We start from the raw sequence: 70,853 nt of genomic DNA, 5'->3' as shown, positions 1-70,853 counted from the left end.
CCGAGCCCCACAAGTCAACTCATCTTGGATTCCCCTAGGTCTCTAGTTTTCAAAAATGCACAGGTTTGGTAGGTTTCCCAGGTGTCGGCTGAGCTAGAGGCCAAAATCTACAGGTAGGCACTTTGCAAAAAACAGCTCTGTTTTCTTTAAAAAAATTGGATGTATCCACGTTGCGCTTTGGGGCATTTCCTGTCACGGGCGCTAGACCTACCCACACAAGTGAGGTATCATTTTTATCGGGAGACTTGGGGGAACGCTGGGTGGAAGGAAATTTGTGGCTCCTCTTAGATTCCAGAACTTTCTGCCACAGAAATGTGAGGAACATGTGTTTTTTTAGCCAAATTTTGAGGTTTGCAAAGGATTCTGGGTAACAGAACCTGGTCAGAGCCCCACAAGTCACCCCATCTTGGATTCCCCTAGGTCTCTAGTTTTCAGAAATGCACAGGTTTGGTAGGTTTCCCTAGGTGCCGGCTGAGCTAGAGGCCAAAATCCACAGGTAGGCACTTCGCAAAAATCACCTCTGTTTTCTTTCAAAAAATTGGATGTGTCCACGTTGCGCTTTGGGGCGTTTCCTGTCGAGGGCGCTAGGCCTACCCACACAAGTGAGGTATCATTTTTATCGGGAGACTTGGGGGAACGCTGGGTGGAAGGAAATGTGTGGCTCTTCTTAGATTCCAGAACTTTCTGCCACAGAAATGTGAGGAACATGTGTTTTTTTAGCCAAATTTTGAGGTTTGGAAAGGATTCTGGGTATCAGAACCTGGTCCGAGCCCCACAAGTCACCCCATCTTGGATTCCCCTTGGTCTCTAGTTTCGAGAAATGCACAGGTTTGGTAGGTTTCCCTAGGTGCTGGCTGAGCTAGAGGCCAAAATCCACAGGTATGCACTTTGCAAAAAACACCTCTGTTTTCTTACAAAAAATTGGATGTGTCCACCTTGTGCTTTGGGGCGTTTCATGTTGCGGGCACTAGGCCTACTCACACAAGTGAGGTATCATTTTTATCAGGAGACTTGGGGGAAAGCTGGGTGGAAGTAAATTTGTGGCTCCTCTCAGATTCCAGAACTTTCTGCCACAGAAATGTGAGGAACATGTGTTTTTTTAGCCAAATTTTGAGGTTTGCAAAGGATTCTGGGTAACAGATCCTGGTCAGAGCCCCACAAGTCACCCCATCTTGGATTCCCCTAGGTCTCTAGTTTTCAGAAATGCACAGGTTTGGTAGGTTTCCCTAGGTGCTGGCTGAGCAAGAGGCCAAAATCTACAGGTATGCACTTCGCAAAAAACACCTCTGTTTTCTTTCAAAAAATTGGATGTGTCCACGTTGCGCTTTGGGGCGTTTCCTGTCGCGGGCGCTAGGCCTACCCACACAAGTGAGGCATCATTTTTATCGGGAGACTTGGGGGAACGCTGGGTCGAAGGAAATGTGTGGCTCCTCTCAGATTCCAGAACTTTCTGCCACAGAAATGTGAGGAACATATGGTTTTTTAGCCAAATTTTGAGGTTTGCAAAGGATTCTGGGTAACAGAACCTGGTCCGAGCCCCTCAAGTCTCCCCATCTTGGATTCCCCTAGGTCTCTAGTTTTCAGAAATGCACAGGTTTGGTAGGATTCCCTAGGTGCTAGCTGAGCTAGAGGCCAAAATCTACAGGTATGCACTTCGCAAAAAACACCTCTGTTTTCTTTCCAAAAATTGGATGTGTCCACGTTGCGCTTTGGGTCGTTTCCTGTGGCGGGCGCTAGGCCTACCCACACAAGTGAGGTATCATTTTTATTGGTAGACTTGGGGGAACGCTGGGTGGAAGGAAATTTGTGGCTCCTCTCAGATTCCAGAACTTTCTGCCACAGAAATGTGAGGAACATGTGTTTTTTTAGCCAAATTTTGAGGTTTGCAAAGGATTCTGGGTAACGGAACCTGGTCCGAGCCCCACAAGTCAACTCATCTTGGATTCCCCTAGGTCTCTAGTTTTCAAAAATGCACAGGTTTGGTAGGTTTCCCAGGTGTCGGCTGAGCTAGAGGCCAAAATCTACAGGTAGGCACTTTGCAAAAAACAGCTCTGTTTTCTTTCAAAAAATTGGATGTATCCACGTTGCGCTTTGGGGCATTTCCTGTCACGGGCGCTAGACCTACCCACACAAGTGAGGTATCATTTTTATCGGGAGACTTGGGGGAACGCTGGGTGGAAGGAAATTTGTGGCTCCTCTTAGATTCCAGAACTTTCTGCCACAGAAATGTGAGGAACATGTGTTTTTTTAACCAAATTTTGAGGTTTGCAAAGGATTCTGGGTAACAGAACCTGGTCAGAGCCCCACAAGTCACCCCATCTTGGATTCCCCTAGGTCTCTAGTTTTCAGAAATGCACAGGTTTGGTAGGTTTCCCTAGGTGCCGGCTGAGCTAGAGGCCAAAATCCACAGGTAGGCACTTCGCAAAAATCACCTCTGTTTTCTTTCAAAAAATTGGATGTGTCCACGTTGCGCTTTGGGGCGTTTCCTGTCGAGGGCGCTAGGCCTACCCACACAAGTGAGGTATCATTTTTATCGGGAGACTTGGGGGAACGCTGGGTGGAAGGAAATTTGTGGCTCTTCTTAGATTCCAGAACTTTCTGCCACAGAAATGTGAGGAACATGTGTTTTTTTAGCCAAATTTTGAGGTTTGGAAAGGATTCTGGGTATCAGAACCTGGTCCGAGCCCCACAAGTCACCCCATCTTGGATTCCCCTTGGTCTCTAGTTTTCAGAAATGCACAGGTTTGGTAGGTTTCCCTAGGTGCTGGCTGAGCTAGAGGCCAAAATCCACAGGTATGCACTTTGCAAAAAACACCTCTGTTTTCTTACAAAAAATTGGATGTGTCCACCTTGTGCTTTGGGGCGTTTCATGTTGCGGGCACTAGGCCTACTCACACAAGTGAGGTATCATTTTTATCAGGAGACTTGGGGGAACGCTGGGTGGAAGTAAATTTGTGGCTCCTCTCAGATTCCAGAACTTTCTGCCACAGAAATGTGAGGAACATGTGTTTTTTTAGCCAAATTTTGAGGTTTGCAAAGGATTCTGGGTAACAGATCCTGGTCAGAGCCCCACAAGTCACCCCATCTTGGATTCCCCTAGGTCTCTAGTTTTCAGAAATGCACAGGTTTGGTAGGTTTCCCTAGGTGCTGGCTGAGCAAGAGGCCAAAATCTACAGGTATGCACTTCGCAAAAAACACCTCTGTTTTCTTTCAAAAAATTGGATGTGTCCACGTTGCGCTTTGGGGCGTTTCCTGTCGCGGGCGCTAGGCCTACCCACACAAGTGAGGCATCATTTTTATCGGGAGACTTGGGGGAACGCTGGGTCGAAGGAAATTTGTGGCTCCTCTCAGATTCCAGAACTTTCTGCCACAGAAATGTGAGGAACATATGGTTTTTTAGCCAAATTTTGAGGTTTGCAAAGGATTCTGGGTAACAGAACCTGGTCCGAGCCCCTCAAGTCTCCCCATCTTGGATTCCCCTAGGTCTCTAGTTTTCAGAAATGCACAGGTTTGGTAGGATTCCCTAGGTGCTAGCTGAGCTAGAGGCCAAAATCTACAGGTATGCACTTCGCAAAAAACACCTCTGTTTTCTTTCCAAAAATTGGATGTGTCCACGTTGCGCTTTGGGTCGTTTCCTGTGGCGGGCGCTAGGCCTACCCACACAAGTGAGGTATCATTTTTATTGGTAGACTTGGGGGAACGCTGGGTGGAAGGAAATTTGTGGCTCCTCTCAGATTCCAGAACTTTCTGCCACAGAAATGTGAGGAACATGTGTTTTTTTAGCCAAATTTTGAGGTTTGCAAAGGATTCTGGGTAACGGAACCTGGTCCGAGCCCCACAAGTCAACTCATCTTGGATTCCCCTAGGTCTCTAGTTTTCAAAAATGCACAGGTTTGGTAGGTTTCCCAGGTTTCGGCTGAGCTAGAGGCCAAAATCTACAGGTAGGCACTTTGCAAAAAACAGCTCTGTTTTCTTTCAAAAAATTGGATGTATCCACGTTGCGCTTTGGGGCATTTCCTGTCACGGGCGCTAGACCTACCCACACAAGTGAGGTATCATTTTTATCGGGAGACTTGGGGGAACGCTGGGTGGAAGGAAATTTGTGGCTCCTCTTAGATTCCAGAACTTTCTGCCACAGAAATGTGAGGAACATGTGTTTTTTTAACCAAATTTTGAGGTTTGCAAAGGATTCTGGGTAACAGAACCTGGTCAGAGCCCCACAAGTCACCCCATCTTGGATTCCCCTAGGTCTCTAGTTTTCAGAAATGCACAGGTTTGGTAGGTTTCCCTAGGTGCCGGCTGAGCTAGAGGCCAAAATCCACAGGTAGGCACTTCGCAAAAATCACCTCTGTTTTCTTTCAAAAAATTGGATGTGTCCACGTTGCGCTTTGGGGCGTTTCCTGTCGAGGGCGCTAGGCCTACCCACACAAGTGAGGTATCATTTTTATCGGGAGACTTGGGGGAACGCTGGGTGGAAGGAAATTTGTGGCTCTTCTTAGATTCCAGAACTTTCTGCCACAGAAATGTGAGGAACATGTGTTTTTTTAGCCAAATTTTGAGGTTTGGAAAGGATTCTGGGTATCAGAACCTGGTCCGAGCCCCACAAGTCACCCCATCTTGGATTCCCCTTGGTCTCTAGTTTTCAGAAATGCACAGGTTTGGTAGGTTTCCCTAGGTGCTGGCTGAGCTAGAGGCCAAAATCCACAGGTATGCACTTTGCAAAAAACACCTCTGTTTTCTTACAAAAAATTGGATGTGTCCACGTTGTGCTTTGGGGCGTTTCATGTTGCCGGCGCTAGGCCTACTCACACAAGTGAGGTATCATTTTTATCAGGAGACTTGGGGGAACGCTGTGTGGAAGTAAATTTGTGGCTCCTCTCAGATTCCAGAACTTTCTGCCACAGAAATGTGAGGAACATGTGTTTTTTTAGCCAAATTTTGAGGTTTGCAAAGGATTCTGGGTAACAGATCCTGGTCAGAGCCCCACAAGTCACCCCATCTTGGATTCCCCTAGGTCTCTAGTTTTCAGAAATGCACAGGTTTGGTAGGTTTCCCTAGGTGCTGGCTGAGCAAGAGGCCAAAATCTACAGGTATGCACTTCGCAAAAAACACCTCTGTTTTCTTTCAAAAAATTGGATGTGTCCACGTTGCGCTTTGGGGAGTTTCCTGTCGCGGGCACTAGGCCTACCCACACAAGTGAGGCATCATTTTTATCGGGAGACTTGGGGGAACGCTGGGTGGAAGGAAATTTGTGGCTCCTCTCAGATTCCAGAACTTTCTGCCACAGAAATGTGAGGAACATATGGTTTTTTAGCCAAATTGTGAGGTTTGCAAAGGATTCTGGGTAACAGAACCTGATTCGAGCCCCTCAAGTCACCCCATCTTGGATTCCCCTAGGTCTCTAGTTTTCAGAAATGCACAGGTTTGGTAGGATTCCCTAGGTGCTAGCTGAGCTAGAGGCCAAAATCTACAGGTATGCACTTCGCAAAAAACACCTCTGTTTTCTTTCCAAAAATTGGATGTGTCCACGTTGCGCTTTGGGTCGTTTCCTGTGGCGGGCGCTAGGCCTACCCACACAAGTGAGGTATCATTTTTATCGGGAGACTTGGGGGAACGCTGGGTGGAAGGAAATTTGTGGCTCCTCTCAGATTCCAGAACTTTCTGCCACAGAAATGTGAGGAACATGTGTTTTTTTTGCCAAATTTTGATGTTTGCAAAGGATTCTGGGTAACGGAACCTGGTCCGAGCCCCACAAGTCAACTCATCTTGGATTCCCCTAGGTCTCTAGTTTTCAAAAATGCACAGGTTTGGTAGGTTTCCCAGGTGTCGGCTGAGCTAGAGGCCAAAATCTACAGGTAGGCACTTTGCAAAAAACAGCTCTGTTTTCTTTCAAAAAATTGGATGTATCCACGTTGCGCTTTGGGGCATTTCCTGTCACGGGCGCTAGACCTACCCACACAAGTGAGGTATCATTTTTATCGGGAGACTTGGGGGAACGCTGGGTGGAAGGAAATTTGTTGCTCCTCTCAGATTTAAGAACTTTCTGCCACAGAAATGTGAGGAACACGTGTTTTTTTAGCCATATTTTGAGGTTTACAAAGGATTCTGGGTAACAGAACCTGGTCAGAGCCCCACAAGTCACCCCATCTTGGATTCCCCTAGGTCTCTAGTTTTCAGAAATGCACAGGTTTGGTAGGTTTCCTTAGGTGCTGGCTGAGCTAGAGGCCAAAATCTACAGGTATGCACTTCGCAAAAAACACCTCTGTTTTCTTTCAAAAAATTGGATGTGTCCACGTTGCGCTTTGGGGCGTTTCCTGTCGCGGGCGCTAGGCCTACCCAAACAAGTGAGGCATCATTTTTATCGGGAGACTTGGGGGAACGCTGGGTGGAAGGAAATTTGTGGCTCCTCTCAGATTCCAGAACTTTCTGCCACAGAAATGTGAGGAACATATGGTTTTTTAGCCAAATTTTGAGGTTTGCAAAGGATTCTGGGTAACAGAACCTGGTCTGAGCCCCACAAGTCACCCCATCTTGGATTCCCCTAGGTCTCTAGTTTTCAGAAATGCACAGGTTTGGTAGGTTTCCCTAGGTGCCGGCTGAGCTAGAGGCCAAAATCCACAGGTAGGCACTTCGCAAAAATCACCTCTGTTTTCTTTCAAAAAATTGGATGTGTCCACGTTGCGCTTTGGGGCGTTTCCTGTTGCGGGCGCTAGGCCTACCCACACAAGTGAGGTATCATTTTTATTGGGAGACTTGGGGGAACGCTGGGTGGAAGGAAATTTGTGGCTCCTCTAAGATTCCAGAACTTTCTGCCACAGAAATGTGAGGAACATGTGTTTCTTTAGCCACATTTTGAGGTTTGCAAAGGATTCTGGGTAACAGAACCTGGTCCGAGCCCCTCAAGTCACCCCATCTTGGATTCCCCTAGGTCTCTAGTTTTCAGAAATGCACAGGTTTGGAAGGATTCCCTAGGTGCTGGCTGAGCTAGAGGCCAAAATCTACAGGTATGCACTTTGCAAAAAACACCTCTGTTTTCTTTCCAAAAATTGGATGTGTCCACGTTGCGCTTTGGGTCGTTTCCTGTGGCGGGCGCTCGGCCTACCCACACAAGTGAGGTATCATTTTTATCGGGAGACTTGGGGGAACGCTGGGTGGAAGGAAATTTGTGGCTCCTCTCAGATTCCAGAACTTTCTGCCACAGAAATGTGAGGAACATGTGTTTTTTTAGCCAAATTTTGAGGTTTGCAAAGGATTCTGGGTAACGGAACCTGGTCCGAGCCCCACAAGTCAACTCATCTTGGATTCCCCTAGGTCTCTAGTTTTAAAAAATGCACAGGTTTGGTAGGTTTCCCAGGTGTCGGCTGAGCTAGAGGCCAAAATCTACAGGTATGCATTTTGCAAAAAACAGCTCTGTTTTCTTTCAAAAAATTGGATGTATCCACGTTGCGCTTTGGGGCATTTCCTGTCACGGCGCTAGACCTACCCACACAAGTGAGGTATCATTTTTATCGGGAGACTTGGGGGAACGCTGGGTGGAAGGAAATTTGTGGCTCCTCTTAGATTCCAGAACTTTCTGCCACAGAAATGTGAGGAACATGTGTTTTTTTAGCCAAATTTTGAGGTTTGCAAAGGATTCTGGGTAACAGAACCTGGTCAGAGCCCCACAAGTCACCCCATCTTGGATTCCCCTAGGTCTCCAGTTTTCAGAAATGCACAGATTTGGTAGGTTTCCCTAGGTGCCGGCTGAGCTAGAGGCCAAAATCCACAGGTAGGCACTTCGCAAAAATCACCTCTGTTTTCTTTCAAAAAATTGGATGTGTCCACGTTGCGCTTTGGGGCGTTTCCTGACGAGGGCGCTAGGCCTACCCACACAAGTGAGGTATCATTTTTATCGGGAGACTTGGGGGAACGCTGGGTGGAAGGAAATTTGTGGCTCTTCTTAGATTCCAGAACTTTCTGCCACAGAAATGTGAGGAACATGTGTTTTTTTAGCCAAATTTTGAGGTTTGCAAAGGATTCTGGGTATCAGAACCTGGTCCGAGCCCCACAAGTCACCCCATCTTGGATTCCCCTAGGTCTCTAGTTTTCAGAAATGCACAGGTTTGGTAGGTTTCCCTAGGTGCTGGCTGAGCTAGAGGCCAAAATCCACAGGTATGCACTTTGCAAAAAACACCTCTGTTTTCTTAAAAAAAATTGGATGTGTCCACGTTGTCCTTTGGGGCGTTTCATGTTGCGGGCGCTAGGCCTACTCACACAAGTGAGGTATCATTTTTATCGGGAGACTTGGGGGAACGCTGGGTGGAAGTAAATTTGTGGCTCCTCTCAGATTCCAGAACTTTCTGCCACAGAAATGTGAGGAACATGTGTTTTTTTAGCCAAATTTTGAGGTTTGCAAAGGATTCTGGGTAACAGATCCTGGTCAGAGCCCCACAAGTCACCCCATCTTGGATTCCCCTAGGTCTCTAGTTTTCAGAAATGCACAGGTTTGGTAGGTTTCCCTAGGTGCTGGCTGAGCAAGAGGCCAAAATCTACAGGTATGCACTTCGCAAAAAACACCTCTGTTTTCTTTCCAAAAATTGGATGTGTCCACGTTGCGCTTTGGGTCGTTTCCTGTGGCGGGCGCTAGGCCTACCCACACAAGTGAGGTATCATTTTTATTGGGAGACTTGGGGGAACGCTGGGTGGAAGGAAATTTGTGGCTCCTCTAAGATTCCAGAACTTTCTGCCACAGAAATGTGAGGAACATGTGTTTTTTTAGCCAAATTTTGAGGTTTGCAAAGGATTCTGGGTAACAGAACCTGGTCCGAGCCCCTCAAGTCACCCCATCTTGGATTCCCCTAGGTCTCTAGTTTTCAGAAATGCACAGGTTTGGTAGGATTCCCTAGGTGCTGGCTGAGCTAGAGGCCAAAATCTACAGGTATGCACTTCGCAAAAAACACCTCTGTTTTCTTTCCAAAAATTGGATGTGTCCACGTTGCGCTTTGGGTCGTTTCCTGTGGCGGGCTCTAGGCCTACCCACACAAGTGAGGTATCATTTTTATCGGGAGACTTGGGGGAACGCTGGGTGGAAGGAAATTTGTGGCTCCTCTCAGATTCCAGAACTTTCTGCCACAGAAATGTGAGGAACATGTGTTTTTTTAGCCAAATTTTGAGGTTTGCAAAGGATTCTGGGTAACAGAACCTGGTCCGAGCCCCTCAAGTCACCCCATCTTGGATTCCCCTAGGTCTCTAGTTTTCAAAAATGCACAGGTTTGGTAGGTTTCCCAGGTGTCGGCTGAGCTAGAGGCCAAAATCTACAGGTAGGCACTTTGCAAAAAACAGCTCTGTTTTCTTTAAAAAAATTGGATGTATCGACGTTGCGCTTTGGGGCATTTCCTGTCACGGGCGCTAGACCTACCCACACAAGTGAGGTATCATTTTTATCGGGAGACTTGGGGGAACGCTGGGTGGAAGGAAATTTGTGGCTCCTCTTAGATTCCAGAACTTTCTGCCACAGAAATGTGAGGAACATGTGTTTTTTTAGCCAAATTTTGAGGTTTGCAAAGGATTCTGGGTAACAGAACCTGGTCAGAGCCCCACAAGTCACCCCATCTTGGATTCCCCTAGGTCTCTAGTTTTCAGAAATGCACAGGTTTGGTAGGTTTCCCTAGGTGCCGGCTGAGCTAGAGGCCAAAATCCACAGGTAGGCACTTCGCAAAAATCACCTCTGTTTTCTTTCAAAAAATTGGATGTGTCCACGTTGCGCTTTGGGGCGTTTCCTGTCGAGGGCGCTAGGCCTACCCACACAAGTGAGGTATCATTTTTATCGGGAGACTTGGGGGAACGCTGGGTGGAAGGAAATTTGTGGCTCTTCTTAGATTCCAGAACTTTCTGCCACAGAAATGTGAGGAACATGTGTTTTTTTAGCCAAATTTTGAGGTTTGCAAAGGATTCTGGGTATCAGAACCTGGTCCGAGCCCCACAAGTCACCCCATCTTGGATTCCCCTAGGTCTCTAGTTTTCAGAAATGCACAGGTTTGGTAGGTTTCCCTAGGTGCTGGCTGAGCTAGAGGCCAAAATCCACAGGTATGCACTTTGCAAAAAACACCTCTGTTTTCTTACAAAAAATTAGATGTGTCCACGTTGTGCTTTGGGGCGTTTCATGTTGCGGGCGCTAGGCCTACTCACACAAGTGAGGTATGATTTTTATCGGGAGACTTGGGGGAACGCTGGGTGGAAGTAAATTTGTGGCTCCTCTCAGATTCCAGAACTTTCTGCCACAGAAATGTGAGGAACATGTGTTTTTTTAGCCAAATTTTGAGGTTTGCAAAGGATTCTGGGTAACAGATCCTGGTCAGAGCCCCACAAGTCACCCCATCTTGGATTCCCCTAGGTCTCTAGTTTTCAGAAATGCACAGGTTTGGTAGGTTTCCCTAGGTGCTGGCTGAGCAAGAGGCCAAAATCTACAGGTATGCACTTCGCAAAAAACACCTCTGTTTTCTTTCAAAAAATTGGATGTGTCCACGTTGCGCTTTGGGGCGTTTCCTGTCGCGGGCGCTAGGCCTACCCACACAAGTGAGGCATCATTTTTATCGGGAGACTTGGGGGAACGCTGGGTGGAAGGAAATTTGTGGCTCCTCTCAGATTCCAGAACTTTCTGCCACAGAAATGTGAGGAATGTGTTTTTTTTATCCAAATTTTGAGGTTTGCAAAGGATTCTGGGTAACAGAACCTGGTCTGAGCCCCACAAGTCACCCCATCTTGGATTCCCCTAGGTCTCTAGTTTTCAGAAATGCACAGGTTTGGTAGGTTTCCCTAGGTGCCGGCTGAGCTAGAGGCCAAAATCTACAGGTAGGCACTTCGCAAAAATCACCTCTATTTTCTTTCAAATAATTGGATGTGTCCACGTTGCGCTTTGGGGCGTTTCCTGTTGCGGGCGCTAGGCCTACCCACACAAGTGAGGTATCATTTTTATTGGGAGACTTGGGGGAACGCTGGGTGGAAGGAAATTTGTGGCTCCTCTCAGATTCCAGAACTTTCTGCCACAGAAATGTGAGGAACATGTGTTTTTTTAGCCAAATTTTGAGGTTTGCAAAGGATTCTGGGTAACAGAACCTGGTCAGAGCCCCACAAGTCACCCCATCTTGGATTCCCCTAGGTCTCTAGTTTTCAGAAATGCACAGGTTTGGTAGGTTTCCCTAGGTGCCGGCTGAGCTAGAGGCCAAAATCCACAGGTAGGCACTTCGCAAAAATCACCTCTGTTTTCTTTCAAAAAATTGGATGTGTCCACGTTGCGCTTTGGGGCGTTTCCTGTCGAGGGCGCTAGGCCTACCCACACAAGTGAGGTATCATTTTTATCGGGAGACTTGGGGGAACGCTGGGTGGAAGGAAATTTGTGGCTCTTCTTAGATTCCAGAACTTTCTGCCACAGAAATGTGAGGAACATGTGTTTTTTTAGCCAAATTTTGAGGTTTGCAAAGGATTCTGGGTATCAGAACCTGGTCCGAGCCCCACAAGTCACCCCATCTTGGATTCCCCTAGGTCTCTAGTTTTCAGAAATGCACAGGTTTGGTAGGTTTCCCTAGGTGCTGGCTGAGCTAGAGGCCAAAATCCACAGGTATGCACTTTGCAAAAAACACCTCTGTTTTCTTACAAAAAATTAGATGTGTCCACGTTGTGCTTTGGGGCGTTTCATGTTGCGGGCGCTAGGCCTACTCACACAAGTGAGGTATGATTTTTATCGGGAGACTTGGGGGAACGCTGGGTGGAAGTAAATTTGTGGCTCCTCTCAGATTCCAGAACTTTCTGCCACAGAAATGTGAGGAACATGCGTTTTTTTAGCCAAATTTTGAGGTTTGCAAAGGATTCTGGGTAACAGATCCTGGTCAGAGCCCCACAAGTCACCCCATCTTGGATTCCCCTAGGTCTCTAGTTTTCAGAAATGCACAGGTTTGGTAGGTTTCCCTAGGTGCTGGCTGAGCAAGAGGCCAAAATCTACAGGTATGCACTTCGCAAAAAACACCTCTGTTTTCTTTCAAAAAATTGGATGTGTCCACGTTGCGCTTTGGGGCGTTTCCTGTCGCGGGCGCTAGGCCTACCCACACAAGTGAGGCATCATTTTTATCGGGAGACTTGGGGGAACGCTGGGTGGAAGGAAATTTGTGGCTCCTCTCAGATTCCAGAACTTTCTGCCACAGAAATGTGAGGAATGTGTTTTTTTTATCCAAATTTCGAGGTTTGCAAAGGATTCTGGGTAACAGAACCTGGTCTGAGCCCCACAAGTCACCCCATCTTGGATTCCCCTAGGTCTCTAGTTTTCAGAAATGCACAGGTTTGGTAGGTTTCCCTAGGTGCCGGCTGAGCTAGAGGCCAAAATCTACAGGTAGGCACTTCGCAAAAATCACCTCTATTTTCTTTCAAATAATTGGATGTGTCCACGTTGCGCTTTGGGGCGTTTCCTGTTGCGGGCGCTAGGCCTACCCACACAAGTGAGGTATCATTTTTATTGGGAGACTTGGGGGAACGCTGGGTGGAAGGAAATTTGTGGCTCCTCTCAGATTCCAGAACTTTCTGCCACAGAAATGTGAGGAACATGTGTTTTTTTAGCCAAATTTTGAGGTTTGCAAAGGATTCTGGGTAACAGAACCTGGTCCGAGCCCCTCAAGTCACCCCATCTTTGATTCCCCTAGGTCTCTAGTTTTCAGAAATGCACAGGTTTGGTAGGATTCCCTAGGTGCTGGCTGAGCTAGAGGCCAAAATCTACAGGTATGCACTTCGCAAAAAACACCTCTGTTTTCTTTCCAAAAATTGGATGTGTCCACGTTGCGGTTTGGGTCGTTTCCTGTGGCGGGCGCTAGGCCTACCCACACAAGTGAGGTATCATTTTTATCGGGAGACTTGGGGGAACGCTGGGTGGAAGGAAATTTGTGGCTCCTCTCAGATTCCAGAACTTTCTGCCACAGAAATGTGAGGAACATGTGTTTTTTTAGCCAAATTTTGAGGTTTGCAAAGGATTCTGGGTAACGGAACCTGGTCCGAGCCCCACAAGTCAACTCATCTTGGATTCCCCTAGGTCTCTAGTTTTCAAAAATGCACAGGTTTGGTAGGTTTCCCAGGTGTCGGCTGAGCTAGAGGCCAAAATCTACAGGTAGGCACTTTGCAAAAAACAGCTCTGTTTTCTTTCCAAAAATTGGATGTATCCACGTTGCGCTTTGGGGCATTTCCTGTCACGGGCGCTAGACCTACCCACACAAGTGAGGTATCATTTTTATCGGGAGACTTGGGGGAACGCTGGGTGGAAGGAAATTTGTGGCTCCTCTTAGATTCCAGAACTTTCTGCCACAGAAATGTGAGGAACATGTGTTTTTTTAGCCAAATTTTGAGGTTTGCAAAGGATTCTGGGTAACAGAACCTGGTCAGAGCCCCACAAGTCACCCCATCTTGGATTCCCCTAGGTCTCTAGTTTTCAGAAATGCACAGTTTTGGTAGGTTTCCCTAGGTGCCGGCTGAGCTAGAGGCCAAAATCCACAGGTAGGCACTTCGCAAAAATCACCTCTGTTTTCTTTAAAAAAATTGGATGTGTCCACGTTGCGCTTTGGGGCGTTTCCTGTCGAGGGCGCTAGGCCTACCCACACAAGTGAGGTATCATTTTTATCGGGAGACTTGGGGGAACGCTGGGTGGAAGGAAATTTGTGGCTCTTCTTAGATTCCAGAACTTTCTGCCACAGAAATGTGAGGAACATGTGTTTTTTTAGCCAAATTTTGAGGTTTGCAAAGGATTCTGGGTATCAGAACCTGGTCCGAGCCCCACAAGTCACCCCATCTTGGATTCCCCTAGGTCTCTAGTTTTCAGAAATGCACAGGTTTGGTAGGTTTCCCTAGGTGCTGGCTGAGCTAGAGGCCAAAATCCACAGGTATGCACTTTGCAAAAAACACCTCTGTTTTCTTACAAAAAATTGGATGTCTCCACGTTGTGCTTTGGGGCGTTTCATGTTGCGGGCGCTAGGCCTACTCACAAAAGTGAGGTATCATTTTTATCAGGAGACTTGGGGGAACGCTGGGTGGAAGAAAATTTGTGGCTCCTCTCAGATTCCAGAACTTTCTGCCACAGAAATGTGAGGAATGTGTTTTTTTTATCCAAATTTTGAGGTTTGCAAAGGATTCTGGGTAACAGAACCTGGTCTGAGCCCCACAAGTCACCCCATCTTGGATTCCCCTAGGTCTCTAGTTTTCAGAAATGCACAGGTTTGGTAGGTTTCCCTAGGTGCCGGCTGAGCTAGAGGCCAAAATCCACAGGTAGGCACTTCGCAAAAATCACCTCTATTTTCTTTCAAATAATTGGATGTGTCCACGTTGCGCTTTGGGGCGTTTCCTGTTGCGGGCGCTAGGCCTACCTACACAAGTGAGGTATCATTTTTATTGGGAGACTTGGGGGAACGCTGGGTGGAAGGAAATTTGTGGCTCCTCTCAGATTCCAGAACTTTCTGCCACAGAAATGTGAGGAACATGTGTTTTTTTAGCCAAATTTTGAGGTTTGCAAAGGATTCTGGGTAACAGAACCTGGTCCGAGCCCCTCAAGTCACCCCATCTTGGCTTCCCCTAGGTCTCTAGTTTTCAGAAATGAACAGGTTTGGTAGGATTCCCTAGGTGCTGGCTGAGCTAGAGGCCAAAATCTACAGGTATGCACTTCGCAAAAAACACCTCTGTTTTCTTTCCAAAAATTGGATGTGTCCACGTTGCGGTTTGGGTCGTTTCCTGTGGCGGGCGCTAGGCCTACCCACACAAGTGAGGTATCATTTTTATCGGGAGACTTGGGGGAACGCTGGGTGGAAGGAAATTTGTGGCTCCTCTCAGATTCCAGAACTTTCTGCCACAGAAATGTGAGGAACATGTGTTTTTTTAGCCAAATTTTGAGGTTTGCAAAGGATTCTGGGTAACGGAACCTGGTCCGAGCCCCACAAGTCAACTCATCTTGGATTCCCCTAGGTCTCTAGTTTTCAAAAATGCACAGGTTTGGTAGGTTTCCCAGGTGTCGGCTGAGCTAGAGGCCAAAATCTACAGGTAGGCACTTTGCAAAAAACAGCTCTGTTTTCTTTCCAAAAATTGGATGTATCCACGTTGCGCTTTGGGGCATTTCCTGTCACGGGCGCTAGACCTACCCACACAAGTGAGGTATCATTTTTATCGGGAGACTTGGGGGAACGCTGGGTGGAAGGAAATTTGTGGCTCCTCTTAGATTCCAGAACTTTCTGCCACAGAAATGTGAGGAACATGTGTTTTTTTAGCCAAATTTTGAGGTTTGCAAAGGATTCTGGGTAACAGAACCTGGTCAGAGCCCCACAAGTCACCCCATCTTGGATTCCCCTAGGTCTCTAGTTTTCAAAAATGCACAGTTTTGGTAGGTTTCCCTAGGTGCCGGCTGAGCTAGAGGCCAAAATCCACAGGTAGGCACTTCGCAAAAATCACCTCTGTTTTCTTTCAAAAAATTGCATGTGTCCACGTTGCGCTTTGGGGCGTTTCCTGTCGAGGGCGCTAGGCCTACCCACACAAGTGAGGTATCATTTTTATCGGGAGACTTGGGGGAACGCTGGGTGGAAGGAAATTTGTGGCTCTTCTTAGATTCCAGAACTTTCTGCCACAGAAATGTGAGGAACATGTGTTTTTTTAGCCAAATTTTGAGGTTTGCAAAGGATTCTGGGTATCAGAACCTGGTCCGAGCCCCACAAGTCACCCCATCTTGGATTCCCCTAGGTCTCTAGTTTTCAGAAATGCACAGGTTTGGTAGGTTTCCCTAGGTGCTGGCTGAGCTAGAGGCCAAAATCCACAGGTATGCACTTTGCAAAAAACACCTCTGTTTTCTTACAAAAAATTGGATGTGTCCACGTTGTGCTTTGGGGCGTTTCATGTTGCGGGCGCTAGGCCTACTCACACAAGTGAGGTATCATTTTTATCGGGAGACTTGGGGGAACGCTGGGTGGAAGTAAATTTGTGGCTCCTCTCAGATTCCAGAACTTTCTGCCACAGAAATGTGAGGAACATGTTTTTTTTAGCCAAATTTTGAGGTTTGCAAAGGATTCTGGGAAACAGAACCTGGTCCGAGCCCCACAAGTCACCCCATCTTGGATTCCCCTAGGTCTCTAGTTTTCAGAAATGCACGGGTTTGGTAGGTTTCCCTAGGTGCCGGCTGAGCTAGAGGCCAAAATCCACAGGTAGGCACTTCGCAAAAATCACCTCTGTTTTCTTTCAAAAAATTGGATGTGTCCACGTTGCGCTTTGGGGCGTTTCCTGTCGCGGGCGCTAGGCCTACCCACACAAGTGAGGTATCATTTTTATCGGGAGACTTGGGGGAACGCTGGGTGGAAGGAAATTTGTGGCTCCTCTCAGATTCCAGAACTTTCTGCCACAGAAATGTGAGGAACATGTGTTTTTTTAGCCAAATTTTGAGGTTTGCAAAGGATTCTGGGTAACAGAACCTGGTCCGAGCCCCTCAAGTCACCCCATCTTGGATTCCCCTAGGTCTCTAGTTTTCAGAAATGCACAGGTTTGGTAGGATTCCCTAGGTGCTGGCTGAGCTAGAGGCCAAAATCTACAGGTATGCACTTCGCAAAAAACACCTCTGTTTTCTTTCCAAAAATTGGATGTGTCCACGTTGCGGTTTGGGTCGTTTCCTGTGGCGGGCGCTAGGCCTACCCACACAAGTGAGGTATCATTTTTATCGGGAGACTTGGGGGAACGCTGGGTGGAAGGAAATTTGTGGCTCCTCTCAGATTCCAGAACTTTCTGCCACAGAAATGTGAGGAACATGTGTTTTTTTAGCCAAATTTTGAGGTTTGCAAAGGATTCTGGGTAACGGAACCTGGTCCGAGCCCCACAAGTCAACTCATCTTGGATTCCCCTAGGTCTCTAGTTTTCAAAAATGCACAGGTTTGGTAGGTTTCCCAGGTGTCGGCTGAGCTAGAGGCCAAAATCTACAGGTAGGCACTTTGCAAAAAACAGCTCTGTTTTCTTTCCAAAAATTGGATGTATCCACGTTGCGCTTTGGGGCATTTCCTGTCACGGGCGCTAGACCTACCCACACAAGTGAGGTATCATTTTTATCGGGAGACTTGGGGGAACGCTGGGTGGAAGGAAATTTGTGGCTCCTCTTAGATTCCAGAACTTTCTGCCACAGAAATGTGAGGAACATGTGTTTTTTTAGCCAAATTTTGAGGTTTGCAAAGGATTCTGGGTAACAGAACCTGGTCAGAGCCCCACAAGTCACCCCATCTTGGATTCCCCTAGGTCTCTAGTTTTCAGAAATGCACAGTTTTGGTAGGTTTCCCTAGGTGCTGGCTGAGCTAGAGGCCAAAATCCACAGGTAGGCACTTCGCAAAAATCACCTCTGTTTTCTTTCAAAAAATTGGATGTGTCCACGTTGCGCTTTGGGGCGTTTCCTGTCGAGGGCGCTAGGCCTACCCACACAAGTGAGGTATCATTTTTATCGGGAGACTTGGGGGAACGCTGGGTGGAAGGAAATTTGTGGCTCTTCTTAGATTCCAGAACTTTCTGCCACAGAAATGTGAGGAACATGTGTTTTTTTAGCCAAATTTTGAGGTTTGCAAAGGATTCTGGGTATCAGAACCTGGTCCGAGCCCCACAAGTCACCCCATCTTGGATTCCCCTAGGTCTCTAGTTTTCAGAAATGCACAGGTTTGGTAGGTTTCCCTAGGTGCTGGCTGAGCTAGAGGCCAAAATCCACAGGTATGCACTTTGCAAAAAACACCTCTGTTTTCTTACAAAAAATTGGATGTGTCCACGTTGTGCTTTGGGGCGTTTCATGTTGCGGGCGCTAGGCCTACTCACACAAGTGAGGTATCATTTTTATCGGGAGACTTGGGGGAACGCTGGGTGGAAGTAAATTTGTGGCTCCTCTCAGATTCCAGAACTTTCTGCCACAGAAATGTGAGGAACATGTTTTTTTTAGCCAAATTTTGAGGTTTGCAAAGGATTCTGGGTAACAGAACCTGGTCCGAGCCCCACAAGTCACCCCATCTTGGATTCCCCTAGGTCTCTAGTTTTCAGAAATGCACGGGTTTGGTAGGTTTCCCTAGGTGCCGGCTGAGCTAGAGGCCAAAATCCACAGGTAGGCACTTCGCAAAAATCACCTCTGTTTTCTATCAAAAAATTGGATGTGTCCACGTTGCGCTTTGGGGCGTTTCCTGTCGCGGGCGCTAGGCCTACCCACACAAGTGAGGTATCATTTTTATCGGGAGACTTGGGGGAACGCTGGGTGGAAGGAAATTTGTGGCTCCTCTCAGATTCCAGAACTTTCTGCCACAGAAATGTGAGGAACATGTGTTTTTTTAGCCAAATTTTGAGGTTTGCAAAGGATTCTGGGTAACAGAACCTGGTCCGAGCCCCTCAAGTCACCCCATCTTGGATTCCCCTAGGTCTCTAGTTTTCAGAAATGCACAGGTTTGGTAGGATTCCCTAGGTGCTGGCTGAGCTAGAGGCCAAAATCTACAGGTATGCACTTCGCAAAAAACACCTCTGTTTTCTTTCCAAAAATTGGATGTGTCCACGTTGCGGTTTGGGTCGTTTCCTGTGGCGGGCGCTAGGCCTACCCACACAAGTGAGGTATCATTTTTATCGGGAGACTTGGGGGAACGCTGGGTGGAAGGAAATTTGTGGCTCCTCTCAGATTCCAGAACTTTCTGCCACAGAAATGTGAGGAACATGTGTTTTTTTAGCCAAATTTTGAGGTTTGCAAAGGATTCTGGGTAACGGAACCTGGTCCGAGCCCCACAAGTCAACTCATCTTGGATTCCCCTAGGTCTCTAGTTTTCAAAAATGCACAGGTTTGGTAGGTTTCCCAGGTGTCGGCTGAGCTAGAGGCCAAAATCTACAGGTAGGCACTTTGCAAAAAACAGCTCTGTTTTCTTTCCAAAAATTGGATGTATCCACGTTGCGCTTTGGGGCATTTCCTGTCACGGGCGCTAGACCTACCCACACAAGTGAGGTATCATTTTTATCGGGAGACTTGGGGGAACGCTGGGTGGAAGGAAATTTGTGGCTCCTCTTAGATTCCAGAACTTTCTGCCACAGAAATGTGAGGAACATGTGTTTTTTTAGCCAAATTTTGAGGTTTGCAAAGGATTCTGGGTAACAGAACCTGGTCAGAGCCCCACAAGTCACCCCATCTTGGATTCCCCTAGGTCTCTAGTTTTCAGAAATGCACAGTTTTGGTAGGTTTCCCTAGGTGCCGGCTGAGCTAGAGGCCAAAATCCACAGGTAGGCACTTCGCAAAAATCACCTCTGTTTTCTTTCAAAAAATTGGATGTGTCCACGTTGCGCTTTGGGGCGTTTCCTGTCGAGGGCGCTAGGCCTACCCACACAAGTGAGGTATCATTTTTATCGGGAGACTTGGGGGAACGCTGGGTGGAAGGAAATTTGTGGCTCTTCTTAGATTCCAGAACTTTCTGCCACAGAAATGTGAGGAACATGTGTTTTTTTAGCCAAATTTTGAGGTTTGCAAAGGATTCTGGGTATCAGAACCTGGTCCGAGCCCCACAAGTCACCCCATCTTGGATTCCCCTAGGTCTCTAGTTTTCAGAAATGCACAGGTTTGGTAGGTTTCCCTAGGTGCTGGCTGAGCTAGAGGCCAAAATCCACAGGTATGCACTTTGCAAAAAACACCTCTGTTTTCTTACAAAAAATTGGATGTGTCCACGTTGTGCTTTGGGGCGTTTCATGTTGCGGGCGCTAGGCCTACTCACAAAAGTGAGGTATCATTTTTATCGGGAGACTTGGGGGAACGCTGGGTGGAAGGAAATTTGTGGCTCCTCTCAGATTCCAGAACTTTCTGCCACAGAAATGTGAGGAATGTGTTTTTTTTATCCAAATTTTGAGGTTTGCAAAGGATTCTGGGTAACAGAACCTGGTCTGAGCCCCACAAGTCACCCCATCTTGGATTCCCCTAGGTCTCTAGTTTTCAGAAATGCACAGGTTTGGTAGGTTTCCCTAGGTGCCGGCTGAGCTAGAGGCCAAAATCTACAGGTAGGCACTTCGCAAAAATCACCTCTATTTTCTTTCAAATAATTGGATGTGTCCACGTTGCGCTTTGGGGCGTTTCCTGTTGCGGGCGCTAGGCCTACCTACACAAGTGAGGTATCATTTTTATTGGGAGACTTGGGGGAACGCTGGGTGGAAGGAAATTTGTGGCTCCTCTCAGATTCCAGAACTTTCTGCCACAGAAATGTGAGGAACATGTGTTTTTTTAGCCAAATTTTGAGGTTTGCAAAGGATTCTGGGTAACAGAACCTGGTCCGAGCCCCTCAAGTCACCCCATCTTGGATTCCCCTAGGTCTCTAGTTTTCAGAAATGCACAGGTTTGGTAGGATTCCCTAGGTGCTGGCTGAGCTAGAGGCCAAAATCTACAGGTATGCACTTCGCAAAAAACACCTCTGTTTTCTTTCCAAAAATTGGATGTGTCCACGTTGCGGTTTGGGTCGTTTCCTGTGGCGGGCGCTAGGCCTACCCACACAAGTGAGGTATCATTTTTATCGGGAGACTTGGGGGAACGCTGGGTGGAAGGAAATTTGTGGCTCCTCTCAGATTCCAGAACTTTCTGCCACAGAAATGTGAGGAACATGTGTTTTTTTAGCCAAATTTTGAGGTTTGCAAAGGATTCTGGGTAACGGAACCTGGTCCGAGCCCCACAAGTCAACTCATCTTGGATTCCCCTAGGTCTCTAGTTTTCAAAAATGCACAGGTTTGGTAGGTTTCCCAGGTGTCGGCTGAGCTAGAGGCCAAAATCTACAGGTAGGCACTTTGCAAAAAACAGCTCTGTTTTCTTTCCAAAAATTGGATGTATCCACGTTGCGCTTTGGGGCATTTCCTGTCACGGGCGCTAGACCTACCCACACAAGTGAGGTATCATTTTTATCGGGAGACTTGGGGGAACGCTGGGTGGAAGGAAATTTGTGGCTCCTCTTAGATTCCAGAACTTTCTGCCACAGAAATGTGAGGAACATGTGTTTTTTTAGCCAAATTTTGAGGTTTGCAAAGGATTCTGGGTAACAGAACCTGGTCAGAGCCCCACAAGTCACCCCATCTTGGATTCCCCTAGGTCTCTAGTTTTCAAAAATGCACAGTTTTGGTAGGTTTCCCTAGGTGCCGGCTGAGCTAGAGGCCAAAATCCACAGGTAGGCACTTCGCAAAAATCACCTCTGTTTTCTTTCAAAAAATTGGATGTGTCCACGTTGCGCTTTGGGGCGTTTCCTGTCGAGGGCGCTAGGCCTACCCACACAAGTGAGGTATCATTTTTATCGGGAGACTTGGGGGAACGCTGGGTGGAAGTAAATTTCTGGCTCCTCTCAGATTCCAGAACTTTCTGCCACAGAAATGTGAGGAACATGTTTTTTTTAGCCAAATTTTGAGGTTTGCAAAGGATTCTGGGTAACAGAACCTGGTCCGAGCCCCACAAGTCACCCCATCTTGGATTCCCCTAGGTCTCTAGTTTTCAGAAATGCACGGGTTTGGTAGGTTTCCCTAGGTGCCGGCTGAGCTAGAGGCCAAAATCCACAGGTAGGCACTTCGCAAAAATCACCTCTGTTTTCTTTCAAAAAATTGGATGTGTCCACGTTGCGCTTTGGGGCGTTTCCTGTCGCGGGCGCTAGGCCTACCCACACAAGTGAGGTATCATTTTTATTGGTAGACTTGGGGGAACGCTGGGTGGAAGGAAATTTGTGGCTCTTCTTAGATTCCAGAACTTTCTGCCACAGAAATGTGAGGAACATGTGTTTTTTTAGCCAAATTTTGAGGTTTGCAAAGGATTCTGGGTATCAGAACCTGGTCCGAGCCCCACAAGTCACCCCATCTTGGATTCCCCTAGGTCTCTAGTTTTCAGAAATGCACAGGTTTGGTAGGTTTCCCTAGGTGCTGGCTGAGCTAGAGGCCAAAATCCACAGGTATGCACTTTGCAAAAAACACCTCTGTTTTCTTACAAAAAATTGGATGTGTCCACGTTGTGCTTTGGGGCGTTTCATGTTGCGGGCGCTAGGCCTACTCACACAAGTGAGGTATCATTTTTATCGGGAGACTTGGGGGAACGCTGGGTGGAAGTAAATTTGTGGCTCCTCTCAGATTCCAGAACTTTCTGCCACAGAAATGTGAGGAACATGTTTTTTTTAGCCAAATTTTGAGGTTTGCAAAGGATTCTGGGTAACAGAACCTGGTCCGAGCCCCACAAGTCACCCCATCTTGGATTCCCCTAGGTCTCTAGTTTTCAGAAATGCACGGGTTTGGTAGGTTTCCCTAGGTGCCGGCTGAGCTAGAGGCCAAAATCCACAGGTAGGCACTTCGCAAAAATCACCTCTGTTTTCTTTCAAAAAATTGGATGTGTCCACGTTGCGCTTTGGGGCGTTTCCTGTCGCGGGCGCTAGGCCTACCCACACAAGTGAGGTATCATTTTTATTGGTAGACTTGGGGGAACGCTGGGTGGAAGGAAATTTGTGGCTCTTCTCAGATTCCAGAACTTTCTGCCACAGAAATGTGAGGAACATGTGTTTTTTTAGCCAAATTTTGAGGTTTGCAAAGGATTCTGGGTAACGGAACCTGGTCCGAGCCCCACAAGTCAACTCATCTTGGATTCCCCTAGGTCTCTAGTTTACAGAAATGCACGGGTTTTGGTAGGTTTCCCTAGGTGCTGGCTGAGCTAGAGGCCAAAATCTACAGGTATGCACTTCGCAAAAAACACCTCTGTTTTCTTTCAAAAAATTGGATGTGTCCAAGTTGCGCTTTGGGGCGTTTCCTGTTGCGGGCGCTAGGCCTACTCACACAAGTGAGGTATCATTTTTATCGGGAGACTTGGGGGAACGCTGGGTGGAAGGAAATTTGTGGCTCCTCTCAGATTCCAGAACTTTCTGCCACAGAAATTTGAGGAACATGTGTTTTTTTCGCCAAATTTTGAGGTTTGCAAAGGATTCTGGGTAACAGAACTTGGTCCGAGCCCCTCAAGTCACCCCTTCTTGGATTCCCCTAGGTCTCTAGTTTTCAGAAATGCACAGGTTTGGTAGGATTCCCTAGGTGCTGGCTGAGCTAGAGGCCAAAATCTACAGGTATGCACTTCGCAAAAAACACCTCTGTTTTCTTTAAAAAAATTGGATGTGTCCACGTTGCGCTTTGGGGCGTTTCCTGTGGCGGGCGCTAGACCTACCCACACAAGTGAGGTATCATTTTTATCGGGAGACTTGCGGGAACGCTGGGTGGAAGGAAATTTGTTGCTCCTCTCAGATTTAAGAACTTTCTGCCACAGAAATGTGAGGAACACGTGTTTTTTTAGCCATATTTTGAGGTTTACAAAGGATTCTGGGTAACAGAACCTGGTCAGAGCCCCACAAGTCACCCCATCTTGGATTCCCCTAGGTCTCTAGTTTTCAGAAATGCACAGGTTTGGTAGGTTTCCTTAGGTGCTGGCTGAGCTAGAGGCCAAAATCTACAGGTATGCACTTCGCAAAAAACACCTCTGTTTTCTTTCAAAAAATTGGATGTGTCCACGTTGCGCTTTGGGGCGTTTCCTGTCGCGGGCGCTAGGCCTACCCACACAAGTGAGGCATCATTTTTATCGGGAGACTTGGGGGAACGCTGGGTGGAAGGAAATTTGTGGCTCCTCTCAGATTCCAGAACTTTCTGCCACAGAAATGTGAGGAATGTGTTTTTTTTAGCCAAATTTTGAGGTTTGCAAAGGATTCTGGGTAACAGAACCTGGTCTGAGCCCCACAAGTCACCCCATCTTGGATTCCCCTAGGTCTCTAGTTTTCAGAAATGCACAGGTTTGGTAGGTTTCCCTAGGTGCCGGCTGAGCTAGAGGCCAAAAACTACAGGTAGGCACTTCGCAAAAATCACCTCTATTTTCTTTCAAAAAATTGGATGTGTCCACGTTGCGCTTTGGGGCGTTTCCTGTTGCGGGCGCTAGGCCTACCCACACAAGTGAGGTATCATTTTTATTGGGAGACTTGGGGGAACGCTGGGTGGAAGGAAATTTGTGGCTCCTCTCAGATTCCAGAACTTTCTGCCACAGAAATGTGAGGAACATGTGTTTTTTAGCCAAATTTTGAGGTTTGCAAAGGATTCTGGGTAACAGAACCTGGTCCGAGCCCCTCAAGTCACCCCATCTTGGATTCCCCTAGGTCTCTAGTTTTCAGAAATGCACAGGTTTGGTAGGATTCCCTAGGTGCTGGCTGAGCTAGAGGCCAAAATCTACAGGTATGCACTTCGCAAAAAACACCTCTGTTTTCTTTCCAAAAATTGGATGTGTCCACGTTGCGCTTTGGGTCGTTTCCTGTGGCGGGCGCTAGGCCTACCCACACAAGTGAGGTATCATTTTTATCGGGAGACTTGGGGGAACGCTGGGTGGAAGGAAATTTGTGGCTCCTCTCAGATTCCAGAACTTTCTGCCACAGAAATGTGAGGAACATGTGTTTTTTTAGCCAAATTTTGAGGTTTGCAAAGGATTCTGGGTAACGGAACCTAGTCCGAGCCCCACAAGTCAACTCATCTTGGATTCCCCTAGGTCTCTAGTTTTCAAAAATGCACAGGTTTGGTAGGTTTCCCAGGTGTCGGCTGAGCTAGAGGCCAAAATCTACAGGTAGGCACTTTGCAAAAAACAGCTCTGTTTTCTTTCAAAAAATTGGATGTATCCACGTTGCGCTTTGGGGCATTTCCTGTCACGGGCGCTAGACCTACCCACACAAGTGAGGTATCATTTTTATCGGGAGACTTGGGGGAACGCTGGGTGGAAGGAAATTTGTGGCTCCTCTTAGATTCCAGAACTTTCTGCCACAGAAATGTGAGGAACATGTGTTTTTTTAGCCAAATTTTGAGGTTTGCAAAGGATTCTGGGTAACAGAACCTGGTCAGAGCCCCACAAGTCACCCCATCTTGGATTCCCCTAGGTCTCTAGTTTTCAGAAATGCACAGGTTTGGTAGGTTTCCCTAGGTGCCGGCTGAGCTAGAGGCCAAAATCCACAGGTAGGCACTTCGCAAAAATCACCTCTGTTTTCTTTCAAAAAATTGGATGTGTCCACGTAGCGCTTTGGGGCGTTTCCTGTCGAGGGCGCTAGGCCTACCCACACAAGTGAGGTATCATTTTTATCGGGAGACTTGGGGGAACGCTGGGTGGAAGGAAATTTGTGGCTCTTCTTAGATTCCAGAAGTTTCTGCCACAGAAATGTGAGGAACATGTGTTTTTTTAGCCAAATTTTGAGGTTTGCAAAGGATTCTGGGTATCAGAACCTAGTCCGAGCCCCACAAGTCACCCCATCTTGGATTCCCCTTGGTCTCTAGTTTTCAGAAATGCACAGGTTTGGTAGGTTTCCCTAGGTGCTGGCTGAGCTAGAGGCCAAAATCCACAGGTATGCACTTTGCAAAAAACACCTCTGTTTTCTTACAAAAAATTGGATGTGTCCACGTTGTGCTTTGGGGCGTTTCATGTTGCGGGCGCTAGGCCTACTCACACAAGTGAGGTATCATTTTTATCAGGAGACTTGGGGGAACGCTGGGTGGAAGTAAATTTGTGGCTCCTCTCAGATTCCAGAACTTTCTGCCACAGAAATGTGAGGAACATGTGTTTTTTTAGCCAAATTTTGAGGTTTGCAAAGGATTCTGGGTAACAGATCCTGGTCAGAGCCCCACAAGTCACCCCATCTTGGATTCCCCTAGGTCTCTAGTTTTCAGAAATGCACAGGTTTGGTAGGTTTCCCTAGGTGCTGGCTGAGCAAGAGGCCAAAATCTACAGGTATGCACTTCGCAAAAAACACCTCTGTTTTCTTTCAAAAAATTGGATGTGTCCACGTTGCGCTTTGGGGCGTTTCCTGTCGCGGGCGCTAGGCCTACCCACACATGTGAGGCATCATTTTTATCGGGAGACTTGGGGGAACGCTGGGTGGAAGGAAATTTGTGGCTCCTCTCAGATTCCAGAACTTTCTGCCACAGAAATGTGAGGAATGTGTTTTTTTTATCCAAATTTTGAGGTTTGCAAAGGATTTTGGGTAACAGAACCTGGTCTGAGCCCCACAAGTCACCCCATCTTGGATTCCCCTAGGTCTCTAGTTTTCAGAAATGCACAGGTTTGGTAGGTTTCCCTAGGTGCTGGCTGAGCAAGAGGCCAAAATCTACAGGTATGCACTTTGCAAAAAACACCTCTGTTTTCTTTAAAAAAATTGGATGTGTCCACGTTGCGCTTTGGGGCGTTTCCTGTCGCGGGCGCTAGGCCTACCCACACAAGTGAGGTATCATTTTTATCGGGAGACTTGGGGGAACGCTGGGTGGAAGGAAATTTGTGGCTCCTCTCAGATTCCAGAACTTTCTGCCACAGAAATGTGAGGAATATGTTTTTTTTAGCCAAATTTTGAGGTTTGCAAAGGATTCTGGGTAACAGAACCTGGTCCGAGCCCCACAAGTCACCCCATCTTGGATTCCCCTAGGTCTCTAGTTTTCAGAAATGGACGGGTTTGGTATGTTTCCCTAGGTGCCGGCTGAGCTAGAGGCCAAAATCCACAGGTAGGCACTTCGCAAAAATCACCTCTGTTTTCTTTCAAAAAATTGGATGTGTCCACGTTGCGCTTTGGGGCGTTTCCTGTCGCGGGCGCTAGGCCTACCCACACAAGTGAGGTATCATTTTTATTGGTAGACTTGGGGGAACGCTGGGTGGAAGGAAATTTGTGGCTCTTCTCAGATTCCAGAACTTTCTGCCACAGAAATGTGAGGAACATGTGTTTTTTTAGCCAAATTTTGAGGTTTGCAAAGGATTCTGGGTAACGGAACCTGGTCCGAGCCCCACAAGTCAACTCATCTTGGATTCCCCTAGGTCTCTAGTTTTCAGAAATGCACAGTTTTGGTAGGTTTCCCTAGGTGCTGGCTGAGCTAGAGGCCAAAATCTACAGGTATGCACTTTGCAAAAAACACCTCTGTTTTCTTTCAAAAAATTGGATGTGTCCACGTTGCGCTTTGGGGTGTTTCCTGTTGCGGGCGCTAGGCCTACTCACACAAGTGAGGTATCATTTTTATCGGGAGACTTGGGGGAACGCTGGGTGGAAGGAAATTTGTGGCTCCTCTCAGATTCCAGAACTTTCTGCCACAGAAATTTGAGGAACGTGTGTTTTTTTTGCCAAATTTTGAGGTTTGCAAAGGATTCTGGGTAACAGAACTTGGTCCGAGCCCCTCAAGTGACCCCTTCTTGGATTCCCCTAGGTCTCTAGTTTTCAGAAATGCACAGGTTTGGTAGGATTCCCTAGGTGCTGGCTGAGCTAGAGGCCAAAATCTACAGGTATGCACTTCGCAAAAAACACCTCTGTTTTCTTTCCAAAAATTGGATGTGTCCACGTTGCGCTTTGGGGCGTTTCCTGTGGCGGGCGCTAGACCTACCCACACAAGTGAGGTATCATTTTTACCGGGAGACTTGCGGGAACGCTGGGTGGAAGGAAATTTGTGGCTCCTCTCAGATTCCAGAACTTTCTGCCACAGAAATGTGAGGAACACGTGTTTTTTTAGCCATATTTTGAGGTTTACAAAGGATTCTGGGTAACAGAACCTGATCCGAGCCCCACAAGTCACCCCATCTTGGATTCCCCTAGGTCTCTAGTTTTCAGAAATGCACAGGTTTGTTAGGTTTCCTTAGTTGCTGGCTGAGCTAGAGGCCAAAATCTACAGGTATGCACTTCGCAAAAAACACCTCTGTTTTCTTTCAAAAAATTGGATGTGTCCACGTTGCGCTTTGGGGCGTTTCCTGTCGCGGGCGCTAGGCCTACCCACACAAGTGAGGTACCATTTTTATCGGGAGACTTGGGGGAACGCTGGGTGGAAGGAAATTTGTGGCTCCTCTCAGATTCCAGAACTTTCTGCCACAGAAATGTGAGGAATGTGTTTTTTTTAGCCAAATTTTGAGGTTTGCAAAGGATTCTGGGTAACAGAACCTGGTCTGAGCCCCACAAGTCACCCCATCTTGGATTCCCCTAAGTCTCTAGTTTTCAGAAATGCAGAGGTTTGGTAGGTTTCCCTAGGTGCCGGCTGAGCTAGAGGCCAAAATCTACAGGTAGGCACTTCGCAAAAATCACCTCTATTTTCTTTCAAAAAATTGGATGTGTCCACGTTGCGCTTTTGGGGCGTTTCCTGTTGCGGGCGCTAGGCCTACCCACACAAGTGAGGTATCATTTTTATTGGGAGACTTGGGGGAACGCTGGGTGGAAGGAAATTTGTGGCTCCTCTCAGATTCCAGAACTTTCTGCCACAGAAATGTGACGAACATGTGTTTTTTTAGCCAAATTTTGAGGTTTTCAAAGGATTCTGGGTAACAGAACCTGGTCCGAGCCCCTCAAGTCACCCCATCTTGGATTCCCCTAGGTCTCTAGTTTTCAGAAATGCACAGGTTTGGTAGGATTCCCTAGGTGCTGGCTGAGCTAGAGGCCAAAATCTACAGGTATGCACTTCGCAAAAAAACACCTCTGTTTTCTTTCCAAAAATTGTATGTGTCCACGTTGCGCTTTGGGTCGTTTCCTGTGGCGGGCGCTAGGCCTACCCACACAAGTGAGGTATCATTTTTATCGGGAGACTTGGGGGAACGCTGGGTGGAAGGAAATTTGTGGCTCCTCTCAGATTCCAGAACTTTCTGCCACAGAAATGTGAGGAACATGTGTTTTTTTAGCCAAATTTTGAGGTTTGCAAAGGATTCTGGGTAACGGAACCTGGTCCGAGCCCCACAAGTCAACTCATCTTGGATTCCCCTAGGTCTCTAGTTTTCAGAAATGCACAGGTTTGGTAGGTTTCCTTAGGTGCTGGCTGAGCTAGAGGCCAAAATCTACAGGTATGCACTTTGCAAAAATCACCTCTGTTTTCTTTCAAAAAATTGGATGTGTCCACGTTGCGCTTTGGGGCGTTTCCTGTTGCGGGCGCTAGGCCTACTCACACTAGTGAGGTATCATTTTTATCGGGAGACTTGGGCGAACGCTGGGTGGAAGGAAATTTGTGGCTCCTCTCAGATTCCAGAACTTTCTGCCACAGAAATTTGAGGAAGATGTGTTTTTTTCGCCAAATTTTGAGGTTTGCAAAGGATTCTGGGTAACAGAACCTGGTCCGAGCCCCTCAAGTCACCCCATCTTGGAGTCCCCTAGGTCTCTAGTTTTCAGAAATGCACAGGTTTGGTAGGTTTCCTTAGGTGCTGGCTGAGCTAGAGGCCAAAATCTACAGGTATGCACTTCGCAAAAAACACCTCTGTTTTCTTTCCAAAAATTGGATGTGTCCACGTTGCGCTTTGGGGCGTTTCCTGTCGCGGGCGCTAGGCCTACCCACACAAGTGAGGTATCATTTTTCATCGGGAGACTTGGGGGAACGCTGGGTGGAAGGAAATTTGTGGCTCCTCTCAGATTCCAGAACTTTCTGCCACAGAAATGTGATGAATGTGTTTTTTTTTGCCAAATTTTGAGGTTTGCAAAGGATTCTGGGTAACAGAACCTGGCCCGAGCCCCACAAGTCACCCCATCTTAGATTCCCCTAGGTCTCTAGTTTTCAGAAATGCACAGGTTTGGTAGGTTTCCCTAGGTGCCGGCTGAGCTAGAGGCCAAAATCCACAGGTAGGCACTTTGCAAAAAACAGCTCTGTTTTCTTTCAAAAAACTGGATGTGTCCACGTTGCGCTTTGGGGCGTTTCCTGTCGCGGGCGCTAGGGCTACCCACACAAGTGAGGCATCATTTTTATCGGGAGACTTGGGGGAACGCTGGGTGGAAGGAAATTTGTGGCTCCTCTCAGATTCCAGAACTTTCTGCCACAGCAATGTGAGGAACACATGTTTTTTTAGCCATATTTTGAGGTTTACAAAGGATTCTGGGTAACAGAACCTGATCCGAGCCCCACAAGTCACCCCATCTTGGATTCCCCTAGGTCTCTAGTTTTCAGAAATGCACAGGTTTGGTAGGTTTCCTTTGGTGCTGGCTGAGCTAGAGGCCAAAATCTACAGGTATGCACTTCGCAAAAAACACCTCTGTTTTCTTTCAAAAAATTGGATGTGTCCACGTTGCGCTTTGGGGCGTTTCCTGTCGCGGGCGCTAGGCTACCCACACAAGTGAGGCATCATTTTTATCGGGAGACTTGGGGGAACGCTGGGTGGAAGGAAATTTGTGGCTCCTCTCAGATTCCAGAACTTTCTGCCACAGAAATGTGAGGAATGTGTTTTTTTTAGCCAAATTTTGAGGTTTGCAAAGGATTCTGGGTAACAGAACCTGGTCTGAGCCCCACAGGTCACCCCATCTTGGATTCCCCTAGGTCTCTAGTTTTCAGAAATGCACAGGTTTGGTAGGTTTCCCTAGGTGCCGGCTGAGCTAGAGGCCAAAATCTACAGGTAGGCACTTCGCAAAAATGACCTCTATTTTCTTTCAAAAAATTGGATGTGTCCACGTTGCGCTTTGGGGCGTTTCCTGTTGCGGGCGCTAGGCCTACCCACACAAGTGAGGTATCATTTTTATTGGGAGACTTGGGGGAACGCTGGGTGGAAGGAAATTTGTGGCTCCTCTCAGATTCCAGAACTTTCTGCCACAGAAATGTGAGGAACATGTGTTTTTTAGCCAAATTTTGAGGTTTGCAAAGGATTCTGGGTAACAGAACCTGGTCCGAGCCCCTCAAGTCACCCCATCTTGGATTCCCCTAGGTCTCTAGTTTTCAGAAATGCACAGGTTTGGTAGGATTCCCTAAGTGCTGGCTGAGCTAGAGGCCAAAATCTACAGGTATGCACTTCGCAAAAAACACCTCTGTTTTCTTTCCAAAAATTGGATGTGTCCACGTTGCGCTTTGGGTCGTTTCCTGTGGCGGGCGCTAGGCCTACCCACACAAGTGAGGTATCATTTTTATCGGGAGACTTGGGGGAACGCTGGGTGGAAGGAAATTTGTGGCTCCTCTCAGATTCCAGAACTTTCTGCCACAGAAATGTGAGGAACATGTGTTTTTTTAGCCAAATTTTGAGGTTTGCAAAGGATTCTGGGTAACGGAACCTGGTCCGAGCCCCACAAGTCAACTCATCTTGGATTCCCCTAGGTCTCTAGTTTTCAAAAGTGCACAGGTTTGGTAGGTTTCCCAGGTGTCGGCTGAGCTAGAGGCCAAAATCTACAGGTAGGCACTTTGCAAAAAACAGCTCTGTTTTCTTTCAAAAAATTGGATTTATCCACGTTGCGCTTTGGGGCATTTCCTGTCACGGGCGCTAGACCTACCCACACAAGTGAGGTATCATTTTTATCGGGAGACTTGGGGGAACGCTGGGTGGAAGGAAATTTGTTGCTCCTCTCAGATTTAAGAACTTTCTGCCACAGAAATGTGAGGAACACGTGTTTTTTTAGCCATATTTTGAGGTTTACAAAGGATTCTGGGTAACAGAACCTGGTCAGAGCCCCACAAGTCACCCCATCTTGGATTCCCCTAGGTCTCTAGTTTTCAGAAATGCACAGGTTTGGTAGGTTTCCTTAGGTGCTGGCTGAGCTAGAGGCCAAAATCTACAGGTATGCACTTCGCAAAAAACACCTCTGTTTTCTTTCAAAAAATTGGATGTGTCCACGTTGCGCTTTGGGGCGTTTCCTGTCGCGGGCGCTAGGCCTACCCACACAAGTGAGGCATCATTTTTATCGGGAGACTTGGGGGAACGCTGGGTGGAAGGAAATTTGTGGCTCCTCTCAGATTCCAGAACTTTCTGCCACAGAAATGTGAGGAATGTGTTTTTTTTAGCCAAATTTTGAGGTTTGCAAAGGATTCTGGGTAACAGAACCTGGTCAGAGCCCCACAAGTCACCCCATCTTGGATTCCCCTAGGTCTCTAGTTTTCAGAAATGCACAGGTTTGGTAGGTTTCCCTAGGTGCCGGCTGAGCTAGAGGCCAAAATCCACAGGTAGGCACTTCGCAAAAATCACCTCTGTTTTCTTTCAAAAAATTGGATGTGTCCACGTAGCGCTTTGGGGCGTTTCCTGTCGAGGGCGCTAGGCCTACCCACACAAGTGAGGTATCATTTTTATCGGGAGACTTGGGGGAACGCTGGGTGGAAGGAAATTTGTGGCTCTTCTTAGATTCCAGAAGTTTCTGCCACAGAAATGTGAGGAACATGTGTTTTTTTAGCCAAATTTTGAGGTTTGCAAAGGATTCTGGGTATCAGAACCTAGTCCGAGCCCCACAAGTCACCCCATCTTGGATTCCCCTTGGTCTCTAGTTTTCAGAAATGCACAGGTTTGGTAGGTTTCCCTAGGTGCTGGCTGAGCTAGAGGCCAAAATCCACAGGTATGCACTTTGCAAAAAACACCTCTGTTTTCTTACAAAAAATTGGATGTGTCCACGTTGTGCTTTGGGGCGTTTCATGTTGCGGGCGCTAGGCCTACTCACACAAGTGAGGTATCATTTTTATCAGGAGACTTGTGGGAACGCTGGGTGGAAGTAAATTTGTGGCTCCTCTCAGATTCCAGAACTTTCTGCCACAGAAATGTGAGGAACATGTGTTTTTTTAGCCAAATTTTGAGGTTTGCAAAGGATTCTGGGTAACAGAACTTGGTCCGAGCCCCTCAAGTCACCCCTTCTTGGATTCCCCTAGGTCTCTAGTTTTCAGAAATGCACAGGTTTGGTAGGATTCCCTAGGTGCTGGCTGAGCTAGAGGCCAAAATCTACAGGTATGCACTTCGCAAAAAACACCTCTGTTTTCTTTCCAAAAATTGGATGTGTCCACGTTGCGCTTTGGGGCGTTTCCTGTGGCGGGCGCTAGACCTACCCACACAAGTGAGGTATCATTTTTACCGGGAGACTTGCGGGAACGCTGGGTGGAAGGAAATTTGTGGCTCCTCTCAGATTCCAGAACTTTCTGCCACAGAAATGTGAGGAACACGTGTTTTTTTAGCCATATTTTGAGGTTTACAAAGGATTCTGGGTAACAGAACCTGATCCGAGCCCCACAAGTCACCCCATCTTGGATTCCCCTAGGTCTCTAGTTTTCAGAAATGCACAGGTTTGGTAGGTTTCCTTAGTTGCTGGCTGAGCTAGAGGCCAAAATCTACAGGTATGCACTTCGCAAAAAACACCTCTGTTTTCTTTCAAAAAATTGGATGTGTCCACGTTGCGCTTTGGGGCGTTTCCTGTCGCGGGCGCTAGGCCTACCCACACAAGTGAGGTACCATTTTTATCGGGAGACTTGGGGGAACGCTGGGTGGAAGTAAATTTGTGGCTCCTCTCAGATTCCAGAACTTTCTGCCACAGAAATGTGAGGAACATGTGTTTTTTTAGCCAAATTTTGAGGTTTGCAAAGGATTCTGGGTAACAGATCCTGGTCAGAGCCCCACAAGTCACCCCATCTTGGATTCCCCTAGGTCTCTAGTTTTCAGAAACGCACAGGTTTGGTAGGTTTCCCTAGGTGCTGGCTGAGCAAGAGGCCAAAATCTACAGGTATGCACTTCGCAAAAAACACCTCTGTTTTCTTTAAAAAAATTGGATGTGTCCACGTTGCGCTTTGGGGCGTTTCCTGTCGCGGGCGCTAGGCCTACCCACACATGTGAGGCATCATTTTTATCGGGAGACTTGGGGGAACGCTGGGTGGAAGGAAATTTGTGGCTCCTCTCAGATTCCAGAACTTTCTGCCACAGAAATGTGAGGAATGTGTTTTTTTTATCCAAATTTTGAGGTTTGCAAAGGATTTTGGGTAACAGAACCTGGTCTGAGCCCCACAAGTCACCCCATCTTGGATTCCCCTAGGTCTCTAGTTTTCAGAAATGCACAGGTTTGGTAGGTTTCCCTAGGTGCTGGCTGAGCAAGAGGCCAAAATCTACAGGTATGCACTTTGCAAAAAACACCTCTGTTTTCTTTAAAAAAATTGGATGTGTCCACTTTGCGCTTTGGGGCGTTTCCTGTCGCGGGCGCTAGGCCTACCCACACAAGTGAGGTATCATTTTTATCGGGAGACTTGGGGGAACGCTGGGTGGAAGGAAATTTGTGGCTCCTCTCAGATTCCAGAACTTTCTGCCACAGAAATGTGAGGAATATGTTTTTTTTAGCCAAATTTTGAGGTTTGCAAAGGATTCTGGGTAACAGAACCTGGTCCGAGCCCCACAAGTCACCCCATCTTGGATTCCCCTAGGTCTCTAGTTTTCAGAAATGGACGGGTTTGGTATGTTTCCCTAGGTGCCGGCTGAGCTAGAGGCCAAAATCCACAGGTAGGCACTTCGCAAAAATCACCTCTGTTTTCTTTCAAAAAATTGGATGTGTCCACGTTGCGCTTTGGGGCGTTTCCTGTCGCGGGCGCTAGGCCTACCCACACAAGTGAGGTATCATTTTTATTGGTAGACTTGGGGGAACGCTGGGTGGAAGGAAATTTGTGGCTCTTCTCAGATTCCAGAACTTTCTGCCACAGAAATGTGAGGAACATGTGTTTTTTTAGCCAAATTTTGAGGTTTGCAAAGGATTCTGGGTAACGGAACCTGGTCCGAGCCCCACAAGTCAACTCATCTTGGATTCCCCTAGGTCTCTAGTTTTCAGAAATGCACAGTTTTGGTAGGTTTCCCTAGGTGCTGGCTGAGCTAGAGGCCAAAATCTACAGGTATGCACTTTGCAAAAAACACCTCTGTTTTCTTTCAAAAAATTGGATGTGTCCACGTTGCGCTTTGGGGCGTTTCCTGTTGCGGGCGCTAGGCCTACTCACACAAGTGAGGTATCATTTTTATCGGGAGACTTGGGGGAACGCTGGGTGGAAGGAAATTTGTGGCTCCTCTCAGATTCCAGAACTTTCTGCCACAGAAATTTGAGGAACGTGTGTTTTTTTTGCCAAATTTTGAGGTTTGCAAAGGATTCTGGGTAACAGAACTTGGTCCGAGCCCCTCAAGTCACCCCTTCTTGGATTCCCCTAGGTCTCTAGTTTTCAGAAATGCACAGGTTTGGTAGGATTCCCTAGGTGCTGGCTGAGCTAGAGGCCAAAATCTACAGGTATGCACTTCGCAAAAAACACCTCTGTTTTCTTTCCAAAAATTGGATGTGTCCACGTTGCGCTTTGGGGCGTTTCCTGTGGCGGGCGCTAGACCTACCCACACAAGTGAGGTATCATTTTTACCGGGAGACTTGCGGGAACGCTGGGTGGAAGGAAATTTGTGGCTCCTCTCAGATTCCAGAACTTTCTGCCACAGAAATGTGAGGAACACGTGTTTTTTTAGCCATATTTTGAGGTTTACAAAGGATTCTGGGTAACAGAACCTGATCCGAGCCCCACAAGTCACCCCATCTTGGATTCCCCTAGGTCTCTAGTTTTCAGAAATGCACAGGTTTGGTAGGTTTCCTTAGTTGCTGGCTGAGCTAGAGGCCAAAATCTACAGGTATGCACTTCGCAAAAAACACCTCTGTTTTCTTTCAAAAAATTGGATGTGTCCACGTTGCGCTTTGGGGCGTTTCCTGTCGCGGGCGCTAGGCCTACCCACACAAGTGAGGTACCATTTTTATCGGGAGACTTGGGGGAACGCTGGGTGGAAGGAAATTTGTGGCTCCTCTCAGATTCCAGAACTTTCTGCCACAGAAATGTGAGGAATGTGTTTTTTTTAGCCAAATTTTGAGGTTTGCAAAGGATTCTGGGTAACAGAACCTGGTCTGAGCCCCACAAGTCACCCCATCTTGGATTCCCCTAAGTCTCTAGTTTTCAGAAATGCAGAGGTTTGGTAGGTTTCCCTAGGTGCCGGCTGAGCTAGAGGCCAAAATCTACAGGTAGGCACTTCGCAAAAATCACCTCTATTTTCTTTCAAAAAATTGGATGTGTCCACGTTGCGCTTTTGGGGCGTTTCCTGTTGCGGGCGCTAGGCCTACCCACACAAGTGAGGTATCATTTTTATTGGGAGACTTGGGGGAACGCTGGGTGGAAGGAAATTTGTGGCTCCTCTCAGATTCCAGAACTTTCTGCCACAGAAATGTGACGAACATGTGTTTTTTTAGCCAAATTTTGAGGTTTGCAAAGGATTCTGGGTAACAGAACCTGGTCCGAGCCCCTCAAGTCACCCCATCTTGGATTCCCCTAGGTCTCTAGTTTTCAGAAATGCACAGGTTTGGTAGGATTCCCTAGGTGCTGGCTGAGCTAGAGGCCAAAATCTACAGGTATGCACTTCGCAAAAAAACACCTCTGTTTTCTTTCCAAAAATTGTATGTGTCCACGTTGCGCTTTGGGTCGTTTCCTGTGGCGGGCGCTAGGCCTACCCACACAAGTGAGGTATCATTTTTATCGGGAGACTTGGGGGAACGCTGGGTGGAAGGAAATTTGTGGCTCCTCTCAGATTCCAGAACTTTCTGCCACAGAAATGTGAGGAACATGTGTTTTTTTAGCCAAATTTTGAGGTTTGCAAAGGATTCTGGGTAACGGAACCTGGTCCGAGCCCCACAAGTCAACTCATCTTGGATTCCCCTAGGTCTCTAGTTTTCAGAAATGCACAGGTTTGGTAGGTTTCCTTAGGTGCTGGCTGAGCTAGAGGCCAAAATCTACAGGTATGCACTTTGCAAAAATCACCTCTGTTTTCTTTCAAAAAATTGGATGTGTCCACGTTGCGCTTTGGGGCGTTTCCTGTTGCGGGCGCTAGGCCTACTCACACTAGTGAGGTATCATTTTTATCGGGAGACTTGGGCGAACGCTGGGTGGAAGGAAATTTGTGGCTCCTCTCAGATTCCAGAACTTTCTGCCACAGAAATTTGAGGAAGATGTGTTTTTTTCGCCAAATTTTGAGGTTTGCAAAGGATTCTGGGTAACAGAACCTGGTCCGAGCCCCTCAAGTCACCCCATCTTGGAGTCCCCTAGGTCTCTAGTTTTCAGAAATGCACAGGTTTGGTAGGTTTCCTTAGGTGCTGGCTGAGCTAGAGGCCAAAATCTACAGGTATGCACTTCGCAAAAAACACCTCTGTTTTCTTTCCAAAAATTGGATGTGTCCACGTTGCGCTTTGGGGCGTTTCCTGTCGCGGGCGCTAGGCCTACCCACACAAGTGAGGTATCATTTTTCATCGGGAGACTTGGGGGAACGCTGGGTGGAAGGAAATTTGTGGCTCCTCTCAGATTCCAGAACTTTCTGCCACAGAAATGTGAGGAATGTGTTTTTTTTTGCCAAATTTTGAGGTTTGCAAAGGATTCTGGGTAACAGAACCTGGCCTGAGCCCCACAAGTCACCCCATCTTAGATTCCCCTAGGTCTCTAGTTTTCAGAAATGCACAGGTTTGGTAGGTTTCCCTAGGTGCCGGCTGAGCTAGAGGCCAAAATCCACAGGTAGGCACTTTGCAAAAAACAGCTCTGTTTTCTTTCAAAAAACTGGATGTGTCCACGTTGCGCTTTGGGGCGTTTCCTGTCGCGGGCGCTAGGGCTACCCACACAAGTGAGGCATCATTTTTATCGGGAGACTTGGGGGAACGCTGGGTGGAAGGAAATTTGTGGCTCCTCTCAGATTCCAGAACTTTCTGCCACAGCAATGTGAGGAACACATGTTTTTTTAGCCATATTTTGAGGTTTACAAAGGATTCTGGGTAACAGAACCTGATCCGAGCCCCACAAGTCACCCCATCTTGGATTCCCCTAGGTCTATAGTTTTCAGAAATGCACAGGTTTGGTAGGTTTCCTTTGGTGCTGGCTGAGCTAGAGGCCAAAATCTACAGGTATGCACTTCGCAAAAAACACCTCTGTTTTCTTTCAAAAAATTGGATGTGTCCACGTTGCGCTTTGGGGCGTTTCCTGTCGCGGGCGCTAGGGCTACCCACACAAGTGAGGCATCATTTTTATCGGGAGACTTGGGGGAACGCTGGGTGGAAGGAAATTTGTGGCTCCTCTCAGATTCCAGAACTTTCTGCCACAGAAATGTGAGGAATGTGTTTTTTTTAGCCAAATTTTGAGGTTTGCAAAGGATTCTGGGTAACAGAACCTGGTCTGAGCCCCACAGGTCACCCCATCTTGGATTCCCCTAGGTCTCTAGTTTTCAGAAATGCACAGGTTTGGTAGGTTTCCCTAGGTGCCGGCTGAGCTAGAGGCCAAAATCTACAGGTAGGCACTTCGCAAAAATCACCTCTATTTTCTTTCAAAAAATTGGATGTGTCCACGTTGCGCTTTGGGGCGTTTCCTGTTGCGGGCGCTAGGCCTACCCACACAAGTGAGGTATCATTTTTATTGGGAGACTTGGGGGAACGCTGGGTGGAAGGAAATTTGTGGCTCCTCTCAGATTCCAGAACTTTCTGCCACAGAAATGTGAGGAACATGTGTTTTTTAGCCAAATTTTGAGGTTTGCAAAGGATTCTGGGTAACAGAACCTGGTCCGAGCCCCTCAAGTCACCCCATCTTGGATTCCCCTAGGTCTCTAGTTTTCAGAAATGCACAGGTTTGGTAGGATTCCCTAAGTGCTGGCTGAGCTAGAGGCCAAAATCTACAGGTATGCACTTCGCAAAAAACACCTCTGTTTTCTTTCCAAAAATTGGATGTGTCCACGTTGCGCTTTGGGTCGTTTCCTGTGGCGGGCGCTAGGCCTACCCACACAAGTGAGGTATCATTTTTATCGGGAGACTTGGGGGAACGCTGGGTGGAAGGAAATTTGTGGCTCCTCTCAGATTCCAGAACTTTCTGCCACAGAAATGTGAGGAACATGTGTTTTTTTAGCCAAATTTTGAGGTTTGCAAAGGATTCTGGGTAACGGAACCTGGTCCGAGCCCCACAAGTCAACTCATCTTGGATTCCCCTAGGTCTCTAGTTTTCAAAAGTGCACAGGTTTGGTAGGTTTCCCAGGTGTCGGCTGAGCTAGAGGCCAAAATCTACAGGTAGGCACTTTGCAAAAAACAGCTCTGTTTTCTTTCAAAAAATTGGATTTATCCACGTTGCGCTTTGGGGCATTTCCTGTCACGGGCGCTAGACCTACCCACACAAGTGAGGTATCATTTTTATCGGGAGACTTGGGGGAACGCTGGGTGGAAGGAAATTTGTTGCTCCTCTCAGATTTAAGAACTTTCTGCCACAGAAATGTGAGGAACACGTGTTTTTTTAGCCATATTTTGAGGTTTACAAAGGATTCTGGGTAACAGAACCTGGTCAGAGCCCCACAAGTCACCCCATCTTGGATTCCCCTAGGTCTCTAGTTTTCAGAAATGCACAGGTTTGGTAGGTTTCCTTAGGTGCTGGCTGAGCTAGAGGCCAAAATCTACAGGTATGCACTTCGCAAAAAACAACTCTGTTTTCTTTCAAAAAATTGGATGTGTCCACGTTGCGCTTTGGGGCGTTTCCTGTCGCGGGCGCTAGGGCTACCCACACAAGTGAGGCATCATTTTTATCGGGAGACTTGGGGGAACGCTGGGTGGAAGGAAATTTGTGGCTCCTCTCAGATTCCAGAACTTTCTGCCACAGAAATTTGAGGAAGATGTGTTTTTTTCGCCAAATTTTGAGGTTTGCAAAGGATTCTGGGTAACAGAACCTGGTCCGAGCCCCTCAAGTCACCCCATCTTGGAGTCCCCTAGGTCTCTAGTTTTCAGAAATGCACAGGTTTGGTAGGTTTCCTTAGGTGCTGGCTGAGCTAGAGGCCAAAATCTACAGGTATGCACTTCGCAAAAAACACCTCTGTTTTCTTTCCAAAAATTGGATGTGTCCACGTTGCGCTTTGGGGCGTTTCCTGTCGCGGGCGCTAGGCCTACCCACACAAGTGAGGTATCATTTTTCATCGGGAGACTTGGGGGAACGCTGGGTGGAAGGAAATTTGTGGCTCCTCTCAGATTCCAGAACTTTCTGCCACAGAAATGTGAGGAATGTGTTTTTTTTTGCCAAATTTTGAGGTTTGCAAAGGATTCTGGGTAACAGAACCTGGCCTGAGCCCCACAAGTCACCCCATCTTAGATTCCCCTAGGTCTCTAGTTTTCAGAAATGCACAGGTTTGGTAGGTTTCCCTAGGTGCCGGCTGAGCTAGAGGCCAAAATCCACAGGTAGGCACTTTGCAAAAAACAGCTCTGTTTTCTTTCAAAAAACTGGATGTGTCCACGTTGCGCTTTGGGGCGTTTCCTGTCGCGGGCGCTAGGGCTACCCACACAAGTGAGGCATCATTTTTATCGGGAGACTTGGGGGAACGCTGGGTGGAAGGAAATTTGTGGCTCCTCTCAGATTCCAGAACTTTCTGCCACAGCAATGTGAGGAACACATGTTTTTTTAGCCATATTTTGAGGTTTACAAAGGATTCTGGGTAACAGAACCTGATCCGAGCCCCACAAGTCACCCCATCTTGGATTCCCCTAGGTCTATAGTTTTCAGAAATGCACAGGTTTGGTAGGTTTCCTTTGGTGCTGGCTGAGCTAGAGGCCAAAATCTACAGGTATGCACTTCGCAAAAAACACCTCTGTTTTCTTTCAAAAAATTGGATGTGTCCACGTTGCGCTTTGGGGCGTTTCCTGTCGCGGGCGCTAGGGCTACCCACACAAGTGAGGCATCATTTTTATCGGGAGACTTGGGGGAACGCTGGGTGGAAGGAAATTTGTGGCTCCTCTCAGATTCCAGAACTTTCTGCCACAGAAATGTGAGGAATGTGTTTTTTTTAGCCAAATTTTGAGGTTTGCAAAGGATTCTGGGTAACAGAACCTGGTCTGAGCCCCACAGGTCACCCCATCTTGGATTCCCCTAGGTCTCTAGTTTTCAGAAATGCACAGGTTTGGTAGGTTTCCCTAGGTGCCGGCTGAGCTAGAGGCCAAAATCTACAGGTAGGCACTTCGCAAAAATCACCTCTATTTTCTTTCAAAAAATTGGATGTGTCCACGTTGCGCTTTGGGGCGTTTCCTGTTGCGGGCGCTAGGCCTACCCACACAAGTGAGGTATCATTTTTATTGGGAGACTTGGGGGAACGCTGGGTGGAAGGAAATTTGTGGCTCCTCTCAGATTCCAGAACTTTCTGCCACAGAAATGTGAGGAACATGTGTTTTTTAGCCAAATTTTGAGGTTTGCAAAGGATTCTGGGTAACAGAACCTGGTCCGAGCCCCTCAAGTCACCCCATCTTGGATTCCCCTAGGTCTCTAGTTTTCAGAAATGCACAGGTTTGGTAGGATTCCCTAAGTGCTGGCTGAGCTAGAGGCCAAAATCTACAGGTATGCACTTCGCAAAAAACACCTCTGTTTTCTTTCCAAAAATTGGATGTGTCCACGTTGCGCTTTGGGTCGTTTCCTGTGGCGGGCGCTAGGCCTACCCACACAAGTGAGGTATCATTTTTATCGGGAGACTTGGGGGAACGCTGGGTGGAAGGAAATTTGTGGCTCCTCTCAGATTCCAGAACTTTCTGCCACAGAAATGTGAGGAACATGTGTTTTTTTAGCCAAATTTTGAGGTTTGCAAAGGATTCTGGGTAACGGAACCTGGTCCGAGCCCCACAAGTCAACTCATCTTGGATTCCCCTAGGTCTCTAGTTTTCAAAAGTGCACAGGTTTGGTAGGTTTCCCAGGTGTCGGCTGAGCTAGAGGCCAAAATCTACAGGTAGGCACTTTGCAAAAAACAGCTCTGTTTTCTTTCAAAAAATTGGATTTATCCACGTTGCGCTTTGGGGCATTTCCTGTCACGGGCGCTAGACCTACCCACACAAGTGAGGTATCATTTTTATCGGGAGACTTGGGGGAACGCTGGGTGGAAGGAAATTTGTTGCTCCTCTCAGATTTAAGAACTTTCTGCCACAGAAATGTGAGGAACACGTGTTTTTTTAGCCATATTTTGAGGTTTACAAAGGATTCTGGGTAACAGAACCTGGTCAGAGCCCCACAAGTCACCCCATCTTGGATTCCCCTAGGTCTCTAGTTTTCAGAAATGCACAGGTTTGGTAGGTTTCCTTAGGTGCTGGCTGAGCTAGAGGCCAAAATCTACAGGTATGCACTTCGCAAAAAACAACTCTGTTTTCTTTCAAAAAATTGGATGTGTCCACGTTGCGCTTTGGGGCGTTTCCTGTCGCGGGCGCTAGGCCTACCCACACAAGTGAGGCATCATTTTTATCGGGAGACTTGGGGGAACGCTGGGTGGAAGGAAATTTGTGGCTCCTCTCAGATTCCAGAACTTTCTGCCACAGAAATGTGAGGAATGTGTTTTTTTTAGCCAAATTTTGAGGTTTGCAAAGGATTCTGGGTAACAGAACCTGGTCTGAGCCCCACAAGTCACCCCATCTTGGATTCCCCTAGGTCTCTAGTTTTCAGAAATGCACAGGTTTGGTAGGTTTCCCTAGGTGCCGGCTGAGCTAGAGGCCAAAATCTACAGGTAGGCACTTCGCAAAAATCACCTCTATTTTCTTTCAAAAAATTGGATGTGTCCACGTTGCACTTTGGGGCGTTTCCTGTTGCGGGCGCTAGGCCTACCCACACAAGTGAGGTATCATTTTTATTGGGAGACTTGGGGGAACGCTGGGTGGAAGGAAATTTGTGGCTCCTCTAAGATTCCAGAACTTTCTGCCACAGAAATGTGAGGAACATGTGTTTTTTTAGCCAAATTTTGAGGTTTGCAAAGGATTCTGGGTAACAGAACCTAGTCCGAGCCCCTCAAGTCACCCCATCTTGGATTCCCCTAGGTCTCTAGTTTTCAGAAATGCACAGGTTTGGTAGGATTCCCTAGGTGCTGGCTGAGCTAGAGGCCAAAATCTACAGGTATGCACTTCGCAAAAAACACCTCTGTTTTCTTTCCAAAAATTGGATGTGTCCACGTTGTGCTTTGGGTCGTTTCCTGTGGCGGGCGCTAGGCCTACCCACACAAGTGAGGTATCATTTTTATCGGGAGACTTGGGGGAACGCTGGGTGGAAGGAAATTCGTGGCTCCTCTCAGATTCCAGAACTTTCTGCCACAGAAATGTGAGGAACATGTGTTTATTTAGCCAAATTTTGAGGTTTGCAAAGGATTCTGGGTAACGGAACCTGGTCCGAGCCCCACAAGTCAACTCATCTTGGATTCCCCAAGGTCTCTAGTTTTCAAAAATGCACAGGTTTGGTAGGTTTCCCAGGTGTCGGCTGAGCTAGAGGCCAAAATCTACAGGTAGGCACTTTGCAAAAAACAGCTCTGTTTTCTTTCAAAAAATTGGATGTATCCACGTTGCGCTTTGGGGCATTTCCTGTCACGGGCGCTAGACCTACCCACACAAGTGAGGTATCATTTTTATCGGGAGACTTGGGGGAACGCTGGGTGGAAGGAAATTTGTGGCTCCTCTTAGATTCCAGAACTTTCTGCCACAGAAATGTGAGGAACATGTGTTTTTTTAGCCAAATTTTGAGGTTTGCAAAGGATTCTGGGTAACAGAACCTGGTCAGAGCCCCACAAGTCACCCCATCTTGGATTCCCCTAGGTCTCTAGTTTTCAGAAATGCACAGGTTTGGTAGGTTTCCCTAGGTGCCGGCTGAGCTAGAGGCCAAAATCCACAGGTAGGCACTTCGCAAAAATCACCTCTGTTTTCTTTCAAAAAATTGGATGTGTCCACGTTGCGCTTTGGGGCGTTTCCTGTCGAGGGCGCTAGGCCTACCCACACAAGTGAGGTATCATTTTTATCGGGAGACTTGGGGGAACGCTGGGTGGAAGGAAATTTGTGGCTCTTCTTAGATTCCAGAACTTTCTGCCACAGAAATGTGAGGAACATGTGTTTTTTTAGCCAAATTTTGAGGTTTGCAAAGGATTCTGGGTATCAGAACATGGTCCGAGCCCCACAAGTCACCCCATCTTGGATTCCCCTAGGTCTCTAGTTTTCAGAAATGCAAAGGTTTGGTAGGTTTCCCTAGGTGCTGGCTGAGCTAGAGGCCAAAATCCACAGGTATGCACTTTGCAAAAAACACCTCTGTTTTCTTACAAAAAATTGGATGTGTCCACGTTGCGCTTTGGGGCGTTTCCTGTCGAGGGCGCTAGGCCTACCCACACAAGTGAGGTATCATTTTTATTGGGAGACTTGCGGGAACGCTGGGTGGAAGGAAATTTGTGGCTCCTCTCAGATTCCAGAACTTTCTGCCACAGAATTGTGAGGAACATGTGTTTTTTTAGCCAAATTTTGAGGTTTGCAAAGGATTCTGGGTAACAGAACCTGGTCCGAGCCCCTCAAGTCACCCCATCTTGGATTCCCCTAGGTCTCTAGTTTTCAGAAATGCACAGGTTTGGTAGGATTCCCTAGGTGCTGGCTGAGCTAGAGGCCAAAATCTACAGGTATGCACTTCGCAAAAAACACCTCTGTTTTCTTTCCAAAAATTGGATGTGTCCACGTTGCGCTTTGGGTCGTTTCCTGTGGCGGGCGCTAGGCCTACCCACACAAGTGAGGTATCATTTTTATCGGGAGACTTGGGGGAACGCTGGGTGGAAGGAAATTTGTGGCTCCTCTCAGATTCCAGAACTTTCTGCCACAGAAATGTGAGGAACATGTGTTTTTTTAGCCAACTTTGAGGTTTGCAAAGGATTCTGGGTAACGGAACCTGGTCCGAGCCCCACAAGTCAACTCATCTTGGATTCCCCTAGGTCTCTAGTTTTCAGAAATGCACAGGTTTGGTAGGTTTCCTTAGGTGCTGGCTGAGCTAGAGGCCAAAATCTACAGGTATGCACTTTGCAAAAATCACCTCTGTTTTCTTTCAAAAAATTGGATGTGTCCACGTTGCGCTTTGGGGCGTTTCCTGTTGCGGGCGCTAGGCCTACTCACACTAGTGAGGTATCATTTTTATCGGGAGACTTGGGCGAACGCTGGGTGGAAGGAAATTTGTGGCTCCTCTCAGATTCCAGAACTTTCTGCCACAGAAATTTGAGGAAGATGTGTTTTTTTCGCCAAATTTTGAGGTTTGCAAAGGATTCTGGGTAACAGAACCTGGTCCGAGCCCCTCAAGTCACCCCATCTTGGAGTCCCCTAGGTCTCTAGTTTTCAGAAATGCACAGGTTTGGTAGGTTTCCTTAGGTGCTGGCTGAGCTAGAGGCCAAAATCTACAGGTATGCACTTCGCAAAAAACACCTCTGTTTTCTTTCCAAAAATTGGATGTGTCCACGTTGCGCTTTGGGGCGTTTCCTGTCGCGGGCGCTAGGCCTACCCACACAAGTGAGGTATCATTTTTCATCGGGAGACTTGGGGGAACGCTGGGTGGAAGGAAATTTGTGGCTCCTCTCAGATTCCAGAACTTTCTGCCACAGAAATGTGAGGAATGTGTTTTTTTTTGCCAAATTTTGAGGTTTGCAAAGGATTCTGGGTAACAGAACCTGGCCTGAGCCCCACAAGTCACCCCATCTTAGATTCCCCTAGGTCTCTAGTTTTCAGAAATGCACAGGTTTGGTAGGTTTCCCTAGGTGCCGGCTGAGCTAGAGGCCAAAATCCACAGGTAGGCACTTTGCAAAAAACAGCTCTGTTTTCTTTCAAAAAACTGGATGTGTCCACGTTGCGCTTTGGGGCGTTTCCTGTCGCGGGCGCTAGGGCTACCCACACAAGTGAGGCATCATTTTTATCGGGAGACTTGGGGGAACGCTGGGTGGAAGGAAATTTGTGGCTCCTCTCAGATTCCAGAACTTTCTGCCACAGAAATGTGAGGAACACATGTTTTTTTAGCCATATTTTGAGGTTTACAAAGGATTCTGGGTAACAGAACCTGATCCGAGCCCCACAAGTCACCCCATCTTGGATTCCCCTAGGTCTCTAGTTTTCAGAAATGCACAGGTTTGGTAGGATTCCCTAAGTGCTGGCTGAGCTAGAGGCCAAAATCTACAGGTATGCACTTCGCAAAAAACACCTCTGTTTTCTTTCCAAAAATTGGATGTGTCCACGTTGCGCTTTGGGTCGTTTCCTGTGGCGGGCGCTAGGCCTACCCACACAAGTGAGGTATCATTTTTATCGGGAGACTTGGGGGAACGCTGGGTGGAAGGAAATTTGTGGCTCCTCTCAGATTCCAGAACTTTCTGCCACAGAAATGTGAGGAACATGTGTTTTTTTAGCCAAATTTTGAGGTTTGCAAAGGATTCTGGGTAACGGAACCTGGTCCGAGCCCCACAAGTCAACTCATCTTGGATTCCCCTAGGTCTCTAGTTTTCAAAAGTGCACAGGTTTGGTAGGTTTCCCAGGTGTCGGCTGAGCTAGAGGCCAAAATCTACAGGTAGGCACTTTGCAAAAAACAGCTCTGTTTTCTTTCAAAAAATTGGATTTATCCACGTTGCGCTTTGGGGCATTTCCTGTCACGGGCGCTAGACCTACCCACACAAGTGAGGTATCATTTTTATCGGGAGACTTGGGGGAACGCTGGGTGGAAGGAAATTTGTTGCTCCTCTCAGATTTAAGAACTTTCTGCCACAGAAATGTGAGGAACACGTGTTTTTTTAGCCATATTTTGAGGTTTACAAAGGATTCTGGGTAACAGAACCTGGTCTGAGCCCCACAAGTCACCCCATCTTGGATTCCCCTAAGTCTCTAGTTTTCAGAAATGCAGAGGTTTGGTAGGTTTCCCTAGGTGCCGGCTGAGCTAGAGGCCAAAATCTACAGGTAGGCACTTCGCAAAAATCACCTCTATTTTCTTTCAAAAAATTGGATGTGTCCACGTTGCGCTTTGGGGCGTTTCCTGTTGCGGGCGCTAGGCCTACCCACACAAGTGAGGTATCATTTTTATTGGGAGACTTGGGGGAACGCTGGGTGGAAGGAAATTTGTGGCTCCTCTCAGATTCCAGAACTTTCTGCCACAGAAATTTGAGGAAGATGTGTTTTTTTCGCCAAATTTTGAGGTTTGCAAAGGATTCTGGGTAACAGAACCTGGTCCGAGCCCCTCAAGTCACCCCATCTTGGAGTCCCCTAGGTCTCTAGTTTTCAGAAATGCACAGGTTTGGTAGGTTTCCTTAGGTGCTGGCTGAGCTAGAGGCCAAAATCTACAGGTATGCACTTCGCAAAAAACACCTCTGTTTTCTTTCCAAAAATTGGATGTGTCCACGTTGCGCTTTGGGGCGTTTCCTGTTGCGGGCGCTAGGCCTACTCACACTAGTGAGGTATCATTTTTATCGGGAGACTTGGGCGAACGCTGGGTGGAAGGAAATTTGTGGCTCCTCTCAGATTCCAGAACTTTCTGCCACAGAAATTTGAGGAAGATGTGTTTTTTTCGCCAAATTTTGAGGTTTGCAAAGGATTCTGGGTAACAGAACCTGGTCCGAGCCCCTCAAGTCACCCCATCTTGGAGTCCCCTAGGTCTCTAGTTTTCAGAAATGCACAGGTTTGGTAGGTTTCCTTAGGTGCTGGCTGAGCTAGAGGCCAAAATCTACAGGTATGCACTTCGCAAAAAACACCTCTGTTTTCTTTCCAAAAATTGGATGTGTCCACGTTGCGCTTTGGGGCGTTTCCTGTCGCGGGCGCTAGGCCTACCCACACAAGTGAGGTATCATTTTTCATCGGGAGACTTGGGGGAACGCTGGGTGGAAGGAAATTTGTGGCTCCTCTCAGATTCCAGAACTTTCTGCCACAGAAATGTGAGGAATGTGTTTTTTTTTGCCAAATTTTGAGGTTTGCAAAGGATTCTGGGTAACAGAACCTGGCCTGAGCCCCACAAGTCACCCCATCTTAGATTCCCCTAGGTCTCTAGTTTTCAGAAATGCACAGGTTTGGTAGGTTTCCCTAGGTGCCGGCTGAGCTAGAGGCCAAAATCCACAGGTAGGCACTTTGCAAAAAACAGCTCTGTTTTCTTTCAAAAAACTGGATGTGTCCACGTTGCGCTTTGGGGCGTTTCCTGTCGCGGGCGCTAGGGCTACCCACACAAGTGAGGCATCATTTTTATCGGGAGACTTGGGGGAACGCTGGGTGGAAGGAAATTTGTGGCTCCTCTCAGATTCCAGAACTTTCTGCCACAGCAATGTGAGGAACACATGTTTTTTTAGCCATATTTTGAGGTTTACAAAGGATTCTGGGTAACAGAACCTGATCCGAGCCCCACAAGTCACCCCATCTTGGATTCCCCTAGGTCTCTAGTTTTCAGAAATGCACAGGTTTGGTAGGTTTCCTTTGGTGCTGGCTGAGCTAGAGGCCAAAATCTACAGGTATGCACTTCGCAAAAAACACCTCTGTTTTCTTTCAAAAAATTGGATGTGTCCACGTTGCGCTTTGGGGCGTTTCCTGTCGCGGGCGCTAGGGCTACCCACACAAGTGAGGCATCATTTTTATCGGGAGACTTGGGGGAACGCTGGGTGGAAGGAAATTTGTGGCTCCTCTCAGATTCCAGAACTTTCTGCCACAGAAATGTGAGGAATGTGGTTTTTTTAGCCAAATTTTGAGGTTTGCAAAGGATTCTGGGTAACAGAACCTGGTCTGAGCCCCACAGGTCACCCCATCTTGGATTCCCCTAGGTCTCTAGTTTTCAGAAATGCACAGGTTTGGTAGGTTTCCCTAGGTGCCGGCTGAGCTAGAGGCCAAAATCTACAGGTAGGCACTTCGCAAAAATCACCTCTATTTTCATTCAAAAAATTGGATGTGTCCACGTTGCGCTTTGGGGCGTTTCCTGTTGCGGGCGCTAGGCCTACCCACACAAGTGAGGTATCATTTTTATTGGGAGACTTGGGGGAACGCTGGGTGGAAGGAAATTTGTGGCTCCTCTCAGATTCCAGAACTTTCTGCCACAGAAATGTGAGGAACATGTGTTTTTTAGCCAAATTTTGAGGTTTGCAAAGGATTCTGGGTAACAGAACCTGGTCCGAGCCCCTCAAGTCACCCCATCTTGGATTCCCCTAGGTCTCTAGTTTTCAGAAATGCACAGGTTTGGTAGGATTCCCTAAGTGCTGGCTGAGCTAGAGGCCAAAATCTACAGGTATGCACTTCGCAAAAAACACCTCTGTTTTCTTTCCAAAAATTGGATGTGTCCACGTTGCGCTGTGGGTCGTTTCCTGTGGCGGGCGCTAGGCCTACCCACACAAGTGAGGTATCATTTTTATCGGGAGACTTGGGGGAACGCTGGGTGGAAGGAAATTTGTGGCTCCTCTCAGATTCCAGAACTTTCTGCCACAGAAATGTGAGGAACATGTGTTTTTTTAGCCAAATTTTGAGGTTTGCAAAGGATTCTGGGTAACGGAACCTGGTCCGAGCCCCACAAGTCAACTCATCTTGGATTCCCCTAGGTCTCTAGTTTTCAAAAGTGCACAGGTTTGGTAGGTTTCCCAGGTGTCGGCTGAGCTAGAGGCCAAAATCTACAGGTAGGCACTTTGCAAAAAACAGCTCTGTTTTCTTTCAAAAAATTGGATTTATCCACGTTGCGCTTTGGGGCATTTCCTGTCACGGGCGCTAGACCTACCCACACAAGTGAGGTATCATTTTTATCGGGAGACTTGGGGGAACGCTGGGTGGAAGGAAATTTGTTGCTCCTCTCAGATTTAAGAACTTTCTGCCACAGAAATGTGAGGAACACGTGTTTTTTTAGCCATATTTTGAGGTTTACAAAGGATTCTGGGTAACAGAACCTGGTCAGAGCCCCACAAGTCACCCCATCTTGGATTCCCCTAGGTCTCTAGTTTTCAGAAATGCACAGGTTTGGTAGGTTTCCTTAGGTGCTGGCTGAGCTAGAGGCCAAAATCTACAGGTATGCACTTCGCAAAAAACACCTCTGTTTTCTTTCAAAAAATTGGATGTGTCCACGTTGCGCTTTGGGGCGTTTCCTGTCGCGGGCGCTAGGCCTACCCACACAAGTGAGGCATCATTTTTATCGGGAGACTTGGGGGAACGCTGGGTGGAAGGAAATTTGTGGCTCCTCTCAGATTCCAGAACTTTCTGCCACAGAAATGTGAGGAATGTGTTTTTTTTAGCCAAATTTTGAGGTTTGCAAAGGATTCTGGGTAACAGAACCTGGTCTGAGCCCCACAAGTCACCCCATCTTGGATTCCCCTAGGTCTCTAGTTTTCAGAAATGCACAGGTTTGGTAGGTTTCCCTAGGTGCCGGCTGAGCTAGAGGCCAAAATCTACAGGTAGGCACTTCGCAAAAATCACCTCTATTTTCTTTCAAAAAATTGGATGTGTCCACGTTGCACTTTGGGGCGTTTCCTGTTGCGGGCGCTAGGCCTACCCACACAAGTGAGGTATCATTTTTATTGGGAGACTTGGGGGAACGCTGGGTGGAAGGAAATTTGTGGCTCCTCTAAGATTCCAGAACTTTCTGCCACAGAAATGTGAGGAACATGTGTTTTTTTAGCCAAATTTTGAGGTTTGCAAAGGATTCTGGGTAACAGAACCTAGTCCGAGCCCCTCAAGTCACCCCATCTTGGATTCCCCTAGGTCTCTAGTTTTCAGAAATGCACAGGTTTGGTAGGATTCCCTAGGTGCTGGCTGAGCTAGAGGCCAAAATCTACAGGTATGCACTTCGCAAAAAACACCTCTGTTTTCTTTCCAAAAATTGGATGTGTCCACGTTGTGCTTTGGGTCGTTTCCTGTGGCGGGCGCTAGGCCTACCCACACAAGTGAGGTATCATTTTTATCGGGAGACTTGGGGGAACGCTGGGTGGAAGGAAATTTGTGGCTCCTCTCAGATTCCAGAACTTTCTGCCACAGAAATGTGAGGAACATGTGTTTATTTAGCCAAATTTTGAGGTTTGCAAAGGATTCTGGGTAACGGAACCTGGTCCGAGCCCCACAAGTCAACTCATCTTGGATTCCCCTAGGTCTCTAGTTTTCAAAAATGCACAGGTTTGGTAGGTTTCCCAGGTGTCGGCTGAGCTAGAGGCCAAAATCTACAGGTAGGCACTTTGCAAAAAACAGCTCTGTTTTCTTTCAAAAAATTGGATGTATCCACGTTGCGCTTTGGGGCATTTCCTGTCACGGGCGCTAGACCTACCCACACAAGTGAGGTATCATTTTTATCGGGAGACTTGGGGGAACGCTGGGTGGAAGGAAATTTGTGGCTCCTCTTAGATTCCAGAACTTTCTGCCACAGAAATGTGAGGAACATGTGTTTTTTTAGCCAAATTTTGAGGTTTGCAAAGGATTCTGGGTAACAGAACCTGGTCAGAGCCCCACAAGTCACCCCATCTTGGATTCCCCTAGGTCTCTAGTTTTCAGAAATGCACAGGTTTGGTAGGTTTCCCTAGGTGCCGGCTGAGCTAGAGGCCAAAATCCACAGGTAGGCACTTCGCAAAAATCACCTCTGTTTTCTTTCAAAAAATTGGATGTGTCCACGTTGCGCTTTGGGGCGTTTCCTGTCGAGGGCGCTAGGCCTACCCACACAAGTGAGGTATCATTTTTATCGGGAGACTTGGGGGAACGCTGGGTGGAAGGAAATTTGTGGCTCTTCTTAGATTCCAGAACTTTCTGCCACAGAAATGTGAGGAACATGTGTTTTTTTAGCCAAATTTTGAGGTTTGCAAAGGATTCTGGGTATCAGAACCTGGTCCGAGCCCCACAAGTCACCCCATCTTGGATTCCCCTAGGTCTCTAGTTTTCAGAAATGCAAAGGTTTGGTAGGTTTCCCTAGGTGCTGGCTGAGCTAGAGGCCAAAATCCACAGGTATGCACTTTGCAAAAAACACCTCTGTTTTCTTACAAAAAATTGGATGTGTCCACGTTGCGCTTTGGGGCGTTTCCTGTCGAGGGCGCTAGGCCTACCCACACAAGTGAGGTATCATTTTTATTGGGAGACTTGGGGGAACGCTGGGTGGAAGGAAATTTGTGGCTCCTCTCAGATTCCAGAACTTTCTGCCACAGAATTGTGAGGAACATGTGTTTTTTTAGCCAAATTTTGAGGTTTGCAAAGGATTCTGGGTAACAGAACCTGGTCCGAGCCCCTCAAGTCACCCCATCTTGGATTCCCCTAGGTCTCTAGTTTTCAGAAATGCACAGGTTTGGTAGGATTCCCTAGGTGCTGGCTGAGCTAGAGGCCAAAATCTACAGGTATGCACTTCGCAAAAAACACCTCTGTTTTCTTTCCAAAAATTGGATGTGTCCACGTTGCGCTTTGGGTCGTTTCCTGTGGCGGGCGCTAGGCCTACCCACACAAGTGAGGTATCATTTTTATCGGGAGACTTGGGGGAACGCTGGGTGGAAGGAAATTTGTGGCTCCTCTCAGATTCCAGAACTTTCTGCCACAGAAATGTGAGGAACATGTGTTTTTTTAGCCAACTTTGAGGTTTGCAAAGGATTCTGGGTAACGGAACCTGGTCCGAGCCCCACAAGTCAACTCATCTTGGATTCCCCTAGGTCTCTAGTTTTCAGAAATGCACAGGTTTGGTAGGTTTCCTTAGGTGCTGGCTGAGCTAGAGGCCAAAATCTACAGGTATGCACTTTGCAAAAATCACCTCTGTTTTCTTTCAAAAAATTGGATGTGTCCACGTTGCGCTTTGGGGCGTTTCCTGTTGCGGGCGCTAGGCCTACTCACACTAGTGAGGTATCATTTTTATCGGGAGACTTGGGCGAACGCTGGGTGGAAGGAAATTTGTGGCTCCTCTCAGATTCCAGAACTTTCTGCCACAGAAATTTGAGGAAGATGTGTTTTTTTCGCCAAATTTTGAGGTTTGCAAAGGATTCTGGGTAACAGAACCTGGTCCGAGCCCCTCAAGTCACCCCATCTTGGAGTCCCCTAGGTCTCTAGTTTTCAGAAATGCACAGGTTTGGTAGGTTTCCTTAGGTGCTGGCTGAGCTAGAGGCCAAAATCTACAGGTATGCACTTCGCAAAAAACACCTCTGTTTTCTTTCCAAAAATTGGATGTGTCCACGTTGCGCTTTGGGGCGTTTCCTGTCGCGGGCGCTAGGCCTACCCACACAAGTGAGGTATCATTTTTCATCGGGAGACTTGGGGGAACGCTGGGTGGAAGGAAATTTGTGGCTCCTCTCAGATTCCAGAACTTTCTGCCACAGAAATGTGAGGAATGTGTTTTTTTTTGCCAAATTTTGAGGTTTGCAAAGGATTCTGGGTAACAGAACCTGGCCTGAGCCCCACAAGTCACCCCATCTTAGATTCCCCTAGGTCTCTAGTTTTCAGAAATGCACAGGTTTGGTAGGTTTCCCTAGGTGCCGGCTGAGCTAGAGGCCAAAATCCACAGGTAGGCACTTTGCAAAAAACAGCTCTGTTTTCTTTCAAAAAACTGGATGTGTCCACGTTGCGCTTTGGGGCGTTTCCTGTCGCGGGCTCTAGGGCTACCCACACAAGTGAGGCATCATTTTTATCGGGAGACTTGGGGGAACGCTGGGTGGAAGGAAATTTGTGGCTCCTCTCAGATTCCAGAACTTTCTGCCACAGAAATGTGAGGAACACATGTTTTTTTAGCCATATTTTGAGGTTTACAAAGGATTCTGGGTAACAGAACCTGATCCGAGCCCCACAAGTCACCCCATCTTGGATTCCCCTAGGTCTCTAGTTTTCAGAAATGCACAGGTTTGGTAGGATTCCCTAAGTGCTGGCTGAGCTAGAGGCCAAAATCTACAGGTATGCACTTCGCAAAAAACACCTCTGTTTTCTTTCCAAAAATTGGATGTGTCCACGTTGCGCTTTGGGTCGTTTCCTGTGGCGGGCGCTAGGCCTACCCACACAAGTGAGGTATCATTTTTATCGGGAGACTTGGGGGAACGCTGGGTGGAAGGAAATTTGTGGCTCCTCTCAGATTCCAGAACTTTCTGCCACAGAAATGTGAGGAACATGTGTTTTTTTAGCCAAATTTTGAGGTTTGCAAAGGATTATGGGTAACGGAACCTGGTCCGAGCCCCACAAGTCAACTCATCTTGGATTCCCCTAGGTCTCTAGTTTTCAAAAGTGCACAGGTTTGGTAGGTTTCCCAGGTGTCGGCTGAGCTAGAGGCCAAAATCTACAGGTAGGCACTTTGCAAAAAACAGCTCTGTTTTCTTTCAAAAAATTGGATTTATCCACGTTGCGCTTTGGGGCATTTCCTGTCACGGGCGCTAGACCTACCCACACAAGTGAGGTATCATTTTTATCGGGAGACTTGGGGGAACGCTGGGTGGAAGGAAATTTGTTGCTCCTCTCAGATTTAAGAACTTTCTGCCACAGAAATGTGAGGAACACGTGTTTTTTTAGCCATATTTTGAGGTTTACAAAGGATTCTGGGTAACAGAACCTGGTCTGAGCCCCACAAGTCACCCCATCTTGGATTTCCCTAAGTCTCTAGTTTTCAGAAATGCAGAGGTTTGGTAGGTTTCCCTAGGTGCCGGCTGAGCTAGAGGCCAAAATCTACAGGTAGGCACTTCGCAAAAATCACCTCTATTTTCTTTCAAAAAATTGGATGTGTCCACGTTGCGCTTTGGGGCGTTTCCTGTTGCGGGCGCTAGGCCTACCCACACAAGTGAGGTATCATTTTTATTGGGAGACTTGGGGGAACGCTGGGTGGAAGGAAATTTGTGGCTCCTCTCAGATTCCAGAACTTTCTGCCACAGAAATGTGACGAACATGTGTTTTTTTAGCCAAATTTTGAGGTTTGCAAAGGATTCTGGGTAACAGAACCTGGTCCGAGCCCCTCAAGTCACCCCATCTTGGATTCCCCTAGGTCTCTAGTTTTCAGAAATGCACAGGTTTGGTAGGATTCCCTAGGTGCTGGCTGAGCTAGAGGCCAAAATCTACAGGTATGCACTTCGCAAAAAAACACCTCTGTTTTCTTTCCAAAAATTGGATGTGTCCACGTTGCGCTTTGGGTCGTTTCCTGTGGCGGGCGCTAGGCCTACCCACACAAGTGAGGTATCATTTTTATCGGGAGACTTGGGGGAACGCTGGGTGGAAGGAAATTTGTGGCTCCTCTCAGATTCCAGAACTTTCTGCCACAGAAATGTGAGGAACATGTGTTTTTTTAGCCAAATTTTGAGGTTTGCAAAGGATTCTGGGTAACGGAACCTGGTCCGAGCCCCACAAGTCAACTCATCTTGGATTCCCCTAGGTCTCTAGTTTTCAGAAATGCACAGGTTTGGTAGGTTTCCTTAGGTGCTGGCTGAGCTAGAGGCCAAAATCTACAGGTATGCACTTTGCAAAAATCACCTCTGTTTTCTTTCAAAAAATTGGATGTGTCCACGTTGCGCTTTGGGTCGTCTCCTGTGGCGGGCGCTAGGCCTACCCACACAAGTGAGGCATCATTTTTATCGGGAGACTTGGGGGAACGCTGGGTGGAAGGAAATTTGTGGCTCCTCTCAGATTCCAGAACTTTCTGCCACAGAAATGTGAGGAATGTGTTTTTTTTAGCCAAATTTTGAGGTTTGCAAAGGATTCTGGGTAACAGAACCTGGTCTGAGCCCCACAAGTCACCCCATCTTGGATTCCCCTAGGTCTCTAGTTTTCAGAAATGCACAGGTTTGGTAGGTTTCCCTAGGTGCCGGCTGAGCTAGAGGCCAAAATCTACAGGTAGGCACTTCGCAAAAATCACCTCTATTTTCTTTCAAAAAATTGGATGTGTCCACGTTGCACTTTGGGGCGTCTCCTGTTGCGGGCGCTAGGCCTACACACACAAGTGAGGTATCATTTTTATTGGGAGACTTGGGGGAACGCTGGGTGGAAGGAAATTTGTGGCTCCTCTAAGATTCCAGAACTTTCTGCCACAGAAATGTGAGGAACATGTGTTTTTTTAGCCAAATTTTGAGGTTTGCAAAGGATTCTGGGTAACAGAACCTGGTCCGAGCCCCTCAAGTCACCCCATCTTGGATTCCCCTAGGTCTCTAGTTTTCAGAAATGCACAGGTTTGGTAGGATTCCCTAGGTGCTGGCTGAGCTAGAGGCCAAAATCTACAGGTATGCACTTCGCAAAAAAAACCTCTGTTTTCTTTCCAAAAATTGGATGTGTCCACGTTGCGCTTTGGGTCGTTTCCTGTGGCGGGCGCTAGGCCTACCCACACAAGTGAGGTATAATTTTTATCGGGAGACTTGGGGGAACGCTGGGTGGAAGGAAATTTGTGGCTCCTCTCAGATTCCAGAACTTTCTGCCACAGAAATGTGAGGAACATGTGTTTATTTAGCCAAATTTTGAGGTTTGCAAAGGATTCTGGGTAACGGAACCTGGTCCGAGCCCCACAAGTCAACTCATCTTGGATTCCCCTAGGTCTCTAGTTTTCAAAAATGCACAGGTTTGGTAGGTTTCCCAGGTGTCGGCTGAGCTAGAGGCCAAAATCTACAGGTAGGCACTTTGCAAAAAACAGCTCTGTTTTCTTTCAAAAAATTGGATGTATCCACATTGCGCTTTGGGGCATTTCCTGTCACGGGCGCTAGACCTACCCACACAAGTGAGGTATCATTTTTATCGGGAGACTTGGGGGAACGCTGGGTGGAAGGAAATTTGTGGCTCCTCTTAGATTCCAGAACTTTCTGCCACAGAAATGTGAGGAACATGTGTTTTTTTAGCCAAATTTTGAGGTTTGCAAAGGATTCTGGGTAACAGAACCTGGTCAGAGCCCCACAAGTCACCCCATCTTGGATTCCCCTAGGTCTCTAGTTTTCAGAAATGCACAGGTTTGGTAGGTTTCCCTAGGTGCCGGCTGAGCTAGAGGCCAAAATCCACAGGTAGGCACTTCGCAAAAATCACCTCTGTTTTCTTTCAAAAAATTGGATGTGTCCACGTTGCGCTTTGGGGCGTTTCCTGTCGAGGGCGCTAGGCCTACCCACACAAGTGAGGTATCATTTTTATCGGGAGACTTGGGGGAACGCTGGGTGGAAGGAAATTTGTGGCTCTTCTTAGATTCCAGAACTTTCTGCCACAGAAATGTGAGGAACATGTGTTTTTTTAGCCAAATTTTGAGGTTTGCAAAGGATTCTGGGTATCAGAACCTGGTCCGAGCCCCACAAGTCACCCCATCTTGGATTCCCCTAGGTCTCTAGTTTTCAGAAATGCAAAGGTTTGGTAGGTTTCCCTAGGTGCTGGCTGAGCTAGAGGCCAAAATCCACAGGTATGCACTTTGCAAAAAACACCTCTGTTTTCTTACAAAAAATTGGATGTGTCCACGTTGCGCTTTGGGGCGTTTCCTGTCGAGGGCGCTAGGCCTACCCACACAAGTGAGGTATCATTTTTATTGGGAGACTTGGGGGAACGCTGGGTGGAAGGAAATTTGTGGCTCCTCTCAGATTCCAGAACTTTCTGCCACAGAAATGTGAGGAACATGTGTTTTTTTAGCCAAATTTTGAGGTTTGCAAAGGATTCTGGGTTACAGAACCTGGTCCGAGCCCCTCAAGTCACCCCATCTTGGATTCCCCTAGGTCTCTAGTTTTCAGAAATGCACAGGTTTGGTAGGATTCCCTAGGTGCTGGCTGAGCTAGAGGCCAAAATCTACAGGTATGCACTTCGCAAAAAACACCTCTGTTTTCTTTCCAAAAATTGGATGTGTCCACGTTGCGCTTTGGGTCGTTTCCTGTGGCGGGCGCTAGGCCTACCCACACAAGTGAGGTATCATTTTTATCGGGAGACTTGGGGGAACGCTGGGTGGAAGGAAATTTGTGGCTCCTCTCAGATTCCAGAACTTTCTGCCACAGAAATGTGAGGAACATGTGTTTTTTTAGCCAACTTTGAGGTTTGCAAAGGATTCTGGGTAACGGAACCTGGTCCGAGCCCCACAAGTCAACTCATCTTGGATTCCCCTAGGTCTCTAGTTTTCAGAAATGCACAGGTTTGGTAGGTTTCCTTAGGTGCTGGCTGAGCTAGAGGCCAAAATCTACAGGTATGCACTTTGCAAAAATCACCTCTGTTTTCTTTCAAAAAATTGGATGTGTCCACGTTGCGCTTTGGGGCGTTTCCTGTTGCGGTCGCTAGGCCTACTCACACTAGTGAGGTATCATTTTTATCGGGAGACTTGGGCGAACGCTGGGTGGAAGGAAATTTGTGGCTCCTCTCAGATTCCAGAACTTTCTGCCACAGAAATTTGAGGAAGATGTGTTTTTTTCGCCAAATTTTGAGGTTTGCAAAGGATTCTGGGTAACAGAACCTGGTCCGAGCCCCTCAAGTCACCCCATCTTGGAGTCCCCTAGGTCTCTAGTTTTCAGAAATGCACAGGTTTGGTAGGTTTCCTTAGGTGCTGGCTGAGCTAGAGGCCAAAATCTACAGGTATGCACTTCGCAAAAAACACCTCTGTTTTCTTTCCAAAAATTGGATGTGTCCACGTTGCGCTTTGGGGCGTTTCCTGTCGCGGGCGCTAGGCCTACCCACACAAGTGAGGTATCATTTTTCATCGGGAGACTTGGGGGAACGCTGGGTGGAAGGAAATTTGTGGCTCCTCTCAGATTCCAGAACTTTCTGCCACAGAAATGTGAGGAATGTGTTTCTTTTTGCCAAATTTTGAGGTTTGCAAAGGATTCTGGGTAACAGAACCTGGCCTGAGCCCCACAAGTCACCCCATCTTAGATTCCCCTAGGTCTCTAGTTTTCAGAAATGCACAGGTTTGGTAGGTTTCCCTAGGTGCCGGCTGAGCTAGAGGCCAAAATCCACAGGTAGGCACTTTGCAAAAAACAGCTCTGTTTTCTTTCAAAAAACTGGATGTGTCCACGTTGCGCTTTGGGGCGTTTCCTGTCGCGGGCGCTAGGGCTACCCACACAAGTGAGGCATCATTTTTATCGGGAGACTTGGGGGAACGCTGGGTGGAAGGAAATTTGTGGCTCCTCTCAGATTCCAGAACTTTCTGCCACAGAAATGTGAGGAACACATGTTTTTTTAGCCATATTTTGAGGTTTACAAAGGATTCTGGGTAACAGAACCTGATCCGAGCCCCACAAGTCACCCCATCTTGGATTCCCCTAGGTCTCTAGTTTTCAGAAATGCACAGGTTTGGTAGGATTCCCTAAGTGCTGGCTGAGCTAGAGGCCAAAATCTACAGGTATGCACTTCGCAAAAAACACCTCTGTTTTCTTTCCAAAAATTGGATGTGTCCACGTTGCGCTTTGGGTCGTTTCCTGTGGCGGGCGCTAGGCCTACCCACACAAGTGAGGTATCATTTTTATCGGGAGACTTGGGGGAACGCTGGGTGGAAGGAAATTTGTGGCTCCTCTCAGATTCCAGAACTTTCTGCCACAGAAATGTGAGGAACATGTGTTTTTTTAGCCAAATTTTGAGGTTTGCAAAGGATTCTGGGTAACGGAACCTGGTCCGAGCCCCACAAGTCAACTCATCTTGGATTCCCCTAGGTCTCTAGTTTTCAAAAGTGCACAGGTTTGGTAGGTTTCCCAGGTGTCGGCTGAGCTAGAGGCCAAAATCTACAGGTAGGCACTTTGCAAAAAACAGCTCTGTTTTCTTTCAAAAAATTGGATTTATCCACGTTGCGCTTTGGGGCATTTCCTGTCACGGGCGCTAGACCTACCCACACAAGTGAGGTATCATTTTTATCGGGAGACTTGGGGGAACGCTGGGTGGAAGGAAATTTGTTGCTCCTCTCAGATTTAAGAACTTTCTGCCACAGAAATGTGAGGAACACGTGTTTTTTTAGCCATATTTTGAGGTTTACAAAGGATTCTGGGTAACAGAACCTGGTCTGAGCCCCACAAGTCACCCCATCTTGGATTCCCCTAAGTCTCTAGTTTTCAGAAATGCAGAGGTTTGGTAGGTTTCCCTAGGTGCCGGCTGAGCTAGAGGCCAAAATCTACAGGTAGGCACTTCGCAAAAATCACCTCTATTTTCTTTCAAAAAATTGGATGTGTCCACGTTGCGCTTTGGGGCGTATCCTGTTGCGGGCGCTAGGCCTACCCACACAAGTGAGGTATCATTTTTATTGGGAGACTTGGGGGAACGCTGGGTGGAAGGAAATTTGTGGCTCCTCTCAGATTCCAGAACTTTCTGCCACAGAAATGTGACGAACATGTGTTTTTTTAGCCAAATTTTGAGGTTTGCAAAGGATTCTGGGTAACAGAACCTGGTCCGAGCCCCTCAAGTCACCCCATCTTGGATTCCCCTAGGTCTCTAGTTTTCAGAAATGCACAGGTTTGGTAGGATTCCCTAGGTGCTGGCTGAGCTAGAGGCCAAAATCTACAGGTATGCACTTCGCAAAAAAACACCTCTGTTTTCTTTCCAAAAATTGGATTTGTCCACGTTGCGCTTTGGGTCGTTTCCTGTGGCGGGCGCTAGGCCTACCCACACAAGTGAGGTATCATTTTTATCGGCAGACTTGGGGGAACGCTGGGTGGAAGGAAATTTGTGGCTCCTCTCAGATTCCAGAACTTTCTGCCACAGAAATGTGAGGAACATGTGTTTTTTTAGCCAAATTTTGAGGTTTGCAAAGGATTCTGGGTAACGGAACCTGGTCCGAGCCCCACAAGTCAACTCATCTTGGATTCCCCTAGGTCTCTAGTTTTCAGAAATGCACAGGTTTGGTAGGTTTCCTTAGGTGCTGGCTGAGCTAGAGGCCAAAATCTACAGGTATGCACTTTGCAAAAATCACCTCTGTTTTCTTTAAAAAAATTGGATGTGTCCACGTTGCGCTTTGGGTCGTCTCCTGTGGCGGGCGCTAGGCCTACCCACACAAGTGAGGCATCATTTTTATCGGGAGACTTGGGGGAACGCTGGGTGGAAGGAAATTTGTGGCTCCTCTCAGATTCCAGAACTTTCTGCCACAGAAATGTGAGGAATGTGTTTTTTTTAGCCAAATTTTGAGGTTTGCAAAGGATTCTGGGTAACAGAACCTGGTCTGAGCCCCACAAGTCACCCCATCTTGGATTCCCCTAGGTCTCTAGTTTTCAGAAATGCACAGGTTTGGTAGGTTTCCCTAGGTGCCGGCTGAGCTAGAGGCCAAAATCTACAGGCAGGCACTTCGCAAAAATCACCTCTATTTTCTTTCAAAAAATTGGATGTGTCCACGTTGCACTTTGGGGCGTCTCCTGTTGCGGGCGCTAGGCCTACACACACAAGTGAGGTATCATTTTTATTGGGAGACTTGGGGGAACGCTGGGTGGAAGGAAATTTGTGGCTCCTCTAAGATTCCAGAACTTTCTGCCACAGAAATGTGAGGAACATGTGTTTTTTTAGCCAAATTTTGAGGTTTGCAAAGGATTCTGGGTAACAGAACCTGGTCCGAGCCCCTCAAGTCACCCCATCTTGGATTCCCCTAGGTCTCTAGTTTTCAGAAATGCACAGGTTTGGTAGGATTCCCTAGGTGCTGGCTGAGCTAGAGGCCAAAATCTACAGGTATGCACTTCGCAAAAAACACCTCTGTTTTCTTTCCAAAAATTGGATGTGTCCACGTTGCGCTTTGGGTCGTTTCCTGTGGCGGGCGCTAGGCCTACCCACACAAGTGAGGTATAATTTTTATCGGGAGACTTGGGGGAACGCTGGGTGGAAGGAAATTTGTGGCTCCTCTCAGATTCCAGAACTTTCTGCCACAGAAATGTGAGGAACATGTGTTTATTTAGCCAAATTTTGAGGTTTGCAAAGGATTCTGGGTAACGGAACCTGGTCCGAGCCCCACAAGTCAACTCATCTTGGATTCCCCTAGGTCTCTAGTTTTCAAAAATGCACAGGTTTGGTAGGTTTCCCAGGTGTCGGCTGAGCTAGAGGCCAAAATCTACAGGTAGGCACTTTGCAAAAAACAGCTCTGTTTTCTTTCAAAAAATTGGATGTATCCACGTTGCGCTTTGGGGCATTTCCTGTCACGGGCGCTAGACCTACCCACACAAGTGAGGTATCATTTTTATCGGGAGACTTGGGGGAACGCTGGGTGGAAGGAAATTTGTGGCTCCTCTTAGATTCCAGAACTTTCTGCCACAGAAATGTGAGGAACATGTGTTTTTTTAGCCAAATTTTGAGGTTTGCAAAGGATTCTGGGTAACAGAACCTGGTCAGAGCCCCACAAGTCACCCCATCTTGGATTCCCCTAGGTCTCTAGTTTTCAGAAATGCACAGGTTTGGTAGGTTTCCCTAGGTGCCGGCTGAGCTAGAGGCCAAAATCCACAGGTAGGCACTTCGCAAAAATCACCTCTGTTTTCTTTCAAAAAATTGGATGTGTCCACGTTGCGCTTTGGGGCGTTTCCTGTCGAGGGCGCTAGGCCTACCCACACAAGTGAGGTATCATTTTTATCGGGAGACTTGGGGGAACGCTGGGTGGAAGGAAATTTGTGGCTCTTCTTAGATTCCAGAACTTTCTGCCACAGAAATGTGAGGAACATGTGTTTTTTTAGCCAAATTTTGAGGTTTGCAAAGGATTCTGGGTATCAGAACCTGGTCCGAGCCCCACAAGTCACCCCATCTTGGATTCCCCTAGGTCTCTAGTTTTCAGAAATGCAAAGGTTTGGTAGGTTTCCCTAGGTGCTGGCTGAGCTAGAGGCCAAAATCCACAGGTATGCACTTTGCAAAAAACACCTCTGTTTTCTTACAAAAAATTGGATGTGTCCACGTTGCGCTTTGGGGCGTTTCCTGTCGAGGGCGCTAGGCCTACCCACACAAGTGAGGTATCATTTTTATTGGGAGACTTTGGGGAACGCTGGGTGGAAGGAAATTTGTGGCTCCTCTCAGATTCCAGAACTTTCTGCCACAGAAATGTGAGGAACATGTGTTTTTTTAGCCAAATTTTGAGGTTTGCAAAGGATTCTGGGTTACAGAACCTGGTCCGAGCCCCTCAAGTCACCCCATCTTGGATTCCCCTAGGTCTCTAGTTTTCAGAAATGCACAGGTTTGGTAGGATTCCCTAGGTGCTGGCTGAGCTAGAGGCCAAAATCTACAGGTATGCACTTTGCAAAAAACACCTCTGTTTTCTTTCCAAAAATTGGATGTGTCCACGTTGCGCTTTGGGTCGTTTCCTGTGGCGGGCGCTAGGCCTACCCACACAAGTGAGGTATCATTTTTATCGGGAGACTTGGGGGAACGCTGGGTGGAAGGAAATTTGTGGCTCCTCTCAGATTCCAGAACTTTCTGCCACAGAAATGTGAGGAACATGTGTTTTTTTAGCCAACTTTGAGGTTTGCAAAGGATTCTGGGTAACGGAACCTGGTCCGAGCCCCACAAGTCAACTCATCTTGGATTCCCCTAGGTCTCTAGTTTTCAGAAATGCACAGGTTTGGTAGGTTTCCTTAGGTGCTGGCTGAGCTAGAGGCCAAAATCTATAGGTATGCACTTTGCAAAAATCACCTCTGTTTTCTTTCAAAAAATTGGATGTGTCCACGTTGCGCTTTGGGGCGTTTCCTGTTGCGGTCGCTAGGCCTACTCACACTAGTGAGGTATCATTTTTATCGGGAGACTTGGGCGAACGCTGGGTGGAAGGAAATTTGTGGCTCCTCTCAGATTCCAGAACTTTCTGCCACAGAAATTTGAGGAAGATGTGTTTTTTTCGCCAAATTTTGAGGTTTGCAAAGGATTCTGGGTAACAGAACCTGGTCCGAGCCCCTCAAGTCACCCCATCTTGGAGTCCCCTAGGTCTCTAGTTTTCAGAAATGCACAGGTTTGGTAGGTTTCCTTAGGTGCTGGCTGAGCTAGAGGCCAAAATCTACAGGTATGCACTTCGCAAAAAACACCTCTGTTTTCTTTCCAAAAATTGGATGTGTCCACGTTGCGCTTTGGGGCGTTTCCTGTCGCGGGCGCTAGGCCTACCCACACAAGTGAGGTATCATTTTTCATCGGGAGACTTGGGGGAACGCTGGGTGGAAGGAAATTTGTGGCTCCTCTCAGATTCCAGAACTTTCTGCCACAGAAATGTGAGGAATGTGTTTTTTTTTGCCAAATTTTGAGGTTTGCAAAGGATTCTGGGTAACAGAACCTGGCCTGAGCCCCACAAGTCACCCCATCTTAGATTCCCCTAGGTCTCTAGTTTTCAGAAATGCACAGGTTTGGTAGGTTTCCCTAGGTGCCGGCTGAGCTAGAGGCCAAAATCCACAGGTAGGCACTTTGCAAAAAACAGCTCTGTTTTCTTTCAAAAAACTGGATGTGTCCACGTTGCGCTTTGGGGCGTTTCCTGTCGCGGGCGCTAGGGCTACCCACACAAGTGAGGCATCATTTTTATCGGGAGACTTGGGGGAACGCTGGGTGGAAGGAAATTTGTGGCTCCTCTCAGATTCCAGAACTTTCTGCCACAGAAATGTGAGGAACACATGTTTTTTTAGCCATATTTTGAGGTTTACAAAGGATTCTGGGTAACAGAACCTGATCCGAGCCCCACAAGTCACCCCATCTTGGATTCCCCTAGGTCTCTAGTTTTCAGAAATGCACAGGTTTGGTAGGTTTCCTTTGGTGCTGGCTGAGCTAGAGGCCAAAATCTACAGGTATGCACTTCGCAAAAAACACCTCTGTTTTCTTTCAAAAAATTGGATGTGTCCACGTTGTGCTTTGGGGCGTTTCCTGTCGCAGGCGCTAGGGCTACCCACACAAGTGAGGCATCATTTTTATCGGGAGACTTGGGGGAACGCTGGGTGGAAGGAAATTTGTGGCTCCTCTCAGATTCCAGAACTTTCTGCCACAGAAATGTGAGGAATGTGTTTTTTTTAGCCAAATTTTGAGGTTTGCAAAGGATTCTGGGTAACAGAACCTGGTCTGAGCCCCACAGGTCACCCCATCTTGGATTCCCCTAGGTCTCTAGTTTTCAGAAATGCACAGGTTTGGTAGGTTTCCCTAGGTGCCGGCTGAGCTAGAGGCCAAAATCTACAGGTAGGCACTTCGCAAAAATCACCTCTATTTTCTTTCAAAAAATTGGATGTGTCCACGTTGCGCTTTGGGGCGTTTCCTGTTGCGGGCGCTAGGCCTACCCACACAAGTGAGGTATCATTTTTATTGGGAGACTTGGGGGAACGCTGGGTGGAAGGAAATTTGTGGCTCCTCTAAGATTCCAGAACTTTCTGCCACAGAAATGTGAGGAACATGTGTTTTTTTAGCCAAATTTTGAGGTTTGCAAAGGATTCTGGGTAACAGAACCTGGTCCGAGCCCCTCAAGTCACCCCATCTTGGATTCCCCTAGGTCTCTAGTTTTCAGAAATGCACAGGTTTGGTAGGATTCCCTAGGTGCTGGCTGAGCTAGAGGCCAAAATCTACAGGTATGCACTTCGCAAAAAACACCTCTGTTTTCTTTCCAAAAATTGGATGTGTCCACGTTGCGCTTTGGGTCGTTTCCTGTGGCGGGCGCTAGGCCTACCCACACAAGTGAGGTATAATTTTTATCGGGAGACTTGGGGGAACGCTGGGTGGAAGGAAATTTGTGGCTCCTCTCAGATTCCAGAACTTTCTGCCACAGAAATGTGAGGAACATGTGTTTATTTAGCCAAATTTTGAGGTTTGCAAAGGATTCTGGGTAACGGAACCTGGTCCGAGCCCCACAAGTCAACTCATCTTGGATTCCCCTAGGTCTCTAGTTTTCAAAAATGCACAGGTTTGGTAGGTTTCCCAGGTGTCGGCTGAGCTAGAGGCCAAAATCTACAGGTAGGCACTTTGCAAAAAACAGCTCTGTTTTCTTTCAAAAAATTGGATGTATCCACGTTGCGCTTTGGGGCATTTCCTGTCACGGGCGCTAGACCTACCCACACAAGTGAGGTATCATTTTTATCGGGAGACTTGGGGGAACGCTGGGTGGAAGGAAATTTGTGGCTCCTCTTAGATTCCAGAACTTTCTGCCACAGAAATGTGAGGAACATGTGTTTTTTTAGCCAAATTTTGAGGTTTGCAAAGGATTCTGGGTAACAGAACCTGGTCAGAGCCCCACAAGTCACCCCATCTTGGATTCCCCTAGGTCTCTAGTTTTCAGAAATGCACAGGTTTGGTAGGTTTCCCTAGGTGCCGGCTGAGCTAGAGGCCAAAATCCACAGGTAGGCACTTCGCAAAAATCACCTCTGTTTTCTTTCAAAAAATTGGATGTGTCCACGTTGCGCTTTGGGGCGTTTCCTGTCGAGGGCGCTAGGCCTACCCACACAAGTGAGGTATCATTTTTATCGGGAGACTTGGGGGAACGCTGGGTGGAAGGAAATTTGTGGCTCTTCTTAGATTCCAGAACTTTCTGCCACAGAAATGTGAGGAACATGTGTTTTTTTAGCCAAATTTTGAGGTTTGCAAAGGATTCTGGGTATCAGAACCTGGTCCGAGCCCCACAAGTCACCCCATCTTGGATTCCCCTAGGTCTCTAGTTTTCAGAAATGCAAAGGTTTGGTAGGTTTCCCTAGGTGCTGGCTGAGCTAGAGGCCAAAATCCACAGGTATGCACTTTGCAAAAAACACCTCTGTTTTCTTACAAAAAATTGGATGTGTCCACGTTGCGCTTTGGGGCGTTTCCTGTCGAGGGCGCTAGGCCTACCCACACAAGTGAGGTATCATTTTTATTGGGAGACTTGGGGGAACGCTGGGTGGAAGGAAATTTGTGGCTCCTCTCAGATTCCAGAACTTTCTGCCACAGAAATGTGAGGAACATGTGTTTTTTTAGCCAAATTTTGAGGTTTGCAAAGGATTCTGGGTTACAGAACCTGGTCCGAGCCCCTCAAGTCACCCCATCTTGGATTCCCCTAGGTCTCTAGTTTTCAGAAATGCACAGGTTTGGTAGGATTCCCTAGGTGCTGGCTGAGCTAGAGGCCAAAATCTACAGGTATGCACTTTGCAAAAAACACCTCTGTTTTCTTTCCAAAAATTGGATGTGTCCACGTTGCGCTTTGGGTCGTTTCCTGTGGCGGGCGCTAGGCCTACCCACACAAGTGAGGTATCATTTTTATCGGGAGACTTGGGGGAACGCTGGGTGGAAGGAAATTTGTGGCTCCTCTCAGATTCCAGAACTTTCTGCCACAGAAATGTGAGGAACATGTGTTTTTTTAGCCAACTTTGAGGTTTGCAAAGGATTCTGGGTAACGGAACCTGGTCCGAGCCCCACAAGTCAACTCATCTTGGATTCCCCTAGGTCTCTAGTTTTCAGAAATGCACAGGTTTGGTAGGTTTCCTTAGGTGCTGGCTGAGCTAGAGGCCAAAATCTATAGGTATGCACTTTGCAAAAATCACCTCTGTTTTCTTTCAAAAAATTGGATGTGTCCACGTTGCGCTTTGGGGCGTTTCCTGTTGCGGTCGCTAGGCCTACTCACACTAGTGAGGTATCATTTTTATCGGGAGACTTGGGCGAACGCTGGGTGGAAGGAAATTTGTGGCTCCTCTCAGATTCCAGAACTTTCTGCCACAGAAATTTGAGGAAGATGTGTTTTTTTCGCCAAATTTTGAGGTTTGCAAAGGATTCTGGGTAACAGAACCTGGTCCGAGCCCCTCAAGTCACCCCATCTTGGAGTCCCCTAGGTCTCTAGTTTTCAGAAATGCACAGGTTTGGTAGGTTTCCTTAGGTGCTGGCTGAGCTAGAGGCCAAAATCTACAGGTATGCACTTCGCAAAAAACACCTCTGTTTTCTTTCCAAAAATTGGATGTGTCCACGTTGCGCTTTGGGGCGTTTCCTGTCGCGGGCGCTAGGCCTACCCACACAAGTGAGGTATCATTTTTCATCGGGAGACTTGGGGGAACGCTGGGTGGAAGGAAATTTGTGGCTCCTCTCAGATTCCAGAACTTTCTGCCACAGAAATGTGAGGAATGTGTTTTTTTTTGCCAAATTTTGAGGTTTGCAAAGGATTCTGGGTAACAGAACCTGGCCTGAGCCCCACAAGTCACCCCATCTTAGATTCCCCTAGGTCTCTAGTTTTCAGAAATGCATAGGTTTGGTAGGTTTCCCTAGGTGCCGGCTGAGCTAGAGGCCAAAATCCACAGGTAGGCACTTTGCAAAAAACAGCTCTGTTTTCTTTCAAAAAACTGGATGTGTCCACGTTGCGCTTTGGGGCGTTTCCTGTCGCGGGCGCTAGGGCTACCCACACAAGTGAGGCATCATTTTTATCGGGAGACTTGGGGGAACGCTGGGTGGAAGGAAATTTGTGGCTCCTCTCAGATTCCAGAACTTTCTGCCACAGAAATGTGAGGAACACATGTTTTTTTAGCCATATTTTGAGGTTTACAAAGGATTCTGGGTAACAGAACCTGATCCGAGCCCCACAAGTCACCCCATCTTGGATTCCCCTAGGTCTCTAGTTTTCAGAAATGCACAGGTTTGGTAGGTTTCCTTTGGTGCTGGCTGAGCTAGAGGCCAAAATCTACAGGTATGCACTTCGCAAAAAACACCTCTGTTTTCTTTCAAAAAATTGGATGTGTCCACGTTGTGCTTTGGGGCGTTTCCTGTCGCGGGCGCTAGGGCTACCCACACAAGTGAGGCATCATTTTTATCGGGAGACTTGGGGGAACGCTGGGTGGAAGGAAATTTGTGGCTCCTCTCAGATTCCAGAACTTTCTGCCACAGAAATGTGAGGAATGTGTTTTTTTTAGCCAAATTTTGAGGTTTGCAAAGGATTCTGGGTAACAGAACCTGGTCTGAGCCCCACAGGTCACCCCATCTTGGATTCCCCTAGGTCTCTAGTTTTCAGAAATGCACAGGTTTGGTAGGTTTCCCTAGGTGCCGGCTGAGCTAGAGGCCAAAATCTACAGGTAGGCACTTCGCAAAAATCACCTCTATTTTCTTTCAAAAAATTGGATGTGTCCACGTTGCGCTTTGGGGCGTTTCCTGTTGCGGGCGCTAGGCCTACCCACACAAGTGAGGTATCATTTTTATTGGGAGACTTGGGGGAACGCTGGGTGGAAGGAAATTTGTGGCTCCTCTCAGATTCCAGAACTTTCTGCCACAGAAATGTGAGGAACATGTGTTTTTTAGCCAAATTTTGAGGTTTGCAAAGGATTCTGGGTAACAGAACCTGGTCCGAGCCCCTCAAGTCACCCCATCTTGGATTCCCCTAGGTCTCTAGTTTTCAGAAATGCACAGGTTTGGTAGGATTCCCTAAGTGCTGGCTGAGCTAGAGGCCAAAATCTACAGGTATGCACTTCGCAAAAAACACCTCTGTTTTCTTTCCAAAAATTGGATGTGTCCACGTTGCGCTTTGGGTCGTTTCCTGTGGCGGGCGCTAGGCCTACCCACACAAGTGAGGTATCATTTTTATCGGGAGACTTGGGGGAACGCTGGGTGGAAGGAAATTTGTGGCTCCTCTCAGATTCCAGAACTTTCTGCCACAGAAATGTGAGGAACATGTGTTTTTTTAGCCAAATTTTGAGGTTTGCAAAGGATTCTGGGTAACGGAACCTGGTCCGAGCCCCACAAGTCAACTCATCTTGGATTCCCCTAGGTCTCTAGTTTTCAAAAGTGCACAGGTTTGGTAGGTTTCCCAGGTGTCGGCTGAGCTAGAGGCCAAAATCTACAGGTAGGCACTTTGCAAAAAACAGCTCTGTTTTCTTTCAAAAAATTGGATTTATCCACGTTGCGCTTTGGGGCATTTCCTGTCACGGGCGCTAGACCTACCCACACAAGTGAGGTATCATTTTTATCGGGAGACTTGGGGGAACGCTGGGTGGAAGGAAATTTGTTGCTCCTCTCAGATTTAAGAACTTTCTGCCACAGAAATGTGAGGAACACGTGTTTTTTAGCCATATTTTGAGGTTTACAAAGGATTCTGGGTAACAGAACCTGGTCAGAGCCCCACAAGTCACCCCATCTTGGATTCCCCTAGGTCTCTAGTTTTCAGAAATGCACAGGTTTGGTAGGTTTCCTTAGGTGCTGGCTGAGCTAGAGGCCAAAATCTACAGGTATGCACTTCGCAAAAAACACCTCTGTTTTCTTTCAAAAAATTGGATGTGTCCACGTTGCGCTTTGGGGCGTTTCCTGTCACGGGCGCTAGGCCTACCCACACAAGTGAGGCATCATTTTTATCGGGAGACTTGGGGGAACGCTGGGTGGAAGGAAATTTGTGGCTCCTCTCAGATTCCAGAACTTTCTGCCACAGAAATGTGAGGAATGTGTTTTTTTTAGCCAAATTTTGAGGTTTGCAAAGGATTCTGGGTAACAGAACCTGGTCTGAGCCCCACAAGTCACCCCATCTTGGATTCCCCTAGGTCTCTAGTTTTCAGAAATGCACAGGTTTGGTAGGTTTCCCTAGGTGCCGGCTGAGCTAGAGGCCAAAATCTACAGGTAGGCACTTCACAAAAATCACCTCTATTTTCTTTCAAAAAATTGGATGTGTCCACGTTGCACTTTGGGGCGTTTCCTGTTGCGGGCGCTAGGCCTACCCACACAAGTGAGGTATCATTTTTATTGGGAGACTTGGGGGAACGCTGGGTGGAAGGAAATTTGTGGCTCCTCTAAGATTCCAGAACTTTCTGCCACAGAAATGTGAGGAACATGTGTTTTTTTAGCCAAATTTTGAGGTTTGCAAAGGATTCTGGGTAACAGAACCTGGTCCGAGCCCCTCAAGTCACCCCATCTTGGATTCCCCTAGGTCTCTAGTTTTCAGAAATGCACAGGTTTGGTAGGATTCCCTAGGTGCTGGCTGAGCTAGAGGCCAAAATCTACAGGTATGCACTTCGCAAAAAACACCTCTGTTTTCTTTCCAAAAATTGGATGTGTCCACGTTGCGCTTTGGGTCGTTTCCTGTGGCGGGCGCTAGGCCTACCCACACAAGTGAGGTATCATTTTTATCGGGAGACTTGGGGGAACGCTGGGTGGAAGGAAATTTGTGGCTCCTCTCAGATTCCAGAACTTTCTGCCACAGAAATGTGAGGAACATGTGTTTATTTAGCCAAATTTTGAGGTTTGCAAAGGATTCTGGGTAACGGAACCTGGTCCGAGCCCCACAAGTCAACTCATCTTGGATTCCCCTAGGTCTCTAGTTTTCAAAAATGCACAGGTTTGGTAGGTTTCCCAGGTGTCGGCTGAGCTAGAGGCCAAAATCTACAGGTAGGCACTTTGCAAAAAACAGCTCTGTTTTCTTTCAAAAAATTGGATGTATCCACATTGCGCTTTGGGGCATTTCCTGTCACGGGCGCTAGACCTACCCACACAAGTGAGGTATCATTTTTATCGGGAGACTTGGGGGAACGCTGGGTGGAAGGAAATTTGTGGCTCCTCTTAGATTCCAGAACTTTCTGCCACAGAAATGTGAGGAACATGTGTTTTTTTAGCCAAATTTTGAGGTTTGCAAAGGATTCTGGGTAACAGAACCTGGTCAGAGCCCCACAAGTCACCCCATCTTGGATTCCCCTAGGTCTCTAGTTTTCAGAAATG

This window comes from Pleurodeles waltl, chromosome 10, assembly GCF_031143425.1.
Source record: "Pleurodeles waltl isolate 20211129_DDA chromosome 10, aPleWal1.hap1.20221129, whole genome shotgun sequence".
Taxonomy (NCBI): domain Eukaryota; kingdom Metazoa; phylum Chordata; class Amphibia; order Caudata; family Salamandridae; genus Pleurodeles; species Pleurodeles waltl.
Note: the sequence above shows the minus strand (reverse complement) of the source record.